This window comes from Felis catus, chromosome A1 (genome assembly GCF_018350175.1).
Source record: "Felis catus isolate Fca126 chromosome A1, F.catus_Fca126_mat1.0, whole genome shotgun sequence".
In the NCBI taxonomy this organism is placed as follows: Eukaryota; Metazoa; Chordata; class Mammalia; order Carnivora; family Felidae; genus Felis; species Felis catus.
This window is the reverse complement of record NC_058368.1, coordinates 123017435-123089523: the sequence shown is the minus strand read 5'-3', so window position 1 is coordinate 123089523 and position 72089 is coordinate 123017435. Positions and strand designations below refer to the sequence as shown.

General features: G+C 38.5%; 2 protein-coding genes and 1 pseudogene across 3 annotated transcripts; 1 reads left to right on the top strand and 2 right to left on the bottom strand.

Moving 5' to 3' along the window:
* The first annotated feature begins 41175 nt into the window (after nt 1-41175).
* CA1H5orf46 (chromosome A1 C5orf46 homolog) lies at nt 41176-56301 on the top strand. Of its 2 annotated transcripts, none has more exons than XR_002159335.3 (4): nt 41176-41285; nt 46991-47169; nt 51909-51966; nt 55995-56301. XR_002159335.3 is itself a non-coding variant. In XM_019834037.3 (4 exons), the coding sequence occupies exons 1-3, from the start codon at nt 41216-41218 to the stop codon at nt 51955-51957; spliced, it is 255 nt and encodes an 84-aa protein (XP_019689596.2). In that variant the 5' UTR covers nt 41182-41215; the 3' UTR covers nt 51958-51966; nt 55995-56301. The 2 variants fall into 2 exon arrangements, 1 of the variants encoding a protein (XP_019689596.2); XM_019834037.3 differs by having other exon boundaries at nt 41182-41285; nt 46991-47126.
* Nucleotides 56302-63648: 7347 nt separating this feature from the next.
* On the bottom strand, nt 63649-67680 carry LOC123386280 (annotated as a pseudogene).
* Nucleotides 67681-68034: 354 nt separating this feature from the next.
* Nucleotides 68035-71767, bottom strand: SCGB3A2 (secretoglobin family 3A member 2). Its single transcript, XM_023256473.2, has 3 exons — nt 71622-71767; nt 68542-68744; nt 68035-68182 (listed from the first exon to the last, which is right to left on the bottom strand). The coding sequence occupies exons 1-3, from the start codon at nt 71674-71676 to the stop codon at nt 68159-68161; spliced, it is 282 nt and encodes a 93-aa protein (XP_023112241.2). The 5' UTR covers nt 71677-71767; the 3' UTR covers nt 68035-68158.
* Between the last annotated feature and the right edge of the window lie 322 nt (nt 71768-72089).

The following is a 72089-nucleotide window of genomic DNA, read 5'->3' as shown; positions in this document are numbered from 1 at the left end:
AACTTGTTCTTTGTGGTTCAAGGAGATGACACTAGAGCATGTGGGTGAAAGCTACAGAGAAACATATTTCAGCTTGTTTAAGAAAAGTTTTCCCATAGCCAGAACTCTCAAGGTGGACCTGAAGCCTCAGCAGCCACTACTGGGAATAGGCCAGGTTCCAGTTGAGAGTTAGATGGGATGGATTCTCTCTATACCCATGAGAAACCTTCTAGTCTTTCCCACGGTTGTGAGGAAGGATGCGAGGACAGAACAGGCGTTTTTCCTGGTTGGGCAAGAACTATAGGACAATAGCTGTGTGGTTCTCAGAGAGCTCTCCTTGACAGTGATGTGGGTGATGGAAAGGCCAAGCCTGGGTGTCACAGCCAACAATGGTGCTCAGAGAGCAATGGTTCTTTGAGTCTTGATGAGCAGCAACTTAAGGGGTCTCCCAAGATGTAGGAGAAAAACTCTAGTTCCAAGTCTCTCCTGCATCCTGGAATTCACCAAAAGAAAAATTATAGGAATCTCCCAGCTGGAATCACCTCAAAGTTCTAGTTGAGCTCCCACCAAAGTAGGAAAGTCCTTTGCAGCATTGACAGATACCCTCCTAGTCTTGTTTGTATACCTCCAATGACAAGGAGCTTCCAGCTTCACAGCTTTCCATGGTTCAAAGTTCTCCTTGTTATTGATATAATGTGAAAACAATAGCTACCATTTGTTGAGCTCTATGTGTCAAACTGTGCTGAATACTTTCCATGCATTCAGTCATTGAATCCTTGCCACAAAATTATTAAACAGGTGAGGAAATGTTAAAAATGTGTTCAAGATCATGCAAAGTAATAGAGCTAGCTCTAAGGAATATTACTTTCACAGATTTTATTCACTCATCTATCACTTTACTTGTATTGTCTGAGAGTCACCTTTATTAATATGCACTCAAAATTTCTCTTTAAATGATCTGGTTTCATTTTTTTAAAAAACTTAAATATTTATTTTAACTACTTATATATCTGAAATCACAAAATTTGTCTACTATTTATGTGTTTTCTCCAATATATATTAAAATAAATTCATAACAAATAAAAGTATTCAAAGTGTTCAACAATGTTCTAAGTAAAATCAACTTTTAGCACCATCTTGTATGTACTATATTTTGGTAAACACTGCCCTAATCTATTTTACTTTTCATTTTTAAATGTATATTTTTAGTACACTTATTACGATGAGCACTGAGTAATGGGTAGAATTGTTCAGTCACTATATTTTATACTTGAAACTAATATAATATTGTATGTTAACTATATTTGAATCTAAAAAAATAAAAGAACAAAAACAAAAACTCTGATTTTTGCAATTATTTTTCACTGTTGGCATTAACTCTGCCCTGTGAACTTGCTGAGAAAAAGCCTTGGCAATCTTGTCTTCAAGACTGGTTTTTAAATGTCTGAAAAGATTAACTATATTTCCATTAAGACTTTTCCATATTGGTCATTAACTGTTCTTCCAACCTCTTAGTTTCTAGGGCCATCTAGACCCTCACAAGCTGGTCAATCTTGCTTGAAATCCCCTATTTTGTAACCCAGTCACACTTTACTGTATACAGGCATATATAGGGGTGCCTGGGTTGCTCAGCTGGTTGAGTGTCCGACTTTGGCTCAGGTCATGATCTCAGAGCTCGTGAGATCAAGCCCCGCGTCAGGCTCTGTGCTGACAGCTCAGAGCCTGGAGCCTGCTTGGGATTCTGTGTGTGTCTCTCTCTCTGCTCCTCCCCCACTCACATTCTGTCTCTGTCTCTCTCAAAAATAAATAAACATTAAAAATAAATTTAAAGGCATATATATTCCTACTTGTGGAGGCCAGAATCTTTACATATGTATCCAGTAGCTGCTTCCATCCTCAGGTTCAGATCCATCCAGCTGGAGACAGAATACAGAAGCTAGTAGAAAGAACACAGTCCCTACCCAGAAGACATAAGCTATTTATTTCCCAGCTTGGACTACTTACTCTTTAGCTATCAGTTGACCTGTAAAAGCCTGAGTTTACTTGACTGAAAAATGAATATAATAATTTTTGTCCTGCTACTCTCTCAGGATAGTTGTGAAGACAAAATGAGGCAATTCATGTGTAGATTTTGTAAACTATGAAGAGTTACAGACATTAGTTATCATTAAACCAAGATCCATGGCCTAAATACACCAGTATTTACCCCTTTGTATAACTCATAAACCCAGGGCAGTTATAGAGCTCTTCTAGAAAACATCAACTTGGAGAAAGTGGTAGGTGGACTTGATATTCAAGTAATTCACCATGTGAGGAACTGCTATGTTCCAGTCACTATTTTAGGTCCTGAAATCCTGAAATAAATTAATATTTAAACAGTACAAACTAGTGGCCATACCGATTGCTAAAATATTGAAATATTTTCATACTAATGGATGACTACCCATTTCCCTAGTCTCCTAGTTCACATGCATTGCCCTATTTACTCCAACTCCTCCCTCAGGACTTCTATATCTCCCCAGATGCCAGCAACATAAGGGTTAAAGGGCAGAAGGAGGGGCTTCCTGGACCCTGACCCAAGACTCTGACCAGTATCAACTCTGATTGATTAGTGCCATGTGACACCAGTTATTAAATATTTGGAATATTATACTGCAAGAACAAGTTTCATTGTATTGAGAAGGTACAGAGTAAGCAAGTGAATGAAACAACGCATAATTCATTTGCAGATTGTGATGAGAGCTACAAATGAATGAGACAGTGATGGGGGCAGAGGAGGGAACCTTAGACAGCGTAAGTGGGAAAGGCTTCTTCAAGGAAGTTAGCATTGACTTGAGAAGGGAATGAGGATGAAAGAATGACGGCCAGCCACGCAAAGGTTTAGGGGAACAGCACTGCAGGAGGAGGAGGAAAGAGTAGGAACAAAAGCCATAGAGCAAGAATGGGTTTGGCATATACGAAGAACAGAGAGCCCATATGACTGGATCGTAACGCAGGTTGCTCAAGGTAGGCCAGGGCCAGAGCACATGAATGCTGGCAGTCTTCAGCAACAAGCTTAGATTTTATTCCAAGTGCGAGCAGAAGGCATTGGAATGACTTAAGTACATTGACATGTGGTTATCCTATTCACCAAATGCCTTATTCTGAGAGACTCAAGTCCTGGAAGACACTCCCTTTCCTATTGTCTCTCTACCAGAATTGGAAAATCTGAGGCTGATTAATGTTCTGCAAGATATATATGCTGTGGCTGATTACAATCCATTCAACAGGGTCGGAGGAGGAGACCCTCTGCAGGATGGTCTACAGAGACCTAGAAACTCTGTCCTATGAGGATGGAGGAAGAGGAAATGATGAACCCGGAGACGCCTTCATAGGAATATTGTCAATCTTCTCAGACATTTAAAAACTAGCCTTGAAGACAAAGTTGCCAAAATGTTTTCAGATCTTCACAACGTTGTCAGATCTTCACAACAACCAGGTGCAGTGGCTCGAGCCGAAGTTATCACTTCTTACCACTTTACAACAAGAAGTATCAGATTCTTCAAAGAAAATTACATTTGTGTTCTACAGAGCCACAGGCAAGGATTACTTCACCTATTTTGCTTATTGAGAAAGCAATTAAGAAAATTTGCCTCGTTTTACATATAATTATCACAGCTGGGCTATCACTAGAATATATTCCCCAACTTAAGGTGGTTTGACTTTAATTTTTTGACTTTTTCATAGTGAGAAACCAATATGCATTCAGTATAAACCATTCTTTAGATTTTGAATTTGGATCTTTTCCAGGGCCACTGATATGTGGTAAGATATTCTTTCAAGCTGCTGGGCAGTGACAGTGAGCCACACCCCCCAGTCAGCCGCATCCACATAAGGATACACAACTGATACCCATACAACCATTTGGTTTTTCACTTTTAGTACAGTATTCAATACATTACATAATATATTCAGCACTTTATTTTGAAACAGGTTCCCCGCTTCCCAAACTATCGGCTGTTGGAAGTGTTGTGAGCATGTTTAAGGTGCGCTAAGCTAAGTTATGATGTTTGGTAGGTTAGCTGTATTAAATGAATTTTTGACTTAAATATTTTCAACTTAAACCATGGGTTTATTAACCTCATCATAAGTTGAAGATCTGTATAAGTGCCCTCATTCTCATAATACTCCACTGCCTCCTTGTGACATTGGGGAACAGGAGAGTTTTGTAACTTTTGTGCTAGTGAGCTGAGGAATGACCCAGCCAGCTCCCTATGTACTACTCAGCCCACATTCGCAATGACTGTCTGGTAAGGCATTCAGAGAATCTGCATGCTTTATCGACTGTAGAGAGGGCAGCCATGCACTCAGCTTGGCATACACACACTTCAGTTAATCTTCATTCCAAATTTTAGACATAGCTAAAACCTGCCCGAGATTTTTTGTGATTGAACAGCATCTAGGAAAAAAACAAAAACAAAAACTAAGCTTTTTAATTGTGAACCAGATTATCACAGTAGTGTAAGGGAAGGACAAGTGGACTAAAAAGAAAGAGATGTTTCTTTGCTCATTTTTCTAGAGGCTCCTAACTAACTGCAGCTCCAATCCATGGTTATCCCCCCAAACACAGAATAATAGAAGCATGTATGTTCATGGTCTTAATGCAGCACTATCGAATAGAAGAGTCTCACACAGAGACATGGGGAAAGATTTTGCCCATAAGATGGGACGTAACGTCAGGGTGGCCTTTCCCATGCCTGTGCAGTGAGGCTTCTCTTGGGACCCTTCTCCAGGCTGTGCTGTTCCAGCTTCATGTTCACGTAGTTCTCTCCCACTAACGCTACCCTGCTCCATCCATTCCCTTTACTTACTTTGATATTTTCCATCTCTCCCATTAGTCTATAATATTTCTTGAAGGCAGGGACCACATCTCCTTCTTCTTTACTTACTTCCATATTTGAAGCATGCTCTTTTTCACAATAAGAGGTAAGCACATTTTTATAAAGTAAAACAGAATATAACAATGACTACCATTTGTGGAGCACCGTGTGCCAAGCATGCCTCTAAGTGCCCTACATATTTTATTTTATTTATCCTTACAGCAATCCAGTGACGTGGGCGTCTTCAGTCTTGCTTATAGAGGAGCAATAGAAGCTTTAGGAAGTTAACTAAGTTGCCCAAGGTCACATAATTAGTAAGTAGCAAAATTGGGACTTAATCCATATTTTTTCCGATGCAAACACACAGTAATTTGCACACTAATCTAGGCTGCCTCCTTGTATTGTTTCACTATAAAATTGGAAGAGAAGAGTTGGAATGGTGAAACAGAAGCAGACAAGCAGCCACTTGCATTAAGGAAGCTGGACCAGTTGAACTGCCAAGAACAGTCCACATTCTTGACGTGTACCTGGGTATTAGAGGGTGGGCAGGCATCTGTGGGAAGGAACTCATTTCAGATGCTAAGCTAGTTCCCATCCCCTTTTAATAGCAGACAAACAAACTGAAAGGGAGCTGCCCTGTGTTCAGTGTACCTAATGCTAATCCTATTTTCCCTGGAAGAGAAAGAGTAGGAGATGCTTTCTACAAGTCCTTGCCTGGTTTTGCAGACAGAGAGCTGAGTCAGAGAGAGTTGGCTGAAATTGTGGAAAGACAGACTGGCAGCTGAACCCAGGGTGGTGCAGAGCCCTTGACAGTCAACCTTTCCCAGGAGTTGGAGAGCCGGATGCTCTCGTCACAAAGTGAGAGTAGAGATTTAATAACTGTGGGAGGTGTGTTGGTAGGGGTGGAATATGCCATTGCCAGTTAGGTAATCCAAGGTCTTGAAGTTATGAAGAAATTACTGAAGTGAAAAAGCTAAAGACAGCACAAAGGGGTGCGGTAGACCAGAACGGGCACTAGTTATGGACTTAGTGAAATTATATCTTTGCAATTCAAACATCATGAATCTTAAACATCGTGAAGATGGATATTTCGAAATGTTAATTAATATACTTTTGTTTCCAGAGTTTGCTTCAATCCTTTCCTTCATTCAGTCAGCTAAGAATTCTTCATCATTGTCTTAGAGATGAACTGACAGCAGAAGGCAGAGAAAACAAAGTCAATTGTTAGCTTTTGAGTTTAGCAACCCACCTGTTCTAACACATGAAATTTTGAAAGAATGTATGGTATTGTCATGATATGAGTGATAATATTTTCCTACCTTTGATATAAAGGATAGATCTCCAAGGCCAAGAAGAAAGACACAGGGGAGACCCAGAGATTAGCTGGACAAAGAATGAGGGGACATAGCCAGAGAGACTGAGAGGACACTATTAAGTCAACATACAGGGAATGCTCATTGTCAACTTGAGTGTGCATTACCTGTAGCCAGGGCCCAGGGACAGAGGCTAGTGCCTTCAGATGTGAAGTCTTATGTTGCCTGTACAGAGGAGTTATGAGGAAGTCCTCTCTTTGACAGAAGTTAATATCTAGCCCACTGATCATCTAGCAAGATTGATAGCATTTATACCCTCACCCATAAGCTTGTTCTGTTCCCATTCGTCTTACCCTAGAATTGTCAACTCTTCATTGGCCTACTCAGACACCCGGATAACCAATGAAATGGACACTTAGAGGGAACGTTGGCAGTGTACAAGAAAAAACCTCTCACATGTGGATTTAGGTGGGAATGAATGACATCATCTAGGGATTCTTCTGTGTATTTGACAGTCAAAAGAAACAAAACAAAACAAAACAAAATCAGATTATCTTCAATGACAGAATAATGGTCTCCCAAAGATGTCCACATTCTAATTCCTGGAATCTGCCAGTGTGTGACCTTATGTGTTATTTATATGGCAAAGGGGACTATGCAGATGTGATTAAGTTAAGAATCTTGAGATAAAAAGATTTCTCTGGGTTTTCCTGGAGGGCCCATTGTAATCACAAAGGTCCTTATAAGAGGAAGGTAGAGGGGCAGAGTCAGAAAGGAACATGTGACAATGGAAGCAGAGGCTGAAGTGATGCAGGGCCATGAACCAAGGAATGAGGCAGAAGCTGGAAAAGGCAAGGACATAGATTCTTCCCTAAATCTTCCAGAAGAAAGCAGCATGTTAATAACACAGAATCTGGAACGCTTCTCTAGATCTACTAATGTCTCTGGATTTGAGCCCAGACTTAGGTATTTTTTAAAAGTTATCCCAGGTTGGGTCACCCTGTCTGGCTCAGTCGATAAAGCATGCACCTCTTGATCTTGGGGTTGTAAGTTTGAGCCCCACAGTGAGTGCAGAGATTACTTAAAAAATAAAATATTTTTTAGAAAAAAACACTTATCCCAAGTTATTCTGATACAGCCAGCCTATTGTAGCCCAGGCAGAGGCAGTTGAAAAATATCAATCTAAACCGAAAAATCACTTATCACTATCACATTCAGAAATTTTAATAACCTTTCCCACAGGAACAGCAAGTAGTCATTCAGTTGCACAAGAAAACTTAAAGGGATTATGATTTCATCATCTTGAATAATAATAACAGCTTCCATCTAGTGAACATATTCTAAGAAAATCGACATGCTAGTATTTTAAATGCAAAATATTTTTATGCATTCTATCTCATTTAACTTTGGAACACATTTATAAAATAATGGTTATGGTTATCATCTATAACAGAAAAAGATGTAGACAAATTAGCTGTAACTGGATGAGAAGCGTAGAAGAAGGGTTAACCTGTCACTGAAACTACTCTTTTGAGTGAGAGAGGAGAGGAGCAGGCTGGATCTCTCATGCCAGTTCTACTTTCCTAAAGCACAAAATTGAGCCTGCCCTTCTATATAAAAGCATTCTTCCTTTCACTATTCAGGAGACCTCCTGGCATTTCAACCGGGCCTTAGAACATACCAAACAAAAAGCAAACCAAAGATTTTTCCATACAAGGCAAGTTGGATGGGGCTGAGCAAAACATGGGTCCCAAAGAGCTGTTACTCTTCTTAGGACAAAGAGGAACACACTGCTGGTGTGTCAGGAGACGTCTTCATAAGGAGGCAATGAGGGCAGCTAATACAGATAGCTCTTTGGCACGGATGTTTTACAACACTGGTGCAATTGTCTAAAGTGATCCCATGATCTGCGTTAAAAATTTGCCTCCCATCTTGTGATACATGTTTTCCCATTGGTAGTTAACAGTCTTAGTGCTGATTCCACTGCTCTGTCCAGATTCCCCCTGGCATGTTGAGCCCCAGCAAGCTGGGCTCACCAATCTCTTCCCTTGACATTGTCTTTCTTTCACAGCTTAAGCTGGAGCCTGTGGAATTTTTATTTGGTGCAGTGCAACTCCTACTCTATGTTTCCAAACCTACTGTCTTAGTATAGACTTTACGTTCTGATTCCTTTCAGACATTCTGGCCTTTGATTCTAAAAGCCAGACTTTGAGTACTCAAAACCCTTTTTCTCAAACTACTCTCTTAGTGCTTACTTTCAAAATCCTGACATTATAAGCTGGCAGTGAGACCATGACGTAGAAAAGCATGTGGGTAGGGGAAGAAAGAGCTATCTACACAACATTGCGAAATATTACTCCTCTTCATCACCACCGTTCCCAGGATCATATATGCAGTAGGGATGGAACCAGGAACCATTCACATGTATGTGTGATGCCCAAGTCTCTATGGCATCCAGGGCATCATTATACAGCTCTGACTAGTAAGTTCAGCTCTAAATCCCACCAAATTCTACCCATAGGTCCTAGTTCTCGGCTTACAGAGCAGCTAAGTTCCTCCTGGCTCAGGTTAGTCATTCGGGTACTTGAATAATTATTTTGGCACCTGAGTTATCTCTGAGCTACTACTAAATAGTAGTTTCTTCTACTCTTCTTCATAGACTTGGCGTTTCCTATTTTTCATGATTTTGTCCCTTCTTTTGGATATGCACAAGTTTTTGTGTGTCCCTCCTGACTTTCCTAAATAGGTTGTGTCATTCGAACTAGGGATTCCAACCAATCCCCAAATCAACTACAGAAACTTTTCCAATCTCTTTGTTCCTGGCACCACACTCCTAAAGCAGAGGATGTTTGTACCATGCAGCATGTGTGCAGATTTCTCCTGTATCTGTCTGTGTGATATTTGCAAGCTCAGAGAAAACATTTGGGGCCAATTCAGGGTAATCTTCAACCTCTCTCTAGAGCTCAAAGAGCACACAGGTAGCCAAAACATCCAAGACCCATAACAAGACTAGGATAATGTTTCTTTTAATGTATTATGTAGTAATATGTCTAGTGATACAGAGTGAATCTGAAGTCCCCACAGGTGAGCCTTACTTCAGAAATCCCAGCCTAGAGGGCAGCAAAAGACCAGTGGGCATGTTTGTAAAATGATGTGGTGAAAAGAGTTGGAACTTGCAACTGACTTTGCCAATAACTTGCTGTGAGACCTTGAACAATCATTTTTTTTTCTGTCTTGATTTAATTTTTCCCCATGTGAAACAGTAGGATCAAACTCCAGTGGTTTTCAAATGTTTTTATGTGCTTTAAATTTTTTGTGTATAAATCATATATATAGAAGAACAGCTCTGCTTATAGTTTGTTTTATTTTCCAAACTGGAGACATTGCCAGAAAGAAAGGAGAAAAAGAGGAGTAAAGGGAGAAGGAAGGGAGAAAAGGAAAGGTGATTTCAAATATTCTTTCTAGTTCTGAAATTCTACTACATTCATTTAACAAACTATAGAAATGATCCCTGAAAGTATAGTCTTACTACTATATTCATTTAAAATGGTGCCAAATCATCAACAACTCTGGGACTGGACTTCAGTCAATCTTGAAATCTAAACGTTTGTATATTATTAGGCTTTTATTTTCAGTAGTTCTACTCAGATTTTCCTGAGTTTTGTAATCTAAATTCTTTTCTGCAAATAGAAACAGCAATAATGGAGGGTAACATTAATTTCCTACACCTGGGCCTAAGGAACCAGAAGCACCGAGATCTTTTAGCGCCCTCTTGTGTCCATAATTAATTATCACAACAGCCAACCTCCACTAAGTATTAGGGACTTGTATTAAGGCCAAAGGCAGTGGAGTAAAATACCAGGAACAAAGAAGTTGAGGTGGTGATAAGAGTTTATCATTATTTATAGAGATCTGCTATAATTGCATACACTTTCTACAAACAAGAATCCCCTGCAAAAAAATAAAAAAACAAACAAAAAAACTACTTCCTTTCTCCTCTTTATCTAAATGCTACCCACTCTTTGAGAGAAACTTGATCACCTTCAAGTGTTTCTTTAGTTCACCATAATGATCCCTTCTCTGCATAATTAGAGCAGGTAAGATTACATGTTTTAACGTCAGGTGCCAGTTGGATTCTCAACTCTGCCCTTCATTATGGTAAATCAATTAAACTCTTCTAAGCACTTCTGCAACTAATTATCAATGAATGGGAATACACTTAAGCATAATTGCTTCATCTTTGATTGAACTAAGCAAACCCACTTCCCCTCAAAAGTTAAAACTGTGGCCTAAGCCACAAAATAAAGAACAGACAATTTGGATTTCATCAAAATTAAAAATGTTTATATATCAAAGGACACTATCAAGTAAGTGACAAGACCTAACAAATGGGAGAAAATATTTGTACATCATGTAGTCTATTCTTGTTATCTGTGATATTTACATTCTAAAAATCACTGCAAACACTGAATTAGCAAAGACTAAAATACTGCTTCTAGGAATGCATATAGACAAGGGACATATAGAGGGAAGGGACATAATCACACAGATTATCATCATAAATCCTAAAAATAAAAAAAATTCATTTTTTTCTTAATTTTACATGAGAGAAAACAAAGCTCAGAACAGTTAAGTGACTTACCTGAGACCACGCTACTATTGGATGCCAGCTTTGGGATTCAAACCCGTCCAACAGGCTTGTATTACACTGCACTGCCCTGACCATCTTCATCCTGTGCTCATCTCTGTGTACCAGCTGGAACAAGAAGGTAGAGTGACACCTTATTCTACCTCAGCTAGGAATGTGTGCCTCTGGCAACTAAAGTTTTCACTGTTCTACATGTCTTCAGATGATGACAAAACCATATTGATTTTTGAGTTATAAATAAATTTTAGCAGGTAGGTAAATTCACAATATAGAATCTGTAAACAATGAGAATCAGCTGTATCTGATAAGGGACTATTATCTAGAATGTGTAAATAATTGTTACACTCAACAACAAAAAGATAAACAAGCACATTTTTTAAATGGGCAATGGATTTAAATAGACATTTCTCCAAAGAAGTACATTATTCAAGTACAAATGGATGTCAAGTACATTAAAATAGTGCTGATTGTTGTTGGCATTGTAAACTGGTGCAGTCACTATGGAAAACAGTATGGAGGATTCTTAAAAAATTAAAAATAGAACTAGCATATGATCCAAAGTGTCTACTTCTGCGACTATATCCAAAGGACACAAAAACACCAACTTGAAAGATACCTGCACTCCCATGTTCACAGCAGTATTATTTACAATAGTGAAGAGATGAAAACAATCTAAGTGTTCACTGATAGATGAATTGGTAAAGAAATTGTGGTATATATAAATAATGAAATATTATTCAGGCATAAAATGAGGAAATCCTGCCATCTGCAACAACATAGATGGACCTTGAGGGAATTATGTTATGTGAAATGAGTCAGACAAGAAAAGATGAATACAACATGATCTTTCTTATATGTGAAACCTAAAAAAAACCACCTGAAATTAAAAAAAACAACAATCAAACTCATAAAAAAAAGGGGGATCATATTTGTGTTTACAAAAGGTGAGACGGGGGTAGGGGAGAAGGAATTGAAAGAAGGTAGACAAAAGCTACAGATTTCTGGTTATGAGATAAGTACTAGGGATGTAATGTACAACATGATGACTGTAGCTAACGCTGCTGTATGACCCATAGAAAAGTTGTTAAGAAGGTATATCCTAAGAGTTCTCATCACAAAGAAAATTTTTTCTTTTCTTTCTTTCTTTCTTTCTTTCTTTCTTTCTTTCTTTCTTTCTTATTTCTTTTTTGCTTTCTCTTTTTATTGTATCTATATGAGATGGTGGAGGCTAATTAAAGTTATAGTGACAATCATTTCACTATATATAAGTCAAACCATTATGTTGTGTGCCTTAAACTTATACAATGATGTATGCCCATTATATCTTCATAAAACTGGAGGGCAAATGACATTCAATATCATTAGTCATGAGGGAAATACAAATCACAACCACTGAGATACCATTTTTACTAGATATTGACTTACTAGAGTGGCTATAATTTTTTTAAAGAAAGAAAATAAGTGTTGGCAAAGATGTGGAGAAATTTGAGCCCTTGTATGTTGCTGGTGGGAGGGTAAAATGGTATAGCCACCATGGAAAACAGTATAGAGTGTTCTTCAAAAAATTAAAAATGGAACTACCCTATGATCCAGGAATTGCACTACTGGGTATTTACCCAAAGAATATAAAAACACTAACTCAAAAGAAAACATGCACCCTATGTTTATAGCATCATTATTTATAATAGCCAAACTACAAAAGCACCCAAGTGTCCATTGATAGATGAATGGATAAAGATGTGGTATACATGGAACATTATCCAGAACAGAACACATACTTGAGCACAAATCAGCCCTCAACAGGTACAAAAGATCGAGATCATATCAGGCATATTTTCAGATCACAACACTATGAAAGTTGAAATCAACCACAAGAAAAAATTTGGAAAGCCCTCAAATACATGGAGGTTAGAGAACATCCTACTAAAGAATGAATGGGTTAACCAGGAAATTAAACAAGAAATTTAAAAAATACATGGAAGTAAATGAAAATGAAAACATGACAGACAAAACCCATTGGGATGCAGTGAAGGTGGTCCTAAGAGGAAAGTACACTGCAATGCAGCCTGTCTCAAGAAGCAAGAAAGGTTGCAAATACACAATATAAACTTTCACCTAAAGGAGCTAGAAAAGAAGCAGCAAATAAATCCTAAAGGCAACAGAGGAAGATAAATAATAAAGATTAAAGCAGAAATAAATGATATGGAAACAAACAAACAAAAAACCTAGTAGAACAGATCAATGGACCTAAAAGCTGGTTCTTTGAAAGAATAAACAAAATTGATAAACTTACCAAAAAGAAAAGAGAAAGGACCCAAATAGATAAAGTCACAAAAGAAAGAGATCACAACCAGCATCACAGAAATACAAATGATTATAAGAGAATACTATGAAAAATTATATGCCAACAATTGGACAATATGGAAGAAACGGAAGAAAGAGACAAATTCCTAGAAACTCATGCACTACCCAAAACTGAAACAGGAAGAAATAGAAAATTTGAACAGACCCATCACCAGCAAAGAAATTGAATCAGTTATCAAAAAATCTTCCAACAAACAAGAGTCCTGAGCCAGATGGCTTCCCAGGGGAACTCTACCAGACGTTTAAAGAAGAGTTAATACCTAGTCTTTTGAAGCTGTTCCAAAAAATAGAAATGGAAGGAAAGCTTCCAAACTCATTCTATGAAGACAGCATTACCTCGATTTAGTGGGGTCTTTGTCTGGAGACACTAAAAAGGACAATTACAGGTCAATATCTCTGATGAAACAGGATGCAAAAATTCTCGGTAAGATACTAGCCAATTGAATTCAACAACACATTAAAAGAATTTTTCACCACAATCAAGTGGGATTTATTCCTGGGCTGCAGGCCTGGTTTAATATTCACAAATCAATCAATGTGATATACACATTAATAAAAGAAAGGATAAGAACCATATAATCCTCTCAACAGATGAAGAAAAAGCTTTGACAAAATACAGTACCCTTTCTTGATAAAAACTGTCAGGAAAGGAGGGATAGAAGGAACATACCTCAACATCATAAAGGCCATATACAAAAGACCCACAACTAATACCATCCTCAATGGGAAAAAACTGAGAGCCTTCCCCCTAAGGTCAGGAACATGACAAGGATGTCCACTCTCACCACTGTTGTTCAACATAGTGCTGCAAGTCCTAGGCTCAGCAATCAGACAGCAGAAAGGAATAAAAGGCATACAAATAGGCAAGGAAGAAGTCAAACTTGCACTCTTTGCAGATGACATGATATTCTATGTGGAAAACCTGAAAGATTCCACTAAAAAACTGCTAGAACTGATCCATGAATTCAGCAAAGTCATAGGATATAAAATCAATGCACAGAAATTGTTTGCATTTCTATACACCACTAATGAAGCAGCAAAAAGAGAAATCAAGGAATTGATCCCATTACAAATGCACCAAAACCCATAAGATACCTAGGAATAAACCTAACCAAAGAGGTAAAAGATCTGTGTGCTGAAAATTATAGAAAGCTTATTAAAGAAACTGAAGACACAAAGAAATGGAAAAACATTCCATGCTCATGGATTGGAAGAACAAATATTGTTAAAATGACAACACTACCCAAAGCAATCTACACACTCAATGCAATCACTATCAAAATAACACCAGCATTCTTCACAGAGTTGGAATAAACAATCCTAAAATTTGTATGGAACCAGAAAAGATCCTGAATAGACAAAGTAATGTTGAAAAAGAAAACCAAAGCTGAAGGCATTATAATTCCAGACTTTAAGCTATATTACAAAGCTGTAATCATCAAGACAGTATGATAAGGGCACAAACACAGACACATAGATCCATGGAACAAAACAGAGAACCCAGAATTGGACCCACAAATTTATGGCCAAGTAATTTTTGACAAAGCAGAAAAGAGTATCCAATGGAAAAAAGACAGTGTCTTCAACAAGTGATGTTGGGAAAACTGGATAGTGACATGCAGAAGAATGAACCTTGACCACTTTCTTACACCATACACAAAAATAAACTCAAAATGGATGAAAGACCTAAACATGAGACAGGAAACCATCAAAATTATACAGCAGAAAACAGGCAGCAACCTCTATGACCTCGGCCACAGCAATTTTTTACTAGACATGTCTCTGGAGGCAGGGAAACAAAAGCAAAAATCAATTATTGCTACCTCATCAAGATAAAAACCTTCTGTGCAGTGAAGGAAATAATCAACAAAACTAAAAGGCAACTGACAGAATGAGTAAAGGTATTTGCAAATGACGTATCAGACAATGGGTTAGTATTCAACATCTATAAAGAACTTATCAAACTCAACACCCCCCAAAAACAAATAACCCAGTGAAAAAATGGGCAGAAGACATGCATAATCACTTTTCCAAAGATGACATCCAGATGTCTAACAGACACATGAAAAGTTGCTCAACATCACTCATCAGAGAAATACAAATCAAAATCATGATGAGACACCAGTGAAAACAAATAACCAAAACAAATAACCCAGTGAAAACAAATAACCCAGTGAAAAAATGGGCAGAAGACATGCATAATCACTTTTCCAAAGATGACATCCAGATATCTAACAGACACATGAAAAGTTGCTCAACATCACTCATCAGAGAAATACAAATCAAAATCATGATGAGACACCACCTCACACCTGTCAGAATGGCTAAAATGAACAACTCAGGAAACAACAGATGTTGGCAAGGATGTGGAGAAAGGGGAACCCTTTTGCAATGTTGGTAGGAATGCAAACTGGTACAGCCACTCTGGAAAACAGTATGGAGGTTTTCTCAAAAAATGAAAAACAGAACTTACAACCCAGCAATTATATTACTAGGTATTTAAAGGATACAGGAGTGCTGTTTTGAAGTGGCAAAAGCACCCCAATGTTTACAGCACTGCTATCGACAATAGCCAAAGTATGGAAAGAGCCCAAATGTCCATCGACTGATGAATGGATAAAGAAGATGTGGTGTAATTATATATATATATATATACATATATATATGTATATATATATATATAATACGTATATATATGTTATATACGTATATACGTATAATATATATATATAAATATAATGGAATATTGGCGATCAAAAAGAACGAAATCTTGCCATTTGCAACAATGTGGATGGAACTAGAGTGCAATGTGAAATAAGTCAGTCAGAGAAAGACAAATATCATATGACTTCACTCATATGAAGAATTTAAGATACAAAACAGATGAACATAAAGGAAGAGAAGCAAAAATAATATAAGAACAGGAAGGGTGATAAACCATAAGAGACTCTTAAATACAGAGAACAAATTGAGGGTTGCTGGAGGGGAGATGGGCGGGAGAATGGGCTAAATGGGTGATGGGCATTAAGGAGGACACTTGTTGGGATGAGCACTGGGTGTTATATGTAAGTGATGAATCACTAAATTCTATTCCTGAAATCATTATTATACTATATGTTAACTAACTTGGATGTAAATTTAAAAAAGAAGAAAGGAAGAAACTCCAATAATGGAGACTTTATTGTCTCCAAGGGCAGATAATTTCATGTTTAAAAGATTCTGGCTATTAGGAAATTACTCTGTATAAGTGGGCAGCAACATATTCACCCCAAATATTATAACACCTGGGATCATTTGGAAAAAACATGGTATCCCTTTCCCTAGGGACAGCTATATAGCAGGTTGAAGGCAACCATACTTCCACTATTCTCCTTCCTCTTGCTCCCTTGTGTATAACGCATGCACGCATATGCATATGCACATACACACACACACACGCAGTGTCTTCTCCCTAAAAAATATAATCCCCTTGCTTAATCCTCTCACAAGCAGTTAGAACAGTTAAGATCACAGGTTTAATGCCAGACTTGGATCGGATTTCAACTCTGCCTTTGTTAGATGTGTTACTCTGGACAAAGCAGTTAACTCAGAGTCTCAGTTCCCTCACGTATGAACTGGGCATAATAAAAGTGTTCAACACAAAGGAGTATTGTGAGGACTATAAAGAATGCAGCACATACACACACAAAGAACACAGGCTGGCATCTGCCACTGGTAGGTATTCAGTAAATACTAGCCATTATTATCTTATTAGTAATAGCATTGATATTGGTTATTACAATTGCCCTTATCTAGAAATCTGGCCTTATTTGACAATGCTTTCAAACTATTATATATAATGACATCAGATTAATAGCTCTGTGTGCTTACTACAATACCAGGCACCACAGAGTTGATAGATTATTTCTCTTTACAGAGGAAACTGGGACACGCGTTAAGCAGCTTGCACACAGTCACACGGCCAGTAGGTAGCAGAGCAAGAAAGCTAATCCAAGAATTCTGGCCCAGACACTGTTGCAACACGCCAGTGATGCCATCATAACTCATTATTTATCCACAAGGTGGTGCTCAGCAGTAGACAGTGACTTTTTCTGCTAAACCCTCTCAAGCAAAGAGATAAGCAACTCAAAATGAGGCCCCATGGGGGTGAGTCAGTATTTTTAATGTAGACATTTTCTTCCAAAAGCAGGACTTCAAGCCAGTATTTAAGGACAGCATGTAAGTCATGAGGGTATAACATATTGTATGACTATAGTTAATAATACTATACTGCATATTTGAAACTTGCTCAGAGAGTAGGTCTCAAAAGTAAAGTAGTAATAATGAAAGCAGATAGGTGGTGTGGTCACTAGCACAAACGTAGCGCACAAGAGAGGCACTTAAATGCTTAAAATATATGAGGGGAAAACTTGCAAGAGTGTAACATAAGCAACTCCCTACAACTAACTTCCCTATACGTCTGGTCTATTGCACAAATTTCACATCCTCATATCCACATTGCTTTGGAGAGATGAAAACTATAGGAAATTTACACTGCATGTATATTAATTAGTAAGTGTTTGTTACCTTTTACCCTTCCCCAGTGTACTAAAGAGAATTCTGCTTCATTCTGGGCTTTTCACTAGACCTCAGTCCCTCCCCAACTTCAAAAAAATAGATTCAAAGCACTCCAGTTCTGCTCCTGGCCGATTTTTGGTAGCGAATTGGCAAATGAGAAGAGAAATGCATGGAGAAGTGGAGAGAAATTTCATCAGAAAGGCAAATAGGTAGTCAACTGAGAGCATAAAATAGAGAGCTGAAGGATATGAAAGGAGAAGAAACATGGAGATCACTAAGGCTCAGTTTTGTTTTCTTTTGTGTTTTTACCAACACGAGTTTCATGGAAGATGAATAGTGAAGGTTTAAAATAAAGGCTTAGGGTGGCTCTAGAGCATGAGAGATGTGAACACAGGAGGCAGGGGAAAGGAGGATGTAGAAGAACCGAGTAGGAGATGCACCCCTGTTGATGTCTGCCAAGGGATTCAAGTAAAGAGCTGAATCACTTCTAATCACTTTTGGACATCAAACTTGGTTTCTTTGAAGATGAATTCCCAGAGAACACCAGTCAGCTGTAGTTTTCGGATTTATTCTGGTTATAGCAACACTCACCAAAGCAATAACACACTCATCCACCTTGCTGGAATGAGCAATTCTTATCCTGTTTGTTTCCCCTTGCTCCCGAGCAGACCTGTCAAATAAATCATTTCTGTGATACTGAAAAACCAATATTAAGCAAATTATGTTCCCTTGCCCCTTTCAAGTATGTAAAAGAAATACAAATGCCTTCCACACCTGCTGCTCCTTACAGTTTTAAACTTCAACTTGTTTGAACTTCACAACATTCCTGGAAAGCAAGCAAGGGTCGTTATCACCATTTTACAAGATGAGGGAAAGGAGGTTCACAGGAGGTCACAAAGTCGGTATGTGGTGGAGCCAGATTTTAACTTCAATTTCCAACTGGAGCCAGATTTTAACTTCAATTTCCGACTGCAAGTCCCCTGGGCTCCGTGGGATTTGTCACCTCACCTCTCCCCGTTCAGAAGACCTTCACATACTACTTCGTAGAGATTTACTGAATACATAGAGGCAAAAAGCATTTGGCTTAGAGCTCGAAGGACTTGGTTCTAGATCTACCTTTCTATCACTTTGGATAAGTTATTTTTCCACTCTGAAGTTTATCAACTTCATGTGTTTGCATTTATTTTTTTTCCTTTTTTTTTTAAATCTTTTTTTAAAGTTTATTTTTGAGACAGAGAGAGACAGAGCATGAACGGGGGAGGGGCAGACAGAGAGGGAGACACAGAATCCGAAGCAGGCTCCAGGCTCTGAGCTGTCAGCCCAGAGCCTGACGCAGGGCTCGAACTCATGGACCGCGAGATCGTGACCTGAGCTGAAGTCGGATGCTTAACCGTCGGAGCCACCCAGGCGCCCCTGCATTTATTTTTTTCTTGAAGTATCGTTGACACACGATGTTATGTTAGTTTCAGGTAAACCTCAGAGTGATTCAACAAGTCTATACACTATGCTGCGCTCACCACAAATGTAACTACCAGTTGTCACCATAGGACACTATTACAGTACTATTGACTACATTCCCTATGCTGTACCTTTTATCCCTGTGACTTACTCATTCTGTAACTGGAAGCCTGTATCTCCCACTCCCCTTCACCTACTTTGCCCATCCCCCCACTATCCTCCTCTCTGGCAACCATCAATTCTCTGTATTTATAGGTCTGATACTGCTTTTTGTTTGTTCCTTTGTTTTGTTTTTTAGATCCCACGTATAAGTGAAATCATATGGTATGTATCTTTCCTTAAAAATCTGTCTGTATCCTGGAACACCAATATTCTATATTAATGGTGATAACAGTTACAATTACTGAAGTCTTATATAAGGCAGACATTAATAACAGGTACATAGACTTGTCATCCATTTAATCTTCATAACCTTGCAAGATTTCAGAGAGGTTAAAACAACTTTCCCAAGCAAGGCTTGTCTTGGGTGGCAGCAAGACAAACAGATCTCTACACACATCTGCCAGAATCATAAAAGTTTATACACAGGTTTTTAATGGGGCTCAGTCATGTGTCCAGTCCAGATGGTCTCAACAACACATTACTCTCTCAAGGCCATGTCCTTGAAAATGCCTCCTAGTGTGGACAACGGGAAGAACATATATTTCAAGGACACAGCTGAGTGGGTTGGGGGATGAGGAGCCTCTAATTGCCTGGGTCCAGCTCTAAGGTTAGCCCGTGGTCACATCCTCTCAATGACCTCCTTCAACATTTTTTTTCTGGGTTTGTCTTCCTCAGAGTCCAGGTTCTTAGAAACTGCTTTGTGCCCCACAGAAAGTGGGCCTTCTGTGTGGTCCCTATGCGCATTTCTGTCTTGGATCTAGGTGGTTAGAAGAACTTCTCCTTTGAATGTGCCCTGAAGACTTTACTCCATTACCTCAGTTCCCTTTTCCCCATGCCTCGTATCTGCCAAACCCTCTTTCTGAAATTGTCAGTACGTAACTATCTACCTTCTTTCCCCACTGCACTAAACCAGAATATACATGCCTCTACAGTTTCTACATATCAGCACACAGGAAAGTAAACTTTAGAAACTAAAACATAATAAGAAATGCTTTCCTTCACATCAAAGGCTTGGGAACTTTATGAGGGAGGAGAGACAACCTCAAAACACATGTTGTGACAAGCTTTGGGCTTCATTCTGGATTGTGGCCATATTTCTGAAACCCATACTCTAAGCAAGTGGGGCAGGTTTGGGCACTTAATTAAGTCAGTAGGCCCTCTTCCAGCCAAATGCAGGACTCTCCAATCCTCACACTGGGGGAAGAAGCCCAGCTTTCACTGGGGAAAACACCATTTCCAAGTCAAACAAGAAAAACACTCTCTGAACTTCATGGGCGCCAACACACGTCCCTCTCCTCATTCACAAGTAGGCAATTCCTGTCTTAGGTTCCTACACAGCTCAGGCATTCCAGACCATGACAGAGTCACCAGGCTTATCCCACGCCCTCTCTTAGACACAGAAACTGAGGGCCAGAGACTTGCTCAATGTCAGAAGACTCCTAAAGCCTGCTCCTCATCCCCTGCCCTTTTATTAAAACTTAACACTTCCTCTTGGGAAACCAAACAACCACGGGGAATCATCCTGATCAGCCACGGTAGAGAACTGCCCTTGGCAAAATCCTCCTTTCCTCCCAACTTTTTTTTTTTTAACATAGATCCACCAACTATCATGTCCATAAATGGCCTTAGAGAGCCAGTCTGAGATCTCCCCAAATTACTGTGACAGGAAGAAAGAAGGAAAGAAGGAAGGGAAGGGAGGAAGGCATAAAAGAAAGGAAGGAATCTTTGTCAATAAGCACCAGAAATGTGGGAGTATGCCAAATTAAATGGGTGTTTTACTTGGCACTTCTTGAAGCCTTTAATATGGTAAAAGCGTATTGTGATCTCCTAAGAGAGAAATAAGTTCCCCAAGTTATTTGGCCTCATTTATATTTTTTTATCCCCTCCATAAAGTGCACACATTCAGTGTTCTATGAAGCACGCTTTGGGATCTGTTCACGTGGTCTGGTATTCTTAAGATCCCATTTGCAATGTTCAAAAAGCAGAAATCACTTGTTGTTGGTTTGTTGTTATCATTTTAAGATTTTTTTAAGATTTTAAGAGACAGAGACAGAGAGCACAAGCCGGGGAGGGAAGAGTGAGGGGGACAGAGGATCTGAAGTGGGCTCTGCAATGACAGCACGGAGCCCAACGCAGGGCTCGAACTCACAAACTATGAGATCATAACTTGAGCCAAAGTCAGACACTTAACCAACTGAGCCACTTTGGCGCCCCAGAAATGACTAGTTTAAGGCCTTATAGAGTACATTCCAGAGAAGGAGGACTGATTTGCGACAACACGGATGAACCTGGAGGGTATTATGCTAAGTGAAATAAACCAGAAGAAGAGACACAAATACTGCATGGTATCATTTTTTATGTGGAATCTAAATATATGCATACACACCTGTCAATTTCATAAAAACAGAGATTACAGTGGTGGTCACTGGGGGCTAGGGGATGTCAAGATGAGAAGATGTAGGTCAAAGGGCACAAACTTTGGAATTATAAGTTCTGAGGATCCAGTGTGCAGTACGATGACTAGTGTTAATAATAAGGTATTGTAAGAGTATAATAATACATGATTTGCTGAGAGTAGATTTTAAGCATTCTCACCACACACACACACACACACACACACACACACACACACACAAATAACTATGTGAGGTTTTAGAAATATTAATGAACTTGATTGTTGCAATCAAGGACTACAATCTATGTATGTATTCTTACCTTTGAGGTCAATTATCTATCTACAACACCATGCTGCTATAATCCAGAACAGGAATAAGTTTGGTCCACAAGATTCAAAAACAATGTAAGCTACTTGAGGTCAGGGACTCTGTTTTGTTAACTACTGAGCATCTTGCACAGTGCTTGGCACGTTGAAGATATCCGTAAGTATTTGTTTAATGAAAAAATGTTAAACAGCAATCATTTTGTCTTGTTGACTCTTTGCAACAATCCTGTAATTATCTTTAATTCAATTTTGGGGCACCTGGGTGACTCAGTTGATTAAACGTCTGACTTTGGCTCAGGTCATAATCTCAACAGTTTGTGGGTTCGAGCCCCACCTCGGGTTCTGTGCTGACAGCTCATAGCCTGGAGCCTGCTTTGGATTCTGAGTCTCCCTCTCTCCGCTCCTCCCCCTTTCATGCTCTCTCTCTCTCTCAAAAATAAACATTAAAATTTTTTTAACTTTTAATTCAATTTAATTTACTCAATTTTAATTTAATTGGCCACATGTGTCTAATGGCTACCATATCAGACAGGGTAGCTCTAACCTAATGAAATTTTCCTTGATTATACTTCAGTCATTCCACCTCCCTGTGCTTGCTTTGTCCTTTTTACCTTAGTGCTTTATTATCTCTTGTCACTTGGTTGAAATATAGCTATCCTTATAAGTTCAAATGCTTCAAGTTCTATGAAGCTTTTTTGATCACAGTACCCAGAAATGTGTACTTTCCCAGTGCTTTACTATATCCCAGTGTTTTTTCTATTTTCTTATTTCCTGGTACTTAAAAATAATGCTTTGGTTTTTTTTCTTTTTTTTAAATATGAAATTTATTGTCAAACTGGTTTCCATACAACACCCAGCGCTCATCCCAAAAGGTGCCCTCCTCAATACCCATCACTCACCCACCCCTCCCTCCTACACCCCATCAACTGGTTACTACAAAGCTGTAATCATCAAGACAGCATGGTATTGGCACAAAAACAGACACATAGACCAATGGAATAGAATAGAAAGCCCAGAATTAGACCCACAAAAGTATGGCCAACTAATCTTTGACAAAACAGGAAAGAATATCCAATGGAAAAAACACAGTGTCTTTAACAAATGGTGCTGAGAGAACTGGACAGCAACATGCAGAAGGATGAAACTAGACCACTTTCTTACACCATTCACAAAAATAAACTCAAAATGGATAAAGGACCTGAATGTGAGACAGGAAACCGTCAAAACCCTAGAGGAGAAAGCAGGAAAAAACCTCTCTGACCTCAGCCGCAGCAATTTCTTACTTGACACATCCCCAAAGGCAAGGGAATTAAAAGCAAAAATGAACTATTGGGACCTCATGAAGATAAAAAGCTTCTGCACAGCAAAGGAAACAACCAACAAAACTAAAAGGCAACCAACGGAATGGGAAAAGATATTTGCAAATGACATATCGCACAAAGGGCTAGTATCCAAAATCTATAAAGAGCTCACCAAACTCCACACCCGAAAAACAAATAATCCAGTGAAGAAATGGGCACAAAACATGAATAGACACTTCTCTAAAGAAGACATCCAGATGGCCAACAGGCACATGAGAAGATGCTCAATGTTGCTCCTCATCAGGGAAATACAAATCAAAACCACACTCAGATATCACCTCACGCCATTCAGAGTGGCTAAAATGAACAAATCAGGAGACTGTAGATGCTGGCGAGGATGTGGACAAACGGAAACCCTCTTGCACTGTTGGTGGGAAAGCAAACTGGTGCAGCCGCTCTGGAAAACAGTATGGAGGTTCCTCAAAAAATTAAAAATAGATCTACCCTATGACCCAGCAGTAGCACTGCTAGGAGTTTACCCAAGGGATACAGGAGTACTGAAGCGTATGGGCACTTATACCCCAATGTTTATAGCAGCACTTTCAACAATAGCCAAATTATGGAAAGAGCCTAAATGTCCATCAACTGATGAATGGATAAAGAAATTGTGGTTTATATACACAATGGAATACTATGTGGCAATGAGAAGGAATGAAATATGGCCTTTTGTGGCAACGTGGATGGAACTGGAGAGTGTTATGCTAAGTGAAATAAGTCATACAGAGAAAGACAGATAAAAATAATGCTTTGTAAAAATAAATGATATTAATAAGTTTTTTTTGTTTAAATGGATGAATGTGTCCAATATGGACAAATGGTCAAGTGTATTTCGATACTCTATGAATCAGGAAAAGTTATAACACTACCTATGACTAGCTAACACAGATCTCACATTTGTCCTTTTCTTCCTAGGTTCTGATTTTACACTCAAGGACTATTGCCATTTTTCTCTCATTTCCCTTACATCTATTATACCTAACACTTTCAGAATAACGTGCCAAAATGACTATCTGCTCGTGGCTCACACTCATTCCAAAAACATTAAGGAATCTCCATTGTCAACTGAATAGAACTAATTTATTAAAAAGGCATTTAAGCTTCTCCCTGATCTGAGCCCCTAATCTATATTCTCACACTTAATTCCAAACACTTCCCATCCAACAGCCTCACTGCAGCTTAACTATTAGCCATCTTGGAACGTACCCCATCAAGTTCCACCTAATATCTTTGCTCGCTATTTCCTCAGCCAGCAATGCCCTTCACCTGCCTACCTGCCTCCACTTCCAACCCCACATCTAAATGATGCCTTTGCTATCAACAACTCTTCAGCTCTTAGATCAAATGGCACCATATCCACTCTGGAGGAACAGGGACATCTTAGAATGGATTCACAAAATAGCCACAATGAGGGAGAGGGGCTTTAAAAACATGGCCTTTGAGGAATGTTTGAGGAACTTGAGATGTTTACCACAGAAGACAGATGATTTAATGTTGTTAAGAACTATTATGGGAAAGTGGATTAGACTTTCCTGTATCTGCTGCTCAGGTTCAAGAGCAAACACAAGGGCCAATGTTTGAGAATTAGAGGGAGATGTTTTAGGCCAAAACAACTAAGACATGTTCTACCAGTCAAAGCTGTCAAAAAGAAAACAATAAAAAAAAAAAATCTCTCTCTCTTTTTTTTAAACATATTCTCTGTGCCAGAGGCTGTGCTGTTAGCTCTCCATGCATCATTACATTTGAGTCTCTTGATGAGTCTGAGAGCTAGGTATTACAATCCCCATTTTATAGATAATAAATCTCAAGTTTACAGAGCTTGAATAACTTATCCAAGATATGATTTGTTGAGTAGCATCCAAACTGAGTTCTGTCTGACTTCTGGGTCTATGCAATGCAGAACCCACTATGTTGTCCCAAGAAATAGCGGACTGCTCTTTTTCAGAAATATAAAAGTAAAATCTGGATGTCACTTGGGAGGACAATAGAATGAGGTTCTAAGCAGCCGGTGAATTCAACGAGACCTTTGAGAATAATTCTGGCCTTCCCAATCACATGAGATGTTGAATTTTAAACAGTTTTATAACATGCAGTGATGAATGCAACAGGACATTTAAGATGGAAGCAACAGAACTAGCAAGAGCAGAATGTGAGTACTCTCTTTCTCCTGGGTACATGAGGATTAAAATTGTATCATACTCTACCTTATATTAAAGCTCTTTGCATTGCATATCTTTCTGAAGTGGAGAAGGCTGTGAATACATGTTTCACAGAGACTGTAAGAGAGAGTCCTGAGAGAGATGCTTATTCTCATGGAATCAACTTCCTTGAGTCTCTGACACCAGGTAGTGAGGCTCATCACAACTGCTACATAGGTACCCCTTTGGCAAGTGACCATCCTTTCCACTAGATTCTTGAAACATCCCAACCCTTATCTCTGAACAGTATCCAACACAGAGATAGCTCTCCCTTTCATAAAGCCTCTCTTCCCTTGGTTTACACAGCATCTAAATATCTTCTTTTTCCCCCCTGCCACTCTAGTGGCTTTTTCTTAACTTCTCCTCCAGGGCCTTCTTGCTTTGTGGAGCCCTTAAACGTGGATGTTTCTCAAGCTTCTGGTTAAGTGCTCTTCTCTTCTAATCTTCCCACTATCTTTGAATTATCCTATCTGTTCCTGTGGCTTTATCCTTTATCTTTCAGTGATGACTCCCAAGCCCATATCTCATGTCAAGTCCCCTCTTCTGAGTATAGGTCAGAAAGGATTTGTTGATAAATGATTAAATGTAGCAATGGATAGATAAGTATAGGAGAAGTATCTGGGCTCCCATATTTCAGACTAGAACCCAGTAAAATGCATTCTTATCACTGGTTTTCACATCAGGTAGAGCTAAGTTCAAGTCCGATTTCTGCCCCTTACTAGTGGAGTGATTTTAGATTAAAGAATTATAATGCCCACACCTTAGTTTACTTTCTCATTGTTGCTGTCAGTTTGTTTTGTTTTGTTTTTTGTTTTTTGTTTTGTTTTTTTTAATTTTTATTTTTGGGACAGAGAGAGACAGAGCATGAACGGGGGAGGGCCAGAGAGAGGGAGACACAGAATCGGAAACAGGCTCCAGGCTCTGAGCCATCAGCCCAGAGCCTGACGCGGGGCTCGAACTCACGGACGGTGAGATCGTGACCTGGCTGAAGTCGGACGCTTAACCGACTGCGCCACCCAGGCACCCCTGTTTTGTTTTGTTTTTAACAATTCACAAAATGAGGATAATTATACCCATCCTGACCTACATTTCAAGTAGGGTAATTATGAGGAATGCATGAGTTCTCACATGGGAGAGGGCCTTAGGAATGAGAATTATTCTGACTAAACAGTATTGAGCTATTCAATCAAGAGAGACAGAGAGCAGGATGCCTATCAGTGTGCAAGACAGATGGTTTCTTGTGTTTATCCTGAAGGTCTGGGTAGCTGTTGGTGGCAACTATCCATAGCTCAGCGATAAACAGTTTGCTGAAGGAAGGGCATGAAGGATAAAGGGTGGTGGCCACATTAACTCTGGCCCTAGACATCTGCAACACCCCACCTGTCATGTATGGTAATGCCTCAGGACACAGGCCCAGCCCACACCTCAGTCAAAGTGCCTGGTCTCAAAGATGGAGGGAATATAAAAGCAACCGGTGAGACTGCGTCTTTAGTCAACCCAGAATGCCAAGGCTAGAGGCATCCTAGTCATTATTCCATTCAACGATCTCATTGGAAAAATGGAGACATTTGGGCCCTGGAAAGAGGAAAAGAAGGGTCCAAAGTCACCCAGCAAGTTAGCTGCAGAGCTAGAATACACATGTAAGCTACCTGTTCACTATACATTCTAACTGCTCCTGCTACAAGGCCATTATGATTATTTTTCACCCAGAAAGCTATTATAATTATTGCTTCTTTTCTGTTATTAGGGTACAATTTATATGTACTAAGATATTACGGTATAATTTACATACAGTTTAAATTTACCCCTTTTATTTTTTATTTACTTTTTTTTTTTAGCGGTGCTCATCACAAGTGTACTCCTTTATCCCTATCACCTACTTCACCCATCCATCCCCTCCCCCTGCCCCATAACTAGCAGTTCTCTATAGTTAAGAGTCTGTTTCCTGGTTTGCACCCTCCCCTCTCTTTTTTTCCCTTTGCTCATTTGCTTTGTTTCTTAAATTCCACATGAGTGAAATCACATTAAATTTACCTTTTAAAAATATTTTTAATGTTTATTTTTGAGAGAGACAGAGAGAGAAAGAGACAGAGTATGAGTGGGGAAGGGCAGAGAGAGAGACACACACACGGAATCCGAAGCAGGCTCCAGGCTCTGAGCTATCAGCATAGAGACCAAGGCAGGGCTCAAACCCACGAACTGCAAGATCATGACCCCAGCCAAAATCTTAACCCAGTGAGCCACCCATGCGCCCCTAACTTTTTAATATGAAGTTCTGTGTCTTTTGCCAAAAAGCAAAGCATACTCATGACATAAAATGGCCCTCATCCGGAACAATTCTGCCAAGCCCATTTAGAGGAAGGCATTACCTACCTGCTCAATATATAGATCTGTTTCCTGTCCCTAGAGTTTTGCCTCTTTTAGAATATCATAGAAATGAAATTAGAATTAGACAGTATGCAGCATTTTGTGTTTCACTCAGAATAATGCACTTGAAATTCATCCATGCTGTTGCATGTATCAGTAGTCTGATCCTATTAGTGCTGAGAAGTATTTCTTTTTGTGAATGCACCACATTTGTTTACCCATTCACCAGTTGCTCAAGAACTTTGTCTCCAGTTTGGGGCTATTACAAGTAAGGCCACTATAAATAGGCATGTATGCTTTTTGTGTGAACATAATTATTTATTTCACTTATTATACACCTAGGAATGAGACTGCTGGGTCATATGCTTAAGGATATATTTAATTTTATAAGAAACTGCAAAACTATTTTTCTATTTTACATTTCCTCCAGAAATCCATGAGTGTTCCAGTTTATCTGTATAGTCTCTAGCACTTACTATGGTCAGTTTGGTTTTTTTATTTTGTAATTTTAGCCATTCAGCTAGGCGGGTGGTGATACCTCACTGTGATTTTTAATTTGTATTTCTCTGACAACAAATGGTGCAGAATGTATCTTTTTAAGTGTCTGTCAACCACAAACCTACTTTGATGAAATATATGTTCATATCTTTTGTCCTTACCTTTTAATCATGTTATCTTCCTAATACTTAGTTTTGAGAATAATTTACGTATTCTGGCTATAAATCCTTTAACAGATATGTGAGGTTTCTCTACTCTGTGCTTTTTATTGATAGTGTCTTTTTATTGATAGTGTCTATATGTGAGGTTTCTCTACTCTTTACTTTTTATTGATAATGTCTTTTTGTGTCTATGGATCATGTTTTTGGTGTTTTATATAAGAAATCTTTGTCTAACTCAAGGACATAAAGCTTTTCCTCTATATTTTATAGAAATTTTAGAGTTTAAGTTTTACATGTAGTAAAAATTGAAAAGACTACTGTTTCTCCACTGAATGACTTTTCTACCTTTGATGAAAATCAGTTGATCATATAAGTGTGAATATATTTCTAGACTCTATTCTGTTCCATCAATGTGTCTATCCTTTCTCCAATATAATACTGTCTTAATTAGTGAATTTAATAGAAGCCTTGAAATCAGGTAGAATGACTCCTCAAACTTTGTGGGTTTTTCCCCAAAATTGTTTTAGTTATTCTTTGCCTTTACATGTAAATTTTAAAATCACTGTCAGTTTCTATATAAAACTACTTTGGAAAGAATTGACATCTTAGCAATATTTAGTATTCCAATCCACGAACATACTAAATCCCTTAGTTTATACTGGTCTTTTTTTTAATTTATTTCTTTCAACAAAATTGTATAGTGATCAGCATACATAACATGAAATATTTTATTAGATTTATACCTGAGTATTTTGTTTTTTAGTCTTATTGGAAATGACATATTTTAATTTCAATTTCCACTTGTTCTTTACAAGTAGTGAGACATGTAAGTGATTTTTGTGTGTTAACCTGTGTCCTACAACCTTGTTAAAAGAACTTGTCAGTTCTACTAGCATTTTTCTATTTTATTTGAGATTTTCTACATAGATGTCTTCTGTGAATAGAAACAGTTTTATTTCTCCCTTTCCAATTAGTATGATGTTTAATTATTTTCCCCTCCATATTGGACTGGTAAGAACCTCTAGTGCAATACTGCAAAGGAGCAACGAGAAAGGATATCTTTGTGTTGTTCCTAATTTCAGTAAAAAAGCATTCATCTTCCAATATTAACGTACTTTTGGCTGTGGATGTTTTACAGATATTCTCTATCAAGCTGAATTTCCCTTTTATTCCTACTTCGCTGAGAGGTATATGTATTTAATGAATATTAATTGAATATATGTATTTAATGAATGAATTTTACTACATGTAAAAACTTTGTTAAACTATTTCTGTCCTTATTAGGATGATTGTATGGTTTTTCTTCTTTAGCCATATGGTAAGCTGCATGTATTGATTTTCAAATACTGAAAAGCTATGCTTGCCAGGTATAAGCCTTACTTGATCTGCTAGTATTTTCTTTGGGATTTTCATGTTTATGTTTCTGAGGGGTATTGATCTGTAATTTTCTTGTAGTTTCTTTTTCTGATCGTGGTGGATGGGTAATGTTGGTCTCATAAAATGGCCAAGAAGCACAATGAAATGTGCTCAGTATTACTAGCTATTAGGGAAGTGCAAAACAAAATAAAAATTAGACAACACTTGACACCTGTTAGAATGGCTAGAATTAGAAAGACATAGTAAAAAGGGTTGGTTATGATATGGAGAAACTGGACCCCTCATACAGTGCTAGTGAGAATATAAAATGGTGTAGATGTTTTGTAACAGTCTCGCAGTTCCTCAAAACATTAAACTTAGAGTCATCATATGACATAGCAGTTTCATTCCTATGTATATACTTAAGAGAAATGAAAACATACATTTATTCAACACTTGTAAGGGAATGTTCACAGAAGTATTATCCATAATAGCCAAATAGTGGAAACAACCCAAATTTCTATTAACTGATGCATTATAAAACAAGATTCAGTATATCCATACATTGTTGAATATTAGTTGGCAATACAAAGGAATGAAATATGATGAATGATACAATATTAATGAAACTTATAAACATTATACTAAGTGAAAGAAGCTGGACACAAAAGGCCACATATTTTACGATTACATTTATATAAAATGTCCATAGTAGGCAAGTCTGTAGAGACCAAAAGCAGATTCATGATTGCTTAGGGCTTAAGTGGGAGACGATTAGGGAGAGAAGAGGAGGGCTGATAATAGGGATGGGTGTCTTTTGGAGGTAATGAAAAAGCTATGAAATTGATTATGACATCTATTAATGTACTTTAAAAACACTAAAATGTACACTTTAAATGGTTGAATTACATGGTACGTGAATTCTATCTTAATAAAGCTCTTAAAACATTTAGTTGGGAACTGTCCCCTCCTCTTCCATATTCTAAATGAGTTTTCTGTTGATCTGTTATTTGTTCATGGAATGTTTGATAGAACTCATTAGTAAAACTATCTTATTAGTAAATATATCTTATAAAACTATCTTATTCTAGAGTTTCCTCTATTGAAAATTTTTATGGATTTCATTCTTTAAAAGATATAGAACTATTTAAATTACCTCTTTCTTCTTGAATGAATTTCTTCAGTTTGTGTCAAGAAATGTCCATTTCATCAAGGTTGTCACATCTATGGACATAGAATTGTTCATATCATTACTTATTATTCTTAAAAAACTGGGATCTATAGTGATGTTCCTTCTTTGGTCATGATATTGGTAGTTTGTATCTTCAATTTATCTGTGCCTTTCTCTTTCGCTTTCCCTCTCTCTCTCATTGACAAGTCTGTCCAGATGTTTATCAGTTTTACTATTTTTTTCAAAGGGCCAGATTGTCATTTCATTGGTTTTTCTCTATTCTAAATTTCATGGATTTGTGCTCTTATCTTTATTATGTTAATTATGTTATTTCTTCTATTTGTTTTAAGTTTAACTTGCCTATTTATTTATTTGTTTGTTTGTTTGTTTCTTAAGGTGGAAGCTGAGCTCACTGATTTCTTTCTCTTTTAGTACAAGTCTTTAGTGTCATAAATTTATTGCTAAGCATTGTATTAGCTGCCACCCACAAATTTTCATATGTTTATTTTTGTCCAACTCAAAATATATTTTAGTATATCTTTGGACATCCTCTTTTACTCATGGATTATATAGGACTTTTCAAATTTAACTTTCAAATATTTGGAAACTTTTGATATATTTGGTTATTTGATTCCTAGTTTGATTCCCTTAGAGTAAAACAAACAAACAAACACAAAACCTCTGTATTGTTTCAATTTTCTTAAATGCATTAAGGATTATTTAATGATCTAGCAAAATCTATCTCGAACAATGTTTCCTTTGCAAATGAAAAAATGTACATTCCACTGTTAGGAGTAGAGTATTTTATAACATAATTTAGGTCAATTTGGTTAATACTGGTATTCAGGTTTTCTGTGTCCTTCCTGATTTCTATTTGCTTGTTCTATCTACCACTGAGAGACTAGTTTTGAAGCCTCTATCTATAACTGTCAATTTATATATTCTCCTTCTTGTCAGTTAGTCTTTGCTACCTATATTTTGAGGTTCAGCTGTTACTTGTATACACTTATAGGATTGTTACTTATATACACTTATAGGATCTTCTTAATAAATTGATCTCTTTTTGATTGTGCAATGTCTTTCTTTATCTCTGGTAATATTCCTTACTCTGAATACTATGTTGTCTGACATTAATATAACCATCCCAAGTTTCTTTTGATTAGTGTTTGATGATATATATTTTTGCATTCACTTACACTTATCTTTGTCTTTATATTTAAAGTAAGTTTCTATGTACAGCATAGTCTGACAATCTGTCTTATTGTTGATGCATTTAGATTTATACTTAATGTAATTATTAACATTATTGTATCAAAATTCACAATGTTATTAGATGTTTTTTTTTTAAATTCCATCTATTTTTTCTTTTTCCCTCTTTTGGATTGAATGAGTATTTTTTATAGATCTATTTTATCTCTATTATTGACTCAATACATATGCCTCCTTCAATTAATCAGTTTTCCTTTAATGTATAGTTTTCAATTCACAGTTTGACAATTCATAGTTTTCAAATCATTCTTTATCCACTACCTCATTTGATACCAGAAAAACCTTGTGATTTCAGTTTTATTATACTCTTATCTGGCATAGATAAATTATATATGACTGACATAGAAATATTTACACTGTGAATTTAATGCTAGGGTCTTCATAATTTAGGGTACCATGACTATTTCCATGTGATCAATTTGTGCTTTTTTTTTTTTCTTAAGTCCCCCTCATTCTATCCCATGTGCCAAAGTGAGGCATGACCAAATACCTATTCTGGAATGTTGCTTCACCTTCAGCCACAACTCTTGCTGCTAGAAAAACAAAAACCACTGGACTTTTAAGTACCTTCCTTATTGATACTTGGTCTCTTGGCCTGAGCTTTGGCTCTCATTCCAGTGGGGCTCCAGAATTACCTCTGCCTCTAGCCCCAGCTGTCCATTCACACATTTAATTAGCATCCATTGAATACTCATGGCATTCATTCAGCACTGTCTTCTTACCAATCATGATTGTAGGCAGAGTATTTGAGGGTAAATAAGGTATGGCCCATGCTTGAGGAGCCTGTAGCTTAATGAAGGTGTCAAATATAAAATAATAACTATGACTCAGTATAATGCATACTATAATAGAGGTGTGTGCAAATAAGCCCACAGCAGAAGGGATTAATTTTGCCATGGATTAGGTCAAGAATGTGGTCACTATGTTTTTCTGAAGGATGAGTTTGTGGGAGGTGGATATTCCAAGTGAAACTAACACAGTGATGGAATAACTAATAGTCTGGAAGTATGGTCAGTAAGGCAAAAGGAGAAGCTGTATACTCAAAGAGTTGTGGGAGTTTATGATGCAAATAGTAACATGTATTAGACACACAGTGTGCTAAGGTCTTTACAGCACAATCTCATTTATGCTGATAATTCTTTTTTTATTTCTTTATTTTAGAGACAGAGAGCACAAGTGGGGAAGAGGGAGAGAGAGAGTGAGGGAGGGAGAGAGAGAGGGAGGGAGGGAGGGAGAGAAAGGGGGAGAGAGAGAGAGACAGAGAGAGAGAGAGAGAGACAGAGAGAGACAGAGAGAAAGAGAGAGAGAGAGAGAGAGAGAGAGAGAGAGAGAGAGAGAGAGAGAGAGAGAATCTTAAGCAGGCTCCACATTCAGCACAGAGCCCAACATGGGACTCAATCCCACGACCCTGAGATCATGACCTGAGCCGAAATCAAGAGCCGTATGCTCAACTGAATGAGCCACCTAGGCATCCCATATGCTCATAAAAATTTTATGAAGCTGACACTCCTGTTATCTTCATATTCATGATGGAGACTAAAGTTTGGAGAGTACTAGCAACTTGCCAAATTTCACTGTTAGGAACTGGTAAGATATTATGTAATAAAATAAGGAATGTACAGAGACTGACCCTCCACAGTGGATGGGATATAAACAATTAGTGTGAGCATTTCAAGTACTTTCCAGGTAAATATTAGTCTTGATGAAGCCAGAAATGAAATCCAGGCCATTGGACTGCAGACCCGTGCTGTAAGACTTATTCTACACTATGACTAAGATAAAGTAGAACGATGAAAAATAAAACATGAAGGGCTTTATCCATCTGCAGTAAGCAATCAGGAAAATTAGAGAAGGGAAATGACAGAGAATGTAAACATAATTATGTTTAGAAACATAAAAATGTCAGCAATGTTGGGGTGCCTGGGTGGCTCCATCGGTTGAGCGACCAACTTCAGCCCAGGTCATGGTCTCACGATTCATGGGTTCGAGCCCTGCGATGGGCTCTGTGCTGATGCTCAGAGCCTGGAGCCTGCTTAGGATTCTGTGTCCCCCTCTCTCTGCTCCTTCCTCACTCGTGCTCTGTCTCTCAAAAATAAATAAACCTTTAAAAAAAATGGCAGCGATGTTGAAGGGATGGGAGAGGCATACATTAGGAAGACGAGGTTGTTACTGCAACAGTCAAGACAAAGTCCCAAACTATGACACTTAATAGTGGAAATGAAGAGAATTTGATAAATTTGAAGGCTATTTAAGAAGAGAACTGATAGAACTTTGTGAACAAATAAGTTTCATGGTGGAAAATGAGTTAAAGAAAAATTAGCATTTCTAACCCTTATAATTGGATGACAATGTACTTGTCTGAGATTGTAACAGGGAAACAAGAACAGCAGAAAAACTAACTGTGAGCTTTAACACTTAGTGATTTGAGATTTCTCACTCCTCCCAACATTTTCTGTTTTTTCTTCTCCCTCCCTCCCTCTCTCTGTATTATTTAATGTTCATTAATGAAAGCAAATTTCAAGATTCAGCGAGCTCACTTTAATTTTTACTTCTTTTTTTTTTTAATTTTTTTTTCAACTTTTATTTATTTTTGGGACAGAGAGAGACAGAGCATGAACGGGGGAGGGGCAGAGAGAGAGGGAGACACAGAATCGGAAACAGGCTCCAGGCTCTGAGCCATCAGCCCAGAGCCTGACGTGGGGCTCGAACTCAAGGACCGCGAGATCGTGACCTGGCTGAAGTCGGACGCTTAACCGACTGCGCCACCCAGGCGCCCCTATTTTTTACTTCTAATAACACTCAAGAGTCTGAAGGTTCATTCCTGGAAATATGTTATGCTCTTCAAGCCTCTTTGTTTTTGTAGATGTCGTGTTTCCTACCTGAAGCGTCTTCTCCACAACTTGCTTGCACAGTAAACACCCACAAACCTACTTTTCAGTGCCCCAAACAAATGATGCTTCCATGATTGCCTCCCAAGACAATGTTAAACACTACCTGATAGACTCCCATAGGAATCTGTTCATAGCTCCCACAGCATGTCTCATATTTAAATTGTAATCATTTGGTTACATATTTGCCTCCTCAACAAAGGTGAGGTCAGAGTCTGGTGCTTTGCATTTTCTTGTCCTTCGTGCCTAGCAGAGCACCTGGCAAATAGCACAAGCTCAATAAATGCCCATTGAATAAGAAACTAATAAGCTGACCAGTGGCATAAGGATCAACTAAGATACAAGCTTTGTGTAGAAAGGTGACAAAGACTATGGTGACTCCTCAGTACATGGACACCATGCACAAGGAAGCCCTTCCTGAAGCCACATGCATCCCTTCCAGGGTGGGTCTGAACCTTTACCTAGGGTGAACCAAAAACAAGAGAGGGGCAAATAATTTCCTCATGAAGAGCACAAGGGAAAAACATGTCCCGGATGTGACAGTAAAGAGAAACTGGGTCCTTCAAAAACTTCCAACTTCCATTTTCCATATGTGATTTTAACTTCTCATATACTACCTTTTAATAATTTATCTGACCCCTCCTCCCCATTCCTGTCCTTCACTCTCTGATCTGGGGTGAAATGCAAGAAAACACTCTTGAGGGCCTATCCAGGTAGGGTTATCAGATTCAGCAAATAAAAGTACAGGATGCCCAGTTAAATTTAAATTTCAACTGAGTAATAGATATTTTTTAGTATAAGTATGTCCCGTGAAATATGTGGGACATACTTATATGAAAAAAATTACTCACTGTTTATCTGAAATTCACATGTAATGGAACATCCTGTGTTTTATTCTATAGTCCTATCACCGGTTTACTTTCTGCCAACGATTAAGAAGGCACTCTATATCCTGCACCTTTGACACATCAAACTGAGCTACAACAAAGGTGAATAAGGTGGTTCAGATCTTCATTCAGAAATCAGTGGGAAATCTAGAGACTAATGGGAAAAACAAAGCAGAATCAGACAGATCTGTGAGCGAGCAGGCAAGTGCAAGCTTACTTGTTTGACCTAGGCTTTTTGCCAGTAGCAGCCCTGAGCACATTCCCATGCAACACAATGTAATAGTTAAGAATATAAACTTTGAGGGGCGCCTGGATGGCTCAGTCAGTTAAGTGTCCCACTTAGGCTCAGGTCGTGATGTCATGGTTCATGGGTTCGAGCCCCGCATCAGGTTCCATGCTGGTGGTATAGAGCCTGGTTAGGATTCTCATGGTCCCCCTTCTCTCTGCCCCTCCCCTGCTCATGCTTTCTCTGTCTCTCTCAAAATAAATAAACTTTTTAAAAAAAGAATACAAACTCTGAATTCACACATCCTTGAGTTCGATTCCTTGCTCTAGTTCATATATAATTTTGTAACCCTGGGCAAATTACTTAATTTCTCCAAGCTTGAATTCCCTTCTATAAATTAGGATAATAATAGCCGCCTCCCACATGCTTCACTGATATGTTGCATCTAAGGTGATACCTAACCAGAGAATCAACATTGGCCTATTATTATTAACCCTAATGCTGCTTGCATGGCTAACTGTCACTTACATCCTCTGGGACAACTCAAGGTAGAAGAGGATAGGACAAGACAGGAGAGAGGAGCATAGGATAGAACAGGATAGGATAGGACAGGATAGAATAATAGGATAGGAGAGGGTAGAACAGAAGGGAATGGAATAGAAGAGAATACAAGAGAATGATTAGTCTACCACTTATGTTTTACTTAGTATGTACAAGGCACTGTGCTAACTGTATGCATGTATTTTCTCCTGTGATCCTTGTAACACCCCTGAGAGATATCATTACTCCTATTTCATAGATACTGGATCCAAAGCATAAATAAATTAGGAAATATTTCTAAGGTGGTAAGTCACACAACTTGTAAGTGGCAAATCTGAAACTCAAACCCAGTTCTGTCTGATCCCAAAGCCCATGCTTAACCTGTAGTAACACATACATCAAAATCTTTCTGTGGGATTTCGACTCTACATTGCAATTCTTTTCTGCACTAAGAACTCTGATGACTTTCATTTATGCATGGAAATGTCCATAGGAATTAAAGAATTCCATATTCCTTTCATTCTCGTATCTTCTCAGCAAGGACCAGGGGAAGGTCCTTATCTTCCTCTTCCCAGCCCGGATAAAACCATCTTTCATAATCTCAGTTTCTCCTCTACCTAAAAGCAAATTCATTTGCTTATGCCAATGAAGGATAAGTCACAGCTTCTTAATTGCTATTAATATGGCACACAATAGGGGCACCTGGGAGCTCAGTTGGTTAAGCGTCTGACACTTGGTTGCAGCTTAGATCATGATCTCATAGCTTGTGGGTTCAAGCCCCACATTGGGCTCTGTGCTGACAGCACAGAGCCTGCTTGGGATTTTCTCTCTCTGTCTTCCCAGCTTATGTGTGTTCACTCTCTCTCTCTCTCAAAATAAATAGGCAAAATTAAAAAATATATATACATGGCACACATTGAAAGCTCCTTATTTACAATAGCCAGGACATAGAAACAACCTAACTGGCCATCAGAGGATGAATGGATAAAGAAGTTGTTTTGTACACACACATGTGTGCGCGCACACACACACACACACAAATATGCACACAGTGGAATATTATTCAGCCATAAAAAATAACAAGAAAATTCTACCATTTGTAACAACATGGATGGAATTTAAAGGCATTACGCTAAGTGAAGTAAGTCACACAAATTATTGTATGATCTCACTTATATGTGGAATTTAAAAAACAACACCAGCAAAAAAACCAAACTCAGAGGAAAAAGAGATCAGGCTTGTGGTTACCAGAGACAGAGGCTTGGGTGAGGGAAAATTGGAGGAAGGTGGTCAAAACATACAAACTCCCAGTTATACTAAGTACTAGGGACATAATGTACAACGTGACTATGACCAACACTACTATAACACATAGGAAAGTTAAGAGAATAAGTCCTATGAGTTATCACAAGGAGAATTTTTTTTTCCTTTTTTCTTTCTTTTCATTGTATCTATGAGAAGATGGATGTTGGCCAAACCTGTTGTGGAGATCATTTCACAATACATGTAAATCAAACCATCATGCTGTACATCTTAAACTTATATAGTGATGTATGTCAATTGTATCTTAATAAAACTGAGAAAACAAATAAAGTTTCTTTACGGCGTAGCAGGTATTTTATCTGTTATCTCCTATATCCTTAAATAGTGCAGACAAATAGGCACAAATTACAATATGTCCCAGTTTTACAGATGAGGAAACTGAGTGGCATCAATCATTTGCCAACATCACAGATATTAACTGATAAAATTATCACACAAGGCCAGGCTTCTTTTCTCAAAATTATTCTTTGATTCATTTCTTTTGTTGGGTATCTTCTACTTTAAGGTACTATTCTGGAAACCAGAGCTGTCTCAGTGAACAACATAGACCAGAATCCTTCCATCCTGGATTTTAACATCTCCTGGGAAGAGAGACATTAAATAATCAAACAAAAGAGTGAAATGCTAAGAAGGAGGAATACAGGGGCACCTGGGTGGCTCAGTCGGTTCAGCATCCTACTTTGGCTCAGGTCATGATCTCGAGGTCTGTGGGTTTGAGCCCCGTGTTGGGCTCTGTGCTAGCAGCTCGGAGCCTGGAGCCTGCTCTGGATTCTATGTCTCCTTCTCTCTCTGCCCCTCCTCTACTTGCACTCTCTCTCAAAAGTAAATAAACATTAAAAACTTTTTTTAAAAAAGAAGGAGGAATACAGAGTGTATAAAAGATTATGATAGAGGGATCTCAGATTAGAGAGTCACAGCTTTCCTCAAAAAAGAGGCATTTTAACTGAAATCTGAAGCTAAAAGGAATAAAGCAACAGAAGAGATAAAAAACACGGCAAACTGAGTATCAGACCCAGAAGGTATTTAGTCAGGATCACACAATGAGTCACTGACAGTCATAGAATCCAGCTATCCTGACCCTGAAAGTGGTGTTATTTCCTTGACACCAGACCACTAAAAGCTGAGTCAGGAACTTGTCTGCATGCCCATTTAGATGGTATCCTTCAAAAGCTCTCTCCCAGGCCTCTCTCCCAGGTTACAATATTCAGTCTTTGCTCGCGTGTACAGTGTTCTTATGGTGAATTAGAGTCCCCTGAGGGCTCAAAGCTTGTGCAAAGAAGTAGGCATTGTTAGCCTTTCCCATGTGAATACAATCACATAGCGGGGCCGATGGCCTGGCTAACAGAGGAAGCTTGAGTGTTATTTTCCCACTAATACTACAGGACAAGCACAATGCTCAATCTTAAGTAGTGACTCTGAAGGCATAAATCTAACTTTTGAAACCTTTCTACTACGGACTACTATCTCTAGATCACAACCCCTTGCATAGGAGAAACAGGATCAGAGTCTTTTTAAGAAGATAGGTTGCAGAGACCTGGAAAGGTCCAAGCAGAGCTGCCTGATGGCTTTTAAGAGCAATGTGTTGCCTTGCAGGAAGTACTAACCTGGGAGTCAGAGGGCTATGTCCTAGCCTTGGTTCTGTGACACCAGACAAGCCTCCGGTTTCCACACCTCAATTAATATGATAGGGCCCTCTGATACAGTGTATATGTTTTGGTCAATCTCTAAGTTTAGGAAGTTTATTTAGTTCCCAAACTAAGGCTTCATCCCAATTAACTAAATTTATCAGGATAAATTATCAGGATTAGCAGTTACCAGGATAACCAATGTCATATAGACTTGAACCAAATTTTACCCCATTGAGCGCTTGTATTCCATAGGGATAGTATTTTGCACCCGAAATCCATAGTAGCATCTCAATCCCAATATTCTTTTTCACTGAGTGCAAAAATTTATTTTTCTTTTCTTTTTTTAATGTTTGCTACATGCATTGAGTGACATGTATTCAATTCTGAAGAAGATAGTCTTGACCCTAAGGAACCTGCAGCGTATTGGTGGAGATGGTAAACACACACCAATCAGGCACAGAGCAGAGTGTCCACCTCTGCCGGGAAGAACCACAGCAAGCTTCCCAAGGACATGAAGTCAAAGCTGAGACCAATTAGAAAATCCATACTAAGCCCCTTGAAGATTCAGGAGTGAATAAAACACTCTGCCCTTTGATACATGGACCAAAGAAGAAGAGAACTCAAATACTTAGTTCTCAAACAACATGCCAGGGTTCTAGAAGGCAAACGATAGAGCAACTGTCTGGAGTGGGGTGGAATCATCATCATCAGGAAGGTTTCCCAGGGAAGGGGGCATGTAAACCTGAGCCAGAGGAATAAGTAGAAATGCTCTAAGGGAGATGATGGGGAGGATGTCCAGGGAAAACTAAAGAACATGAGGTAAAGACATGAGGGTGTGAATGGGCGTGCCCATGTGCGGACAAGCAATTAGTTCAGAGCATGGGAAAATAAGCAGAGTGCACAGGGAGGGGGTTAGGGGAGGAGGCACACCTCACCAATCTGATTTGTTGCTTCCTCCCTGGCCCTGCATTGTAACTCTGCCTGATAACTATCGAATCATCAATGCTGGCACTGGAAGTCTCTCTAAAAGAGTTACTCCAGTGCTGTTTATAAAATACACAGTAGAAAAATCAACAGGGGTTTTCTTCCCCTATATGAAAAACTTTGGTTTAAAAGACAGGGCAGGGTTCATCAGTAGAGATCCAACAGCAAGCTGCGCAGATATCTTGAGCAACAACCTAAATTCCATAGCAGGTGATGTCACCTATAAATGCCCTATAAATGGAGGAAGTCTTTGGGTGCATCTGAATGATTTATCTGCACAGATACCCAGTGCTACAAGCATGGCTGTCTCAGCACTACGGCTGACGATTGTCCTGGGACTACTGGTCTTAATCCTGACTTGCCAGGCAGGTAAGTGCTTCTGACCGCAGCTCATACCTTGTGCACTGTCAGCCAGGATTGCAGGGAGGTGGCAGCACTGCTCCAGAACGTAAAGGGGAGAGGGGGGAAGGGGACTTTGGGCAATGCAGAAAGAGCACTGGACTAGGAGACAAGAGGCAGATCTTCTAGATTCTATATTGTTTATTTCTGCTCTGATCTTTATCATTTCTCTTCTTCTGCTGGATTTAGGCTGTCTTTGCTGTTCTGCTTCTATTTCCTTTAGGTGTGCTGTTAGATTTTGTATTTGGGATTTTTCTTGTTTCTTGAGATAGGCCTGGATTGCAATGTATTTTCCTCTCAGGACTGCCTTCGCTGCGTCCCAAAGCTTTGGATTGTTGTGTTTTCATTTTCATTTGTTTCCATATATTTTTTAAATTCTTCTCTAATTGCCTGGTTGACCCATTCAGTCTTTAGTAGGGTGTTCTTTAACCTCCATGCTTTTGGAGGTTTTCCAGACTTTTTCCTGTGGTTGATTTCAAGCTTCATAGCATTGTGGTCTGAAAGTATGCATGGTATGATCTCAATTCTTGTATACTTATGAAGGGCTGTTTTGTGACCCAGTATGTGATCTATCTTGGAGAATGTTCCATGTGCACTCAAGAAGAAAGTATATTCTGTTGCTCTGGGATGCAGAGTTCTAAATATATCTGTCAAGTCCATCTGATCCAATGTCTCATTCAGGGCCCTTGTTTCTTTATTGACCGTGTGTCTAGATGATCTATCCATTTCTGTAAGTGGAGTGTTAAAGTCCCCCAAGAGGCAGATCTTCTAACAAAAAGAAAGGATTTTTATTCAAATGTGCTTCAATTACAGCCTCTACCCTCAGTGAATGAATGAAGTTTGGAATGACCTTTTTTCTTATGTAGTCATGTGATACCGCGACACTATCATATTATACATTTCTTGACAGCCAGGAGGGGAATTTATTTTTTGATGATTCTAACTAATAATGTTTGGAGGGAAAAAAAAATGTATACTCTGGAGTAAGACTCCTAGGCCTGGTTCTACCATTAATCAGAAATCTAACTTCAGGCATGTTAGTTAACCTGTCTGGGCCTCACACGTTGAAGGGAATATCAATAGTTAAATTTCTCATAAAGTTATCATGAAAATTAGAGACAAAAACTGTAAAAACATCTGGTCCCTAATAAGCACCCAATAAATATTAACTGCTATTGTTATCACATATTATCTCATTTGATTCTCATAATAATCCTCTTAAGTAAAAATGCCAAGTTTTATCATGCTCCTTTGGCAGGCTGACAGACAAAACTTGCAGAAGGAAAGTCACTTGGGCATAGACACAGGTAGACGTGGCATGCCTGGGTCTGAAATCCCCAGTCCCTCCATTCTGTCCGTTATGATTAAGTGCCTACATCTTATTTAAAGATTTATTTTTTTAATATTTATTTATTTATTTTGAGAGAGAGAGCAACATCAGGGAAGGGGCAGAGAGAGAGGGAGAGAGAGAATCCCAAACAGGCTCAGCACTGTCAACACAGAGCCTGACGTGGGCTTGATCTCAAACAGTGAGATCATGACCTGAGCCAAGGTCAAGACTCAGATGCTTAACAGGATTGAGCCACCCACATGCCCCATGCTTACTTCTGTTATGCCCGTTCCAAGGATATAGGGGACCACAAGGCAGCTTGCAAAATTCTCATTACTTTTGGCCTGCAGAATATGGTGAGCTCTTGACTGGTCTCAATTCAGAAGGATAGGTCAGAAAACAAAGCCAGTGCAAATATTTAGTAACAGAGCCTTTTGCTTTTCTAAATATAACTTGGCAGAACTCAACACCCTCAGCCACCCACAGTCCACCAGCACAATATACAGACACACACTCTAATGAAATTATCACAGGGGCACCTGGGTGGGTCAGCTGGTTAAGCGTCCAACTTTGGCTCAGGTCACGATCGATCTCATGGTTCATGAGTTCAAGCCCCGCGTTGGGCTTCTGTGCTGACAGCTCAGAGCCTGGAGCCAGCTTCAGATTCTGTGTTTCCTTCTCTCTCTGCCCCTTCCCCACTTGTACTCTGTCTCTGTCTCTCTCTCTCTCCTCTCTCAGTCAAAAATAAATAAAACATTAACAAAAATTAAGAAAAAAAGATTTATAACAGAATTACCAAAGAGGTGGCCTCAGACACTACCGGGTCCATCAACTCCTTAAGTAATCAACACAGCACAGTGAAAGGTGAGATTTATAGCCTAAGGACCAGTCCCCAGCTGTCTCTCATAAACCCTAAAACTGGTTCAATCAGTTCACTGCTTTGAACCTCAGTTTCTTCATCTGTAAAATGGGACAATAATCAACTTCACCTGGTCAAATGAATTTGCCTTTATAATCACTTTGTAAACAATAAATACTATACAAATATCAGCAGCACTGTATTTTTTTCAGAACTTTATAATTACATTGACTGAAAAACTCAACCAAGGAGTTAATGTAAATAAAGGCCAGTCCATATTATATTTGAAAAGAAAAAATACTCTGCTATTAGCTTTAATAGTTTGTTTACAGTATTTCAAATTTGATTTTTATTGTTTCTTTTTCTGTTTTTCAACATTTTCAAATTTCTTAATATTTTAACCACTTTTTAAAATTTTCATAATCTCCTAAAGCACTACAGGAAAAAGCTAATATTAATCATTTTGTTGCTACTATTATTATTATTAACATTATAGTTCATAATATATGTACCCATTATTATATATTATATATAATTTATTATATATATGCACCCATTATATTATATATAATATATATTCATGATAATACAGCAAGCATTTATTGTGGACTTACCTTGGGCCTGGTACTGTGATAAGTAGTGTATGTATGTGTATATATATATGTGTGTATATATATATGTGTACATATATATATACACATTTCATAGATATTTTACATGTGAAAGATATATAAAATATCTTTCAATCTTGACAATAACACAATGAATAAATTGAGAGACAAAGTATTTAAGAATTGTGTGCAAGGTTCCATGGTGGATTTTTTTTTGTTGAAGACAAGAATCAAACTCAAGTATATAGGACTCCAAAACATATGGTCCATCATACTCTAAAACCTCCTAATATAGATGTGGTTCAAGGACTGGAGCCTATGATCCAAACTTCACACATATTCCAAACTAGGGCTCTTTGCATATTGACAGGCTAGCATTTGTGTCGTATTAAAATAAAAAGTCAATAAAATTAACTTAGTATGCAAGTAACCATATAGCAACACGGGAAAAAGGAACTCACTTTTCATGCAAGGAATTGCTGTTTTGTACCTGGTAAATGTCTTCAGGGGAAACTGCTTGAAGATAGTATTATATCATGTAGATAATGTGCTCTGTGTAGTTAAAACAATTTAGGTTCAAACCCTGGCTCAACCATATTCTAGATGTATGATTTTAGGTGAGTCATTTAATTTCTCTGAGCACCTGTTTTCTCTTCTATAAAACTGTTAATACCTTCACTGAACTAAATAAAGATTAAGGCACATCATGAAAACACAATCCCAGTACCTGCTCAGTTGGCATTATCTTTCCTTCTTCCAGTGATGAGAACAGAGAGCAATTCTGGTCACTGAGGTGGCCCTGCACTTTATGTAAGGATCATGTCTAGTATGTTCATTCATATCTCAACTCTTAGCATATGCTATGTACCTAATAGTAAGCTGAAAAAAAAATACTTCATGAAAACATTAAAGCTGAATGAATAAGTAATTGGTATACTGATTTTGGTTATAGGTCCCAGTCTGGTGCTCCTATCAAATCTTTTCTTGTGGCATAGTAAACAACAAATGTTTGCAAAATCCAAAGCCACATGTTTTGACTAAGAGTTTCTATTTTAGGATACAATACAGATGCAAGCCTTCTAACATAATTTTTGACAGCCTCCACACTAAAAGCTAGTTATGTCTCCTTCATTCAGAGTCGGCAAACAGTGCCTAGATGTTGGAACTCTTTGAATCAAAACTTGTGGTGGGGTTACCATGTGAAATACAGGACACCCAGTCTAATCTGAATTTCAGATAAACAATGAATAATCTTCTAATGTTTACTTATTTTTGAGAGAGAGAGAGAGAGAGAGAGAGAGAGAGAGAGAGAGAGAGAGAGAGTGAGCAGGGGAGGGGCAGAGAGAGATAAAGAGACACGGAATGTGAAGCAGGCTTCAGGCTCCAAGCTGTCAGCACAGAGCCCAATGAGGGACTCAAACTCACAAACCGCAGAGATCATGACCTGAAGTCGAACGCTTAACCCACTGAGCCACCCAGATGCCCCACAATTTTAGTTTAAATATGACCTAAATATTGCATGGTCATTCTTATACCAAAATTTAAAAAAATTGTTGTGTATCTGACATTTAATTGGGTATCCTGTATTTTTATTTACTGAATCTGGCGACACTATGTGTGAGGCTACACTAAAACTAAAAGACAAAAATCCCACTTTATCCTGGCACCAGCGTCCAGAGGGGAGTCCACTTGAAGCTACTAACTGCCACTCTTCCATTACTTTTAATCTCCTGAACCAGTGAGAACACTAAGCAAAGCCAAAACGCCCCAAAGGAACTTGCATGTCACCAACCTCACTCCCTGGACCCTTGGTCCTCCTTGCAAAAGGCACTTGATTAAAAGTGAAGGATAAGAAACCTGAATTTATAGTTCCATCTTCTCTTGCTATTTGCGAGGTCTCTTGCAAGTCACTTAATCCTTTCAGTTTCTTAGTCCAGTGAACTAAGAACTGCGTCCCTCGTAAGACTGGTCAAGGGTAAAATCACACAGCATTTACAAAGTCATTATTTACAGAACTATAAAATGATGTACAAATGATAGAATTTCTCCTTGTCATCATCCTTATTATTCTACTTTCAATCTTACACTTGTGGTTAGATCGTAGCTTTGCTGTCAAAGGCTATTCAGCTCATTTTTGTTGTTGATAACTTGTATTTTATAAGTAATCTCTGTGGTAGAAAAATTAGACAATATAAAGAAACAAAGATATTTCTATCGTTAATAAGGTGGGGGGGGGCATTATGCAGTTCTGCACAGAGTGCTTACAAATCCAGATTTTAGTACTAGTCAGACATGGGATTGAATTCTGTTTTGGCTGCTGACTAACTCTGTGACTTTGAACCAGCTCGTAAACCTCTCTCAACTTCCACTTCTTGAACTTAAACTTGAGATAAGAGTTTTGCCTACCTCACAGGGCTGCTGTGAGAATAAAATGATGTAACAACATATTAGCTTGTCTGACATAGGTATATGCTCAACAAATGCTACCCATTATTATGCCATCATTATTCTCATTACCGCTTGCCGGGATTGCATGGAGAAAAGTACATTAAAATGGGCATTCTGTATTTCAATGCTGGAACTGGCTGCTTAACTGTGGACAAGTTACTTAACTTCCATGAGCTTCAATTTTCTCAACCAGGAAGGAAATCAACGTCTACCTAAGTATCGACACCTGTTGTTTTTAGGAACAACTGAGATGATGCATGTGATGACTTTGGCCAGGCAGGCATTAAATGTTCAACAAATATAACTGTACGAGGCTGTATAATTAATGAAAGGGGGTAAAAAGCGGTCTAAGGGTTCCCTTCAAAGAAAAGAGGCTTCCCTTTCTTGTTGCAGAAAATCACTTCTGAGATTCTGTTTTGTTTTTCAGATGACAAACCAGATGACAAGCCAGATGACTCAGACAAAAAAACAGAGCCAGATTTTCCAAAATTCCTAAACCTCTTGGGCACAGAGATCATTGAGAATGCAGTGGAGTTCATCCTCCGCTCCATGACGAGGAGCACGTAAGCACTGTGACAAACCTTGCTTTTGTCCAGTTTGCTGTTGGTAATGACTGCATTGCATTAAAATGAATGAGAAACAAAACTGTGGTGCATGACAATGTATTATTTGAGTTGAAAAGTATTGCCCTATCTTGAGATATATTTGCATCTGAATAAATTTCCCTGAACTCTTTTGGAGTGTACGCATTTCCAACAAGTGCTTCTGTAAAATATTTTTAATCTCGAGACCAAGTAGGAAGGAGGAAGTGCACTGGACCAGGGAACAGAAAGCCAGGTTCTGGTCTTGACACATGTGCTACTTGGCTGGATGACCTTGAGCAAGGCCCTCCCTCGCTGAGTGCCTCAGTTTCCTCATCTGTAAAGTTAAAGGAATAAAGGACCCACCCAGGGCAGGCACTGTAATTCTTTGGTGAAGGTGGTGGGTAGTGATGTGTTCATTAGTGATACATGTGGTGAGTCCCGCCTTTATTTTCTAGTTTGAGAAACTCAAGAGGGTTAGAGAGACTAGCTGATCTCTCCTCAGAGACAATCTGGAGAACCTCTCATACGAGTGTTGATCATGAGGGATTGCCATGGTGGCAGCGCATACAGCCCAGAATCTTCCCAATGTTCTCCACCTGCTTCCGAGCCCCTGCACACAACTCCTAACACATCTTACTCCAGTCTACACAGGCTCTGATTTTCACATCTACTTCACCCTGTTCTTATTTGCCCCACAGTAATCTCCCCACTTTCAGCTCTCTGGGATCCAGTTTGTTCTGAATTGCCAGGTGCTTTCAATCTCCACCTCATGGAGTCTCTGCCTCTAATTCTCCCCTTCCTAGATCCCTAAGCAGAGTTTGACAATGTGTGGTCTATACTCTCCTGGAGAATTTATACAAAATGAGTTTTCCTTCATCCCATCTTGTGTCTTCCTAGGACAAAGCTAAGGGTACACTTGAGAACAAGCTTTCTGGTAATTCTGATATCCCATCAATTTTGAAATGCTCTGGACTACAATGCTGGCCCTTGATGGTCTGCATACCCGTTAAATTTTTATTCACATTTTGTGTAAGTGTGCATCTTTGCATTTTTCTAAGGAAAATGCTTCTGACTTTTATTAGATTCTCAAAGGGGTCTATGACCAATAACAGATTAAGAATCACTTCTCTTTAGAAATCATCAGGGGCCATGTTGTAATCTGTGATCTGCTTAGACCAATATATTATCATGTGGATGGGCAGGATTCTGCATACCATCCTTATGCACAAATTATTGAAACTCACAGATATTTATTTTTGCATTGTTATTTTTCTATTGTGGTTGCTTTTGCAACTGCTGAGTTACAATGACTGTTAATGTAAACAAGAAGAAACTGACAAGCAAGCAGGAGCAACGCCCACTATGTACAAAGTACATATTACACTCCAGCTGAATTCCTATTGTTGTAAATCAAAACAACAGCAAGCAAGGAGTTGAAACAATATTTCTTTTTATTCCTTCCCTGGGGAATTCCCCAGACATGAAAAAATACTGCTTTTATTCTTCTCTGTTAACCCTGGAAGCTCACTGTTGGAAATACTGGAGAACTGCTTGCTGTCAGCTCAGGGTTCAGGAACAGCAACTCCACTTCAACCATCTTCTCCGTTCCTCGTTGTTTTCTATGCAAATGATGTTTTTCCTGTTTCTGGAACTTAAAACCATCTCAGGCTCTCTGACCTTGCTTTTGTTTCTGCCTAAAAGGCTCTTCCCTTCTCTTGTAGCTAGTGCTTGTCCTGCAGCTCATCTAAAAGTCACCTCCTCAGAGGGGCGCCTGGGTGGCTCTGTTGGTTGAGTGTCCGACTCTTGATTTTGGCTCAGGTCGTGATCTCGGGCTCCGTGCTGGCAGCATGGAGACTGCTTGGGATTCTTTCCCTCTCTCTCTGCCCCTGCCCTGCTGGCGTTCTCTCTCTTTCTCTCTCTCTCAAAATTTATAAACTTAAGAAGTCACCTCCTCAGAAAACAATTCTATAATCACTCTTATTAACACTATCTTCTTTTATTCCCTAGTTTTCTATTACTTTATCTTGTGCAATTATAGTGCAATTATAACATATATCACCACCTTTATTTTCAACCATGTGGCTATATGAAAATAGGGACCAGATCTAACTAGCTTCTGGCTCTAACACAGTACCTTATAGGTTAAGTGAGGCACTTAGTGAATAATTGTTGAATTGATTAATTAAGGAAAGGTATCTTCAAGATCAGATATAAAACCTATTACTGCAATTTGACTGAGAAATCCTGGGGGATCTTTGTTGAAAGACATAGCAGTCCTTGCTCAGGGGAAAAATCTAGCTGTCCTTTGTCCAAGGGAAGACCATAGATAGGATGGGGATGGGGAGTGGGAGGAGATCATCAAGAAGTATTTCTAAGCACTTAGTATACACAAAGTAGGGGCAGAAATTTGAAGGAAAAAACTCAAATGTAAATCCCTTCTCAAAGATTTGCAGTCCTTATGGTATGATGACCCAGCAAAAGCAGTAATGACTAATATGCTAAATAAGATAAATGTCAGCAAAACATCACAGGCAATTTCTACAGAAAGGAGCTGTGGTTGATACCAGGATGCTTAGGGGTATGTTTATAGCAAAGATGAGATGCAATCTGGGTCTTAAAAGACTCAGTGAGATTTGAGTAGAAAGACAGAATGACAGGAATGCGGTACTTGATAAATATGAGAATTGTCTTTATATACTCCATATCTTGATGCCTAAGTAGTGTGTCAGGCACGTAAAAATACTAGATATGTGTTTTCAGGACAGTGAATACAATAGCTCACCTTCTCCACTCTGGATTACTTTAGAGCCATGTGAACTGGATTCTGGTCACCATTGTTCTGAAAAATATACATATTCTTAATTCTTCTGACCCCCCCCCCCCAAAGGCTCCAATTGTTGTGAATTTCCCCTCACCTGCTGGGTTTCCATGACATGGCATTTTCCTGTTTCTCTCTCTGCCTCTAGCCACTCTTTCTCATTCTTTTTATAGGGCTTTTCTTTATGTATCTTCCCCTTAAATATTTCTCTTCAAAGCTCCAAATGTAACCTGCATGGGTTTTCACATGGGTAGTATTGGGATCCAATGACTTCCAAAATCAGATGTCTATTGCCTTCTTTTTTCTGAGCTACAGACTGAAATGATTAATTGCTTGCTACAACTGCTCCCCAAACCCATCACCCCACAAACTTGCTCCTCCTCACATGTTCCTTATCTCCTCACATGTCACATCCCCACCCACCTGGAATCCAGAAACCTCAGGGTCCTTGTGGATCTTTCTTGCTTGTCACCACCTTCATCACATTGCTGAATATTCTACTTCTAAATTTTTCTCCTGTATCATTCCTTTTCTTCAACTCCACTGACTAGTTGGCCTGGTGGAGTCCTTCATCACCTCTTTACTGAGTTCTTTTTATTAGATTTATGGTGAGTTCCACCGTTTCTGTCTGTCCTCACTGCAAACCATCCTCTACTTATTACCAGAGTTATACAGTAAAAACACAAATTAGGTTCCATCACCGTCATTCTTGAAACCTTTTTTCTTGAATTTCCACAGCCTACAAAATCAGAACAAATGCATTCAACTGGTGTTAAATGTTCTTCCCTGAAGCCAATCAATTGCATATTTCACTCCTGAAGTCAAATACCCGATGCCCCTAATGACAAATGATTTGTTTCAGAACCGGTCATGTATGTATAAACCCCTAACATGTTTGCACATGGCTCTTCCGTCTGCCAACAAGGTCTGGTCCCCAACTCCAACTCCATTCTGTTTACCTAGAAAGTCTAATCATTTTCTAAAGTCCAATTCAAAGACAAGCTCTATGAAGACATCAGAGACCCCTACGATTACAACATGCAGGTATTCATACTTTGGATTTCATTATGCTTTGTAGGAACTTTCACACCAATTTTCTTTCCCTCTAGTTGTTTTAAATTACTTGTATCTGATTGTGTCTATTTTTTTCCACTAGACTGTAAACTCCTCACAGGCCACATTTTAATCATCTTTATCTTTTCAGTACAATGGTTCTTTAAAAAAAATTTTTTTTTCAACGTTTATTTTATTTTTGGGACAGAGAGAGACAGAGCATGAACGGGGGAGGGGCAGAGAGAGAGGGAGACACAGAATCCGAAACAGGCTCCAGGCTCTGAGCCATCAGCCCAGAACCTGACGCGGGGCTCGAACTCACGGACCGCGAGATCGTGACCTGGCTGAAGTCGGACGCTTAACTGCGCCACCCAGGCGCCCCTAATGGTTCTAATACTAACCTCAGATCCTGGAGATCCCAGTTTTAGACTTTGCTTTGCCATTTATCAGCCATGTGTCTGGGAGAGGTTGTTTAATCTCTTTGAGCTTTAGAAGTTTTTTCATACACCATATGAGATAAAAATTAATTTATCCATTTATTTAATATTTAATTCCAACATCTATTCATTTATACTATATGCCAGGAACTGTTCTAGTTACTAGGGATATATTACTAAACAAATACACCAAAATATCTGTCTTATACAATTTATATGTGAACAGACACCCATGAATAGGTTTGTTGGCAAACTGAAAGAGATAATCATGCATAAATAGCTTGCAAACTACAAATGTTATGGAAGTCTTAAATCTTATTTTATTTATGACATAGGAAGATCTGCAGAAAAAAATAGTGGCTCAAACATTATAAGACATTCTAGTGATCATTCTAATTTTCTTGCTTAATCTCAATCATAATCCACTTTTTTCTCTTTCTTTTATTTTTCAAGAGGATTTATGGAATTTGATGATAAACAAGGAGAACATTCAGCAAAGTGACTTCCCCAGGTGATTCTTAACTTACAATTTACAACTAAAATAATAGAATATTTAACAAAGAAAAAGGATCTGTCTTATTTTATTCAATTGATTTGGGCACCCCCATGCCTACTTATAAGCAGAAAAAGTGGGGTTTTTTTGGTTTGTTTTCGCTTTCATTTTTCAATTTTTTAAAAATGTTTATGTACTTATTTTGAGAGAGAGATCACAGAGAGCAAGAGCATATGCAGGGAAGGGGCAGAGAGAGAGGGAGAGAGGGAATCCTAAGCTGACAGCACAGAGCCCGATGTGGGGCTCCATCCCATGAATCGTGAGATCATGACCTGAGCCGAAATCAAGAGTTGGACGCTTAACCGACATCATTATTGGTTGGACTGTTCCCTCCATTCAGACAATCTTAATCACAAACACGTACATTATTATCAGGATACTGAGGTTTGTCATTGAATCCCAAGAGCTCCCAAAGGACTAGAGCTACATGTGTTGGACTTCTAGACCTGTACTGTCCAATAGGTGGACAGGCGCCCCTGCAGCAGTTTCTTAAAATTAATTTTAAATATAAGTATTTTTTATCACCATAAAGTCACTGACCTAATAAGATTATCTTAAGAGAGGAGGCCCAACTATGGGAAGAAACAAGAAAGCACTGGGAGTTAGGAGACCTGGTCCTGCTACAATGCTATCAGTAACTTGCCTTGCGCACATAGCACCTATGACGTGAGGGGAGTGTGTGCACTAAAATAGAAGGGCCCATGTAATCGTGCAATTAGTTACTCATGAGAAGAGTGAGCTCTGCTGAACCTCATTCCAGGAGAAAAGACTAACAAGCTCTCTAGTCCCATATAGTTGTATTTAGAGTAGTCCCCCCTTATCTGTGAGGGATACATTCCAAGATGCCAGGGGACACCTGACACCGTAGACAGTACGAATCCCATATATATGTTTTCTCCTCTACATACTTACCTATAATAAAGTTTAATTTACATATTAGGCGCAGTAAGAGATTAACAACAGTAACTAATAATAAAATAGAAGAATTATAATATGCCACAAGAAAAGTTATGTAAATGTGGTTTCTCTCTCTCTCTCTCTCAGAAAATCTTATTGTACTGTACTCCCCCTTCCTCATCTTTTGATGATGTGAGATGATGAAATGGCTACATGATGAGATGAAGTGAGGTGAATGACACAGGCACTGTGATACAGTGTTAGGTTTCTGTTGATGATCTGACATTATATCAGAAAGAGGATCTGCTTCCAGACCTCTGTTGACTGTGGGTAACTGGAACTACGGAAAGCAAAACCACAAAAAGGGGGAACTACAAACAGTATAGTCTGAGCGCTCAGAAACACCTGCTTTCTCCTTATTCTATTCTTTCCTGAAAAGACAGAAATATCAAAACAGAAATGATATAGCTGGGAAGGTAACTATTATATCAGCAGCTAGCATGAACTGAGTACTTACTCTGTATTAAGCATTAAGCAGAGTGTTATGTATGTAGTACCTAATTTAATTCAAACACCACTATGACATGGTATTCTTCCTCTTCTTTAATTTTGTAAGTAAAGAATGTGACCAAGTCACTAACATGGCCATGTTAGTAAGGGAAGAGGGAAAGATGTGAACGTAGGCAGCCTTATTCTGGGGTGTGCCTTCTGTTACTAAGCAGTTGTGCTAGTGGAGAGCAGAGACCATTGTAGGAGGAGGCACTTGAAAACACTATGTGATCTTACACAGGCCTTCAAGTTTCCCATAGAAATAAAACACTACACCTTTGGTTAACTGAGTTACCTTACATGCATCTCCAGGAAGCATGGCCTTTCTCAACTTCTATTTCGTATCTTGTCTAGGAATCCTCCTTTTCCCTACTGTCTTCATTTCCTAACCTAGGTCTTAGGAATGTAAGCTCAGCAACCTACTATCAGATTACTCAGGGACTTAGTCCACTCTTTTCCATGAGCTTCTAAGGACAGAAGTCAGTCCTGGGCATTAGAATCAAAACAAGCCCAACCCAGACACATCTGATTCTCACGCCAAAGCCAGCTACGTTTCTAAAAACATTCACTTATGTTTGCATGTTTCTGTTTCCATCATCTCAGGGAATAGCCTACCTCTTGTTGCAGGTGTCCTGACCCTTAGCTGATTAATTCAGGCTGCTGGGATGCACCTCTACCCATTGGTACCCACACCCTTAATCTTTAGAGTGCTACCCTAGCAGTTCAGTGTATAAGCCAGTCCAACAGACAAGGCAATATGAAGGGTTAGAAAGAGCAGAAGACACAGAGAAAAAGTAAGTTCAAATTCTAACTTGGCTACTTACTGGTTGTCTATTGGCCTCCTTGAGTTTCACTTTACTCCTTATGAAAATGTTAAAAATCTTGGGAACTTAATTGTTCCAGATCTTAATGCCAGATTTATTTTTAACTGTGTATAAAAAAAACTTTGAGTAGATTCATGAAGCAATTATAGATGCTCTAATGGGCTGGGAGGAATGGCTCAATTTAGGGATATTAAAAAACTGGGCTAGAAAGAAGGAAGCCTCTAAGGCAAAGATTACATTTTGAATGGTTTGGTCAGGAGTGTCTCTTTAAACAATAGTGACTGTGCATTTAATAAGTAGCTTTAAAAGTTGCACATGTATGATAATTGCCACATCTAATCAAAATCAAGTCACCACTTTAGAATTAAGTGACTCACAGCAATGCCCCAGTATACAAAATGTGGCCAAAGTTCTACATATTCCCTAAATTAAGATAGATAAATAGATACATAGATATCCTATCTTCCTTCTACAACATATGCCCCTTTCTTACATATTTTATTCTTTTAGTGCTTATTTAATCGGTACCTACTATTCTGCCAGTACTATCAAGATAAATAATGATGTCCAGCCATTGAGAAGTCGATAGTCTGTACTATCAGGTGGGACAGTGTACCCCAGGACTGTGGAGGGAAACGATACAGATAGGTATAAAAGTGCCTTGGACATGCCTTGGAGGAAGGAGATAAGGAGAAACACCTGGAAAAAGGAGTGGGCATTAAAAGATCTTTACCAAGAAGGTGAACTTCTGCACACATTCTCAGATGATGAACAAAGTGGGGCAAGGTCTCAAAAGCAAATCATCCAATAGACTGGACACTTAACTAATCTGAGACCCTCCCAACCTCTGCTCAATCACATTGGTAAAACTTCTTTATCTTAATAGACTTAAAATCATATTTCCTGTTGTCCAGCATCACTTGAAATGAATCATAGGGATTCAAGTCCCCTAGTGTCTTAAGTCACTAGACACCTTAAGGTATAAATTACCTTTCTTATTAAAAAAAAAATCTGAGGAACCTCACTAGGCTATTATCAAAAGAAGTAAAAATTAGGAAAGTACTTTCTGAATCTTAATTTCTAATTACATGTTTTCAATTAAGAAAAAATATACTATGGACCTGGTAGATCACATGTTTAGACTTGCTGAGTCAGAACTTCCAAGGGAAGGACCTGGGAATAAATACACTGGGCGTGTGTGGGGGCAGGGGGAGGGGGGCACTAAATACATTTAATGCTCATGCAGCTGATGAGCAAAACTGCAGTTGGGCATGACTTTACTTAATATCCACTCCATGACGTCTTATGGGAAAAGCTTCCTGCAGAATTTAGAGGAAAAAAAAAAAATTGTCCTCCCTAAAAACTGCTTCTTTTCTAAGATTTTTGTCGCATGGTCTATTTCTTTCATTTTCTTTTCACGTCTATCCAGAAACTCAAAGTGAAACTGATGACTCATTTCATCTCTGAGTTTAACCTGTGAGCATTCTCCCTTCATCCTTGTTGCTCATCCTTACCACATATATCTTGTATTTTCATTTTTGTTGTTGTTGCTTATTTCCTCAAATATGTATTATAGTTGATTTCATTATAAATCATCTCCCATTTTAAAGTGTGGAGGCATGCAAATGTTAAAGATTAGAAACTCTGTATTTTTCTTAAATCTTAAACCCTCTATAGCTGGTAATTGTTTCCCTCTATCTGGCTTGTATTTCTAAGGACACACCCAACATGGTTCCAGAATAACCCAAGGGCAGCAAATCCTGCTTTTCCAGTTCTGCTTCACGAGTCCGAGGCCCCAAAGCAGCTCCAAGCAAGTTCTCAGGATTCAGGACCTGGCTCAACCAAACACAGCTTATTCTGAACATCCTGATTTTGCCTTCTTGCCTCTAGAAGTCAGAGGACTGTGTCCTCTTAGGGGTCACATACCCTATTTAAATGAGATTTTTGTTGTTGGTGGCAGTAACTGTCCTGAGCATCCTTAAAGTTTTTAATGATGCAAAAAATATAAAATATATAAAAGTGATTATTGGCCAGAATAATCAAAGAATGGTTCAAAATAAGAAAGTCAAAGCCCAGATAAAGTAACAAGTCCAAAGTCACACAATCAGTAAATGACAAAAAAGGAATTTGAAACGGACTCCAAAGAACAAACTCTAACTCCTAAAAACATATGAAGTTCCAGAGTTAAAAGCTTCATCTATCCTTTTGCAAAGTCTTTCAAATACATCTGAGCCTATTCTCCTGGGCTAGGTAAACTAAAAACCAACATTTTTTTTAATTAACTAGATTATTACTGTTCCAGATAGTCTTTATAATTCTCAAAGAATAGTATAGAGTGTCAGGGATGGAAGAGTCCTCGAATAGTCTAGTGCAGCTCTTATATTTTGCTCACCACCTCATCACACAGAGGCAGGTCCCCAGTAGCCATTGCTGTCACTCTTGCCCACTAGGTCATAGAGAATCGAATGCCTGTAAAACTTGACCCAGTGGAGCCAGAAAGATTCTCCCAGAATTATTGATGTGGACAGTTAAGACCAGACTGAAATCATGGAGCTGATGATAATTACAGATCTAGAATACAGGATCTCTGTACTACTGCTAATGAGTTCTCACAAGCTGTCCTGAGATTGGCCCTTCCAAAGCACTCCGGCTCTGAAAGTGACTCCAGTGTTTCAATAAATCTTTTGTTTGTCTTGTTTCCTATTTTAATAGCCAGAATATGTTTGCATGCAACACAAAGAGCCTTTAATAATATAGGTAACTAAACAAAGAGTGAACACCTACAAAATACTGAAAATACACTCTCGGCAATAAATTCAGACAAGCCACCTTCTGCATTTTCCAGAGACTGTGCCAATTTCTTCTTTTTTTCCAGCTTTACTGATATATAACTGACATATAACATAGTGTAAGTGTAAGGTACAAACGTGATGATTTGATACACATATATATTGCTAAATTATTATAAGCATAACCTTAGTTAACACATCTATCACTTACATAGTTATCATTTTTTTTTGGAGTGAAAATGTTTAAGATCTACTCTCTTAGCAACATGTAAGTACATGATACAGTATTGTTAACTACAGTCACTATGCTGTACATCATATCCCCAGAATTTATTGTTCTTATAACTCGAAGTGTGTACCCTTTGACAACCTTCACCTATTTCTCCCACCACCTCCCTACTCTTGGCAACCACCAATCTACGCTCTATTTCTATGAGTTCCATTTTTTTTTTAAGATTCCACATGTAAATGAGATCATACAGTATTTGTCTTTCTCTGCCTGACTTATTTCACTTAGCATAATGCTCTCAAGATTCATCCATATAGTTGCAAGTGGTAGGATTTTCTTTCTTTTAGGCTGAATAATATTCCACTGTGTGTGTATGTCTGTGTGTTACATTTCTTTATCCACTAAACCATCAAGACACTTAAATTGTTTTTATATCCAAGCTATTGTAAATAATGGCTGCAGTAAACATGGGAGTACCTATATTTCTTCAAGATAATGATTTCATTTCCTTTGGATATATACTCAAAAGTGAGATTGCCAGATGGTAGTTCTTTCTGTAATTTTTTAAGGAACCTCCACAGTGGCTTTACCAGTTTACATTCCCACCAGCAGTGAACAAGGGTTCCCTTTTCTCCACATCCTTGCCAGTCCTTGTTATCTCTTATCTTTTGATAATAGCCATTCTAACAGGTGTGAGGTAATATTGTGATTTTGATTTGCATTTCCTTGATAAATAGTGATGTTGAGTACCTTTTCATATACCTGTTGGACATTTATGTATCTTCTTTAGAAAAATGTCTATTCAGGTCCTTTGCCCACTTTTGAATCAAATTACTTGTTTCATTTTTGCTATTGAGCTGTAGGAGTTCCTTATGTATTTTGGATATCAACCCCTTATCAGATACAGAATTTGCAAATGTTTTCTCCCATTTCACAATTTGCCTTTTTATTTTATTGATCATTTGGAGACTGTTAACTTCAAGTATTATATCCTCTTAAGCTAAATTACCCAAGATTTCTATTATAGTCATCATCTGACATGCAGACTGCTTTTCCACAACAAATGTGACCCAGAAATCCCTTTTCAGATTCTGGGTACTTACTTTGTGCCTCGGAAATATATTTCTTGTAGCTACAATAATCAGTTTACTGCCTTTTTTTTTTTTTGAGAGGCATGTCCTATCAGAGTTTCTTTGTCTTTATATTCACTCATTTGGTATACAATTTGAAATCACTCTTTCATACTGGTAAAGAACAAAACAAAAACGAAACAGATGCCAAATCAGTCTCAGATTGGATGCACTGCTGAAAAATACTTGTCCCAGATCTCCAGCAAAACACAGAGATTTTGAAAATTTCTCTATTTGCTTTACAATGTATGCTTGCTCCTTCTACCTTGTTACCTTCTCTTCCTACCCTCCAATAAGACCCCTCTCTGTAGCCAGCAAGCACCCTGTTTTTGAGGATCAAGAATCTCTTGCATCTGTATAATATTTTTCCTTTATGTTCTCTTCATATATTTTTCTCACTGGGAACTCATATGCACAATACAATTGAAGTAAGATGGTCAGGCATTATTTCCTTCATATGACAGGTGAGGAAACTGAGGCTGGGGGAGGTTAGCTGACATTACGCCTCAGATAGGATTGCTGGTAAAGGATGAGTGGAAACTCCAGCCAGGTTTGGCTAACCTGCAACACAGTGCTCCCTGTGACACCCTGATGGCACAATCCACAGTATCACTAACTCGATCCTCAATTCCGGGTTCCTACCATGACATCACTGCTTGAGGGAATTTACACCTTGCACTGTACAGAAGCGCTAAGCAGAAAAAGTACTTCTATTAAAATATAACTTGAATCGTATAAATTCCTTCTACTTTCTGACTTTCCATCTCATTCTGAGCAAAAGCAATATTTTTAAATTTCCTGACAATGGTGCATCAGTTCTCACCGGAGCCACCTACTTCTCACCTCTTCTCCTACTACTCATCCCACCACTCCACCCACTTGGGATCCTTCCCTTCCTTAAACACTACAGGCATATACTTTCTGCACAACCTTGCAATTACTCTTCCTTCTGCCTAAAGTACCCTTCCCAAGACAGCCACATGGCATGCCCATGCACTTCTTGAAGTTTTTTTTCTCAGAGATCACCTTCCCAGTGAGACCTTTTTGAGCACTTGACTTAAAATCAACTTTAAAAGTCACCCTTTGACCCACCATTTCTTATCAGCTTTGGCTGCTACATTTTTCTTCTCCACCTCACTCTCTTTTAACAGTGTTAAAACACTTTTCTATGTTTTGTTATTTTTTCTCTCTAGCCCCAATAGAGTGTAAGCTCTGTAAGGCAGGAATTTTGCCTCTTTTGTTCAATGTTCCTGACACAATAGTGAGCAATTAGAACAGTGGCAGATAGAAGCTGATCAATAAATATTTGCTGAGTTCCGTATTAAGTAAAAAAAAAAAACAAAACAAAAAAAAAAAACTGAGAAAAGAGAACATCTACCTAAGAACAAGAAAAAAAGGATGCAAAATTGAGTGTCTCATGGTTTTGGATTTCAAGTAGCTCACAATCTTGATATAGAAGATACAAGCACATAATTAACAAACTACATTCAGCATGGCATGATATAAAGGAGGCACAGACATGGCAGCATGAGAACCAGGACAAAGAGCCATTATTGCTCCCTTGAGAGATGTGGCAAGACTTTTCAGAGGTAGCGATATCTGAGCTATATCTTGATAGATGAGGAAGGATTTGGACACATGGAGAAAGAGGAGGAAGGGCAGAGTGGACACTTTAAGTCAAAGCTCAGACTGTAATAATGCCTGTCATTCAAGGATGGCCCCTCAAAAGCTACCTAACATGGCAAAGAGACAGATATCATTGGGACATTTCCCATGCTTGGTCCTTCATCTGTGTTACCTCACTTAATCCTCACATCAAGTATAAAAATCAGATATTATTACTCCCCTTTTAAAATAATGCACTCAAGGAGTGTCTGGGTGGCTCAGTTGGTTGAGTGATCAACTCTTGATTTCCGCTCAGGTCATGATCTGAGGATCATGGGACCGAGCCCTACATCAGGCTCCATATGAGAATCTCCTGCTTGATATTCTCTCTCTCTCTCTCTCTCTCTCTCTCTATAACATAACATATAAAATTTAAAAACATAATAATAAAATAAAATAATGCATTTGAGAACCTGGAAGTTTATAGAACCCATTTAAACCACTCAGATTATTAATGCTGCAGTGTTTAAGAGAGAAGGAAACTGTCTAATATGGATTGACAAAATGTTTTCTTCAAAATTCCACTTCAAAAATTATTAAAGTAGCATATGCTCACACCAATGGGAAAAATGAGGGGGACAGTAGAAAAATGTATATATTTTTAAAAGCTAACCATCTCCCACTCTAACACCATTATCCTTAAACCAGCCCTCCCAGCAACTAATATTGACTCCATTCTTCCTGTCCATTCAAACTTATCCAAATATAGATATAAATGTGTAGGGAAATCAGGGTGTGCACTTTACTCAGTAGTTTGCCTTTCTTATTAATGATATCTCATGGTGTTTACTTTAGGTAAATAATACAAATCTTTACGAATCTATTGAGGTGTGCCTGGCTGGCTCGGTCGGTGAAGCGTATGACTCTTGATCTCAGGGTTGTGAGTTGAAGCCCTATGTTGGGTGTAGAGACTACTTAAAAATAAAATCTTTAAAAAAAATTCTTCTTGAGAGCTCATAATTTAAGATATCATAATTTCCCCATTGTTGGGGCATTCATAATTCATATTGCTTCTATTTTGGGGGGGTGTTTTTTAGAGGCTGCTGCAATAAACATCCTTGTACATATAACCTTGTGCACTAATGTATTTATTTCTTCATAAAAGATTTACAAAAACTGGCTAGATCAAAGGACATTTTTCAAATTTTTAAATATTGTAATAGATACTGTCATAACACCATCAAAATGTAGTAATTCTCTTACTGACCCAAACTGACACTATTGACAAAAATTAGTTTAGGTCTATAGCTCACAGTATATAAATAACTCCTCACAACTTTATTGGGATACAATCGATATATAATTACTCCACATTTTGAAAATATACAACTTGAAGTTTTGGCATATGTATATACCCACAAAACCATCCCTACAATCAAGGTAATGAACACACCTGTTAGCCCCAAAAGTCTTCTCTTGTCACTTATAATAATTCATTCTTCCCTCTCATCATCCCCTATTCTATCCACAGTCAGCTAATGATTTGCTTTTTGACACTACAGATTAGTTTGAATTTTCTAGGATTATGAGATAGACTTTGAAGTACTTATTTGACAACCCTGTCTCATACACTGAGGACAATACTTGGCAGTCTCATATTCTTCATTGGCTTATGTGGGTGCTAAGCTAACTTGCATGAGCCAAATCTACTGATATACCTCTAAGTCCAGGTAAAGTGGGAAGGAAATAAGGGAGATCTCTGGATTTTCATAACATCAGTACCTTCTTCTTACCAATGTGGATGAAGAATGTAGTGTTAGAACTTCAAGTTAGACTGATACTAGACATCTAACTTGAGAGTAATAATGTCTCCTACCCTTTGTTTAAAATTCTATTATTCTTTAAAAATTCTATTTTTTCCTTTATTGTTCTTATCATAATTTATAATTATTTATTTACCATTTTTTACTTGCAAAGTTTCTGTGTCTTTCTTTACACTGCAAAAATCTCTGGGGGTGTGGGTCATGCTCATTTTGTTTATCACAGAATGCTCAACTTCTAGCAAAGATACTGCAATCAATATTATCATTTGTTGAATTAAAGAAATATATATACATAGAACACAATGGCCAGTAACTATGCCTATGATTATTATTCAGTCACATTAGGCATTATCATCATCTGATCAGGAAACAAATTCTTACTTGATAAGATACACACTGAGCTAGTAGCAGAGCAAAGGGAAAAAAATGCATTTAAAAAATGCTCAAAATGAAGCCAGAAGAGCACAGAATGAAGGAGCATCAGGTAATTCTTGTCTATTTGTTTCTCCTGGTGAAAATTTTAATACAATCGAAGCTGCTGAAATTTCTTTTTATATATCTCGAGCATATACGTACAAAAAAAAAAAAAAAATCTTCCTTGGTGTTGCTGACAACCTATGAGCGCCCCCTGCTGTTTTTAACTTGCTTAAAACCTGAGAGCTTTTCAACTGGGTCCTTTCTAAAATTATAAATACATACATACATACATACATACATACACACATACATACATACATACATAAAATTTTTAGAAAATGCAGAAAATAAATTTTACTGACTTATATGTTTGTATGAGCTAACTTAAACATGAAGGCCAGAAAAAAATACGATTTTGCACCTCCTGACCCTCCAAAACATGGTAAAACGGAATGCATTGCTTTCTCAAGTAGAATGAGTGTACCCTAGCCATTGTCTTGGGCCCCTAATCTCATCTTTGGGAATGGAACTTCTCTAGACTCAATCACTTCAGATCCCCACCACTGTTTCCAATGGAAATTTGTTACTAGCTTTCAAAATTTTAAACATCGTATAATTTTTGGCACTGCACTTCCAGTTTCAAGACTTTTGTGAAGCGATACAGACATGAATGCAAATAAATGGACGTTTACCATACTACTCATTATAATAAGAAATATTACTAAAAATAATTTAAATATTTGCATAAATCAAAATTTAAGTAAAGTATGATTCATTTATATGTGCTTTTTATTTCTTTATTTTTATTTTCCATGCACTAATCATCTTTTATTGAGGTTTTTTTCTTTTAAATTTTTTAATGTTTATTTATTTTTGAGAGAGAGAGAGAGAGAGAGAGAGAGAGAGAGAGAGAGAGAAACAGCCTGAGTGGGGGAGGGGCAGAAAGAGAGGGAGATACAGAATTGGAAGCAGGTTCCAGGCTCTGAGCTATCAGCACAGAGCCCCCTGCAGGGCTCAAACTCACTAACTTGGATATCATGACCTGAGCTGAAGTCAGATGCTTAACCAACTGAGCCACCCAGGTATCCCTAGTGGGTGTTCATTCTCAATTAAAGGATTCAGGGGGTTGTGCACCTGAATGGCTCACTCAGTTGAGTGTCTGATTTTGGCTCAGGTCAAGATCTCATGCATGGTTCCTGGGTTCAAGTCCCACATTGGGCTCTGTGCTGACAGCTCAGATCCTGGAGTATGCTTCAGATTCTGTGTCTCCCTCTCTCTCTGCCCCTCCTCTGCTTGTGCTCTCTCTCTCTGTATCTTAAAAATAAATAAACGTTAAAAAAATTTTTTTTAATTAAAAAAAAAAAAGGATTCAGGGGTGTGAGGCAAAGGTCCTGGTCAGGAATACAGAATGCATCCTCCACACTGGGCCCTCTTCAGTGGTACTTGTGTAGCCACTTGGGTTTGAGTTCCTTGTTTGAAAGAAAGTAGTTGAAAAGCACATACGCTGTCAGCACCATAGAAATCCCAGTATCCAGCTTGGCAGCTCTCCTAGTTTGACATCCATCAACATCTCCTTCACTGGTATGACGGACACCACCTTGGAGTCCTGGGTGTCCATATATACTTATATTTAAAAGTGCAAAAAACGTCTTGAAAAATCACATAAAGTTGTTAGTGGTTTCCTCTAATTTGGGAGATTTATGGACTAAAGGAATGAAAGTTACAGGTATACATACATATAATTATTTACATACATATAATTATTTACGTAATTATATGATTATAGTTATATGTAATTTATATTAAATTTTATATAATATCTATTTCCACATTGTCTTCCCAATGTTTTTAATTATACTTTTTTATTTTGACATTGGTACATACAAGAAACAAAACATTTCCATTACCACAAGGATCTCTCATAGCCCTTATATATCAGACGCACTTCCCTCTTACTCCTACCCACTCCTAACCCCTAGAAATCGCTTATCAATTTGTATAATTCTCTCATTTTGAAAATGCTATGTAAATGGAATTATACAGTATTTCAGTTTTTGGGTTGGCTTTTATTCACTTAGCATAATTCTCTAAAGATTCTTCCAGCTTGTGTAGATCAATTGTTTATTCTTTTTTATAGTACTCCATCCTATAGATGTATAACAGTTGGTTTAACCATTCATCCACTTAAGGGCAATGGGGTTATTTGCAGGTTTTGGTTACTACAAATAAAACTTCTATGAATGTCTGTAATAAGTTCTTGCATAAACATGTTTCATTTCTCCAGATAAACGCCCAGCAGTACAATTAGTGAGTCATATGGTGGATGTATGTTTAGTTTTTCAAGAAACTGTCAAATGATTTTCCCAGAGTAAGTTATACTATTTTGCATTCACACCAGCAATTATGAGTGATCCAATTTTTCTACAACCTCATCAGCATTTGGTGTTGTTACATTCATAGTAAGTTTATCAACAATTTCTGCCATAATGTTTATCAATCAGTTTCTGCCTAGTTTCTCATGGTCTGTCCTTGGATTCCTTATTAATTCAATCCTGTTTTTGATAGACTCCCAGAAAAACCTCCACTCCCCAAAGATTGCCATATTAAATCTATTACTCAGTTTTCTCTATTTAGCAGATTGAATGAAAGCATAGTCATCCTTCTCAAATATGCCAAGTGCACCAAACTTGGAATGAGAGCAATGAATAGCTTAATAATATGAATGATGCAAGAAAACAAAAGGGTCACCCCAACCAGATAAAACCTAACAGAAAATTTACCCATTCAATAAACCAAGCCCAACACAGACTATATTCAGGCTCTGTGTTATGTGCTAAGGATTATCAACATAAATAAGTTTGAGTTCCCCTCCATTTGACTTCAGAATCTAGAAAGGACACTTAGAAATAAGTATGAAAATCAGACTGTTGAAATATGTGTTATGAATATATCTGCTGGTTTAGAATAGCATCTGATGTTTTTTTCAATCAGCAATGAAACACTATCAAGAAGTCTGAAGCAGTGGTTGGGGGGAGAGGTAAGAAACCACCTTTTCTGCTGTGTGGCTAATAGATTGGAAGGGATCAGCTCTGGGAATACAGAGGACATTTGGGAGACTAACACAGTAGTATGGTGAGAAATGACAAGGTTTGGGGAAAATAAGTAACAGGAACAATAATGGAAAATGTATGTACAGATGTAGAAAAGTTTTATAATAAACAGAACTTTCTTAGAGATTAGAAAGTAAAGCTGAGAAAAAGGCATACTGACAATGATTCTCAACTTTCTGACTTAGGCAATCAGGAAAATAGTTGTACTATATACTGAGACAGGAAATTAGAATATGGTAGCATGTTTTGAGAGATAATGAGTTCAGGTGGAGGTGAATTCAGGTGAACATAAAAAAGGACTTCTGCTGGAAGTGTCTAATAGGTAACAATCTCTTTTCCTCAAAAGAGAGATATGGAATATAGCTATAGATTTTAGAGCTCCTAACATGGAAATTATATTGGCAGCTGTGGGAATGCATGAGACTCTCAATGAAAGCCATACACAAAGTGAAAGAGAAGAGGAATAAATATTCAGAGGAATCAGGATAATAATGGCCATTTAAAGAAACTGAAAATAATGGGCAGAGAGTAAGAAGAACACTAGTGGTGGAAGGAAAGATAATCCAACAGAGCAGAAAATTTCAAGTAGAATGAAGTATCTCAGGTGGCAGCTACTCTGAAGTGGCCAAGTAATGTGGTAAATGACATTATGTTTCCTAAATGAGTCAAGCATAGTCATGTGACTTGGTTTGGCCAATGAAACAGGACTATAAGTGATGTACATCACTTCCATGGGAAAGTTTTAAAAGTTAGCCTATGATTCACTGAGTTCTCTTTTTGCATATGACATGATGATCAGAAATGCTTAAGATAAAGACTATTCCACCAGTTCCTGGTCACAGAATTCACACAACATGAAGAGAACTCTAAGCAACTCAAGATGATCAAACAGTGTGAGAACAAATTAAAATGTTGTGGATATAAGCCTCTGAAATTTGGGATTATCTATTATTGTAGGTGAGCAATCTAGTCTATTCTTACAGAGTTAGGTGAAACAAAAAAGGAAAACAGAAAGTTTCACAAAGTGCAACTATTTTAGTTGAAAAAAAAAACACGGGGCTCAAAAAATAGCAGGAAATCAAGATAATCTTCATAGAGATGTCAGTTAACATTATGTTAATCAAGAACCAACCAGAAAACATAAATGACTTTAACATTTGGAACAGAGGGGCTATAATGCACAGAATTGATTCAATAGATGATAGAAGATCTAAAAAGTCAAAGAGGTGATGGTGAGGCAACCTGGAATGGATAAAGCAGGAAGCCATTACCAACTTCAGCTGAAGAGCAAAAAAAAAGAGGTGGTGTAACCACTGCCACTGGAGTCGCCTGGCAAAGGCTGGAACCAATGCATACCTATCCAGCAGGACATGGAGTTTCAGATGTGATATTTCTGGGGACTTCTCCCAAGTAGAAAGGTGAGGAGGCTATACTCAGGCTTTTCCCACTTCCCACCTCCTAGGTCCTGCCTGAACCCCCCCAGGGTCAGAATGCAGCTCAAAGGTCAGCTGACCTGGAAACCCAGGAACCGAGACAGGGAACCTGTAGGGGTTAGCATCACAAAGCCAAGCAGGGGAAGGGTGGGGAATGGATCTGAGGAAAAATAGTCCTAAGAATGGCACAACCTCAGGTCTGAAGGAAGAACAGAGCAGACATTCTTAATGGGAAGAAAGACATTACTGATTTTTCATTAAGGCATAAAAGTGCAGCAGCAAAGAGATTTAATTATCTTCTCAGTGATAGGGCTAGAGCACATGTCACAAAAGGAATAATGAAGGAAGGAAGGAAGGAAGGAAGGAAGGAAGGAAGGAAGGAAGGAAGGAAGGAAGGAAGGAATATTGACGAGACAAGACATGTAAGCAAAGGCCAGGTCATGAAGGGCCTGTAGGCCATGCTAAGGAGCTGGACATCCATTTTATAGGTTATTGTATATCAATATAATTATATCTTGAAAAGATAATTCTAGTATCATAATAGATGGTGGCATGGGGAAAAGGAAAGGACAGTTCAGAAACTAGTTGCCAAAGGATGATGCAGTGAAGGCCTAACTTGGTGGCAGGGTCTGTAAGACCTATGGAGTGGCCACAGTATAGCCACAAACTTAAGAGAAACTCCCACTCTGGTGATGTAGACTCTAAACCAGTGAAAGACCGTAGGCTTGTCAGACAATACTCTGAACACCCTTTTCATTTTATATTTAAAAATATATTTAGCCTGGGTGGCTCAGTTGGTTGAGTATTTGACTCTTGATATCAACTCAGGTCATGATTTCACGTTTTGTGAGATCAAGCTCCATGATTCTCTCTCTCCTTCTCTCTCTGCCCCTTCCGTGCTCACGCTTGCTCGCTCGCTCGCTCTCTCTCTCTCTCTCTCTCCCTCCCTCCCCCAAAATAAATAAATAAGCGTTATTTAAAAAGCTTCTTTAGAAACAAGGGCATAGGAACTTGAGATGTCTGGAAACATCGTCGAAGAGCAGTTGAAGAAAATGAAAATGTTTAATTTAGACTCAAGCAAGAGGGGAAGACATGATTATGTCTTCCTGAAAATGTAGGTTCTCTTGATAACAACAGGCTCTCTGGAGTTTATGACCCAAAAAACTATCTACTTAGGCCCTTCTGAATAGACAGACTCCAGAAATAAACATAGGACACAATGAAATCTATGCATTGCTTTATTCATTGTTTTCAGGGGTCACCACATCTTAGGCCGGAATGAGTTCCAGCCCGCAAGAAGGGGAGGACCTTCCCCTTCTCCTCCATCAGAGCTTAGTGCTGCCATCACACCAAATGCGACAGGGCCTCCTGAAAGGCAGAAGGATGAGAATAAAAATAAAGAAGCTTACATGTACTTAGCATGTTTCCAAAAACAGGCATCAACCTATTTAACCACCATTTTGCTGATGTGGAAATGGAAGCTCAGAGGGGTTAAGTTTCAACAAAGAATCCCTAAGCTGAGAAATATAAAGTCACAACCAGAACACAGGTCTCTTTCATTCAAAAATTCCTTCTAGAAAAGTAGATGTTCCACCTTCCCTGAGATGCCTGGACATGCAAACTTTTTATGAGTATAGTCAGTAAAAGGGAAATACATGTCTGGAGGTGAGAACGCAGTGGTTGGGAGAGAGGGGGGAGAGACAAATTAGCCCACAAGCTATAGTTACCAGAAGTTTCTTCACTGCCTCAGAGGCGCCTGGTCCCAGCTCATTCACACACTTTTTTAGCCCTTCTACAAGGTGCTCAACAGAAATGCCCAGAGTTTTCAGAAGAAGCTTTAACGGATCCAAAAAGGGGAGAAGGTTGTCCACAGGTAAAGGTAAGGCATTGTTGACAGCTTCTGGCAAACTGTTGGCAAGGAAAGCGGTGGCTGAAGGGCAAAAGGAAAACCACGTGAAACAGGCACATCTGATTCTTATCTGTTACTGTACTACCTTCCACTGTGTCCATCAATGGCTCCATTCCAGCCCCACTTGACTTCCCATGAAAACTTTTGCCTCAGGGCTTTTGCACCTGCTGTTCTGCCTCCTTAAGCTGTTGTTTCTCCAGATAGCTACGTGTTTCTCATCAAATATTACCTCTTCAGAAAGGTAGCTAAAATAGCATCACCCATCTCTAACTTCAGTTTTTCTTACCATGACCTAAAATAGTAAATATTTGTTTATTTATTTCTTGCCTTCATCCTCTTACTAGTATGTAGGCTCCATGAGAACAAGGAGTATATGTTTTATTCACTTGTCTAAAACAGACCCTGGCATGTAGTAAGCACTCAGTAGATACTGGTGGTTGACTGAATAGGTATATACTTTGCATGTGGCTATCTCCACAGCCCATGGCTTTGAGGCCAAAGAGTAGATTCCATAATGAATCTTTACTTGGGGATATGCATGTCCAGGGAGTCCAGGGAGTTTCAACTTCAACTTCCAACTAATTCAACTTCACACTGCAAATATAACTGAACTCCAACTCTTTAAGAGTTAGTGCAGATGCATAGTTGAATAAAACAACGCTATTACACTCAGAGAACTTACACAGTCTAGTGGACAATAAAGATCTGTGTATGCCACAGTGAGGCATATGCTGTGCTAACATTACGGATTAAGCTCAGTGGAAACATAAGAGAAGGGATGACTAATTCTTATGTGGTAGAGTGTTGGAGCAATCTTCCCAGAGAGATGTTGTTGGAGTCATGTCTTTAAGCAAATTCCAGGATCATAAGGTAAAGAAGGGGAGGTGCATTATAAAAAGGAACAAAATTAACAAAAGCACTGAAATGTTAAAATGAAAGTGCATACACACGCTGGTGAGCCTTTCAGAAGTGGCTAGAGTGCAGACTTCTAGTGAGGCATGCTGAGGTGGGGAAAGGAGGTAAGGCTGCAAAACTCAGGTGAGGTCAGATTTTTCAGAGCTTTGAATGCCATACTAATGAGTTTGAGACTTTTTTTCCCCATGGGTAATGGGGAGGTATCAAGGCTCCTTTATGGAACAATTGCATTTTTTATCTTTGGCTTTAGAAAGATAACTCTCACATAGGAATACCTGGATGGCTCAGTCAGTTAAGCGTGCAACTCTTAGTGTTGGGTTCAGGTCACGATCTCACAGTTTGCGACTTCAAGTCCCGTGTCAGACTCTGAGCTGACAGTGCAGAGCCTGCTTAGGATTCTGTCTTCCTCTCTCTGCCCCATCCCCTGCTTGCATGCACTCTCTCTCTCTCAAAGTAAATAAATAAAAACTTAAAAAAAAGAAATATACCTTTCACATAGAAGACGAATAAGAAGGAAAATGTAGAGAATGAGAATATATACAATATATATTTTTACAAAACACATGGTGCAGATATGTAAACCCACATATGCATGAGCACACATATAAGAAAAAAGACCCTGCCCTAGTTCATTTTCCTTAGGAGTCCTTTTCATTTCCCCATTCAAATCATACAAGAGGAGCCTATGCATCTACTTCCCTTCATCTGCTACCATCTATTTTCCTTCCAAAATTCTCCCCCGGAGGAGGGATATTTATTTCCTCCAACCACCTTTCAATTGCCACCTCTTTCTGTAGATATTTGACACTAGTCACTAAAGACAAACAAAGTAGCCAAGACTGGTTAAGTTACAAATTGATCCAAAATTTCAGTAAAAAGTACAAGCCAAAGTTGCCAATGTGGGTATGGCAGCATCCAGTTTCTCAAGATTAATCTCCCTACTTATTTTTAAGGCTTTGGTGAATGTCTTCTCTGTATATACTTATATACTTCCAGGGGAAGACCCTCAAAGCCTCCTGTTCTTTGAATGAGCAATGGTTATCACAGTGCATTTTGCAGATGTCAATATACCTCCAAAAAGAATGGACCAGTTCCCATTCTCCTCCAAGAATCCAACTTCTATACCCCACCTAGAAATTGAACTGTTGGCCTCTTAGTCCTCTCACAGAGCTGTATGTCTATATGTCTCTGTGCATTTGTCTAGCATCGTCGTAACTTCTCTCTGGAGAAGACTTAGCTCCCCTGTCAGATTAAAAGAACCTTGTAAACAATCTTTGTGTCTGATTCATATCTATATCTTCCCATGTTTATCCAAATGCCCAACAGGTTGTAGCCATTCGGCAACTATCTGTTAACTGTGTGAACAGATAAATGTAGAAATGTCTCAGGAGAAACAACCTGGCAAGTGACTACAGGTGACAGAAAAAAAAAAAAAAATGAACTCCATACAGTTTCAAAAGAAAGAAGTTACAAAGTGAGATTCTGACTCAAGATTAATGAAGATAAGAAAACTAAGGGGACAATGTTCAACAATGTTGATCTTTAGTGTGAGTTGGCTAATTTTTTTTTAAGTTTATTTATTTTGAGAGAGGGAGCATGAGCAAGAGAGGAGCAGAGAGAGAGAGGGAAAGAGAGACTCCCAAGCAGGCTCCCTGCTGTCAGCAAAGAGCCCAATGTGTGGCTCTATTTCTCGAACTGTGAGATCATGATCCTAGCCAAAACCAGGAGTTGGACACTTAACCAACTGAGCCACCCAGGTGCCCCTGGCTAACTTCTGTAGGATTCATTAGGGATAGTATTTTTGTTGGGTTATAGCTTAGTAGGCTGGGAAGGGGGTAGGGGGTTGCTGTATCTGAAATCCCTTCCAACCTTTCTATTTCGTGGTTCTAAAACTCCCTCCACCATATTCCCCTGGGAGCCTAGGTTTACTAGTTATGTTCCTATTAACAGAAAAGTAGAGGAATATATGTTCAGGCTACTTACCAGAGTAACTGCAGATGCTGAGGGTCACCAGCAAAAACACAGTTACCAGCTTCATGATAGGTTTTCTGCGATATTTACTTGGAGTTTAAAAATGAATTGCAAAGGGCAGTGAATGCACTGAGCTAGTGGCTCCACTCGCTGTGCAGTGTGACAGCTACTTTTTGCACATGCACATATTTATATACCACCCATGACCTAAATTTCAGTCACTACCACTTGACTCACCCCAAAGAAGAAGAGCATGAAGGTCATGTTTCCTCACTAAACAAATTGGAGGTTTTTCCGCTTTTCCTCATGTTCCCATGAGAAACAAAGCCTTCACTTGAAGCATTCTCAAGGACCTCACATAAAAGCCCTTCCTTGCCCAGAGATGCCAGCAGGAGCAGAGAGCTCTAAGAGTCCTTCTCTTGAAATAATATTGCAAAAAGGGGAAGTTTAATATTGAGATTAAATAAGGAGCGAATGTTG

Bases quoted from the DNA above. Each gene is read 5' to 3' on its own strand.
- CA1H5orf46 (XM_019834037.3), top strand. From the start codon at position 41,216: ATGGCTGTCTCAGCACTACGGCTGACGATTGTCCTGGGACTACTGGTC. The intron at 41,286-46,990 runs GTAAGTGCTTCT...TTTGTTTTTCAG, and splicing joins AATCCTGACTTGCCAGGCAG to ATGACAAACCAGATGACAAG. The intron at 47,127-51,908 runs GTAAGCACTGTG...TTATTTTTCAAG, and splicing joins CGCTCCATGACGAGGAGCAC to AGGATTTATGGAATTTGATG.
- SCGB3A2 (XM_023256473.2), bottom strand. From the start codon at position 71,676: ATGAAGCTGGTAACTGTGTTTTTGCTGGTGACCCTCAGCATCTGCAGT. The intron at 68,745-71,621 runs GTAAGTAGCCTG...TTTGCCCTTCAG, and splicing joins CAGCATCTGCAGTTACTCTG to CCACCGCTTTCCTTGCCAAC. The intron at 68,183-68,541 runs GTAACTATAGCT...TCTGCCTTTCAG, and splicing joins AGGCAGTGAAGAAACTTCTG to GAGGCCCTGTCGCATTTGGT.